This window comes from Cryptomeria japonica, chromosome 3, assembly GCF_030272615.1.
Source record: "Cryptomeria japonica chromosome 3, Sugi_1.0, whole genome shotgun sequence".
NCBI lineage: Eukaryota > Viridiplantae > Streptophyta > Pinopsida > Cupressales > Cupressaceae > Cryptomeria > Cryptomeria japonica.
The window spans coordinates 604,440,194-604,512,282 of NC_081407.1; positions in this window are offsets into that span (position 1 = coordinate 604,440,194).

Consider the following 72,089-nt stretch of genomic DNA (forward strand, 5'->3'; position numbering starts at 1 on the left):
ATCATTTCTACTAGTCCAGCTATTAGTAATTCTATGCCTAATAAGTTACCAAGCCCTCCAGATTGATTTGAACACAAGTGAGCCCGCAGTAGAGACTGGAAAACTACCAGCAAGAAGGTCACATAACGGAAGAGATTTCCAGGACTTTGCTACCTTAGGCACCCCCAAAGTGATGTTATTTTTTATTAAGACCTTTCATGGCTCATTTCCCACCAAAGCATGAAAAATCCATTTTACAACAAGTGTTATCTCTTGGGCCTTAAGGTCCTTAAGCCCTAGACCTCCAATGAGTCTGTCCATACAACACCACTCCCAATTAACTGAGTGAATCTTACTTCACCCCTTTCCATCTGACCAAAGGAAATTATTGATGACTTTCTAAATTTCATTAATCTACTAGGTACTAAACATCCAAACAGATACATAATAGATATTGTAGCAATATAAGATCTTCTGACAAACTTAAACTCTTCCTGCAAGAGAGAGATAATGGTTGTTCCATTTGTTGAGCTTGCCTTCAATTTTACTTCTATTCCAAAGCCACGTGTCTTTAAGGCATGGAGAGACAAAGAAGGGAATCCCAAGGTACCTAACAATTTTACTAGACCCTCCCCATTGATACCCATATGGGGTAAGCCAATCTAGGGGATGATCATCCCAACTTAGCAGTGTGGATTTGGCTTGAGAGATTCTAGCCCCGGATGCATCACAAAAAACCTTCAGCTTGGTTATCAAAGAGTCCATGTTACTTTTAGATAGTTCAAGGAATAAAGTGGTGTCATTAGAAAATTGTATATTAAGAAGATCTGTTTTATCTGGGAGGGAAATCCCTTTAACTTTGGGAGAGCAATTATTCTCTCTTATCAAGTAGAATAAAGCATACAAGGCAATCACAAATAGAGCAGGGGCAAGAGGACAACCTTTCCTGATAGATCTTCCAAGCTGAAAGGCCTGATAAATGGATCCATTGATTTCAATTTGGGCATAGGCATCCTTGAGGAGAACCTGAACAAACTAACTGAAAACCTTAGGGAGCTCAAAGGCTTCAAGCATCATGATGATGAATTTCCATTCAACTCTATCATAGGCTTTCTGAAAATCTATGAGAAACATGGCTACTTTTTTATCCAAGAGCTTGGCCCACTCCATAGAAACCTAGCTAGTGATGAGGTTCTCTAAAATGTATCTAGCTTTAATGAACCATGTCTGAGTAGCATAGATAAACTTAGGGAGGATGTTCTCTAGTCTAATGGTCAAGTTTTGAGCTAAAATGTAATAGGAAGCATTAAGGAGGGTGATGGGGCACCAATTTTTAATAAGGGCTTTGTCCCCATCTTTGGGAAGAAAATTGATAAGGCCTCTATTAATGTCTGCCCCAAGGGATCCTTGGTTAAAGGCTTCTTTGTATATATCAAGTAAATCATCAATAATCCAATTAATGTTGGCCTTATAGAACTGAACTAGGAGCCCATCAGGGCTAGGGGCCTTGCCATTATTGAGCGAGTTGATGGCCTTCTTGATCTCATCCATAGTTATAGGCCTACAAAGCATTTGCCCTTCCTCGAGTGAGATCAGATTGGGGATGAGAGCATGACAGAACTCCCTATCATGGTGAGAGGCAAGGGATTCCTCAGAGGAAAAGATCTTTTGGTAGAAGGACAACAATTTGCTCATAATATATTCACCAAGAGAAACCTCTCTATCTTCTACCCATTGTCAATTTTCTCTCTAGTTCATTTCTGCTTCAACAAATTTTAAAAAAATTGTATCCTTTATCTCCCAACTATAACCAGTGCAACTTGGCTCTAGTCATAGCCCCCAATGCCTTCCTATGTTGGATCTTTCTTATCTTATCTCTAGCAACCGCCATCGAGTGAGAGAGATTGATATTGCTAGGATTTCCCTAAATAAATTCCTCAGCCTTTTGCAAATTAGTGATGAGGATATTCTTTGTAAGCCTCATGTCTTTATCTTTTTTCTTACCAATGGTCTTAAGGAATTCTTGCCAAATACCCATATAAGTTCCCTACCTCTTAATGCAAGAGTTTGAATGAGTGTTTCATTTGTTGAAAAGAATGATAATGTGGATAGTAGCAAGGACATCTGGGTCCTCTAGCAGATTGGTATCAATAATGAACTTCCCATTCCCGACAACCTTCTCAGGCACACAATCTCTAATATAAATGTGAGAAATGATGGGATGGTGGTCCAAGAGTGAAGAGGGTCAGACCACCACTGAGTGACCCTATTGGTCAGGTAAAAAGGAAAGCAATTCTTTATTGGTACAAAACCTATCAGCCTAGAGTAGATCCTATTATGACCTTTCTGGTAGTTGCACCATGTAAACCAAATACCCTCACGAGAAAATCTCATACCTTCTAAGGGGTCAAACAATCTCTATAAGCTTTTCAATCTGTCCCAGTGAATATTTTCACCACCCTTCCAATCTAAATTCATGCCTTCCATTTTATCATCTTGATGTTCTACCATATTGAAATCTCCTCCCAGTAACCCAGGGATGTTTGGAAGGGAGGACAACCATTTCCATAGATCAACTCTCTCTCTATAGTCATTGGGAGCATACACTGTGCACAAACCAAAAGTAGAATCACCCTCTTTCAAGGAAACCCAAGTGGCTCTATTGTAATGGGAGATCCTAGAGAAGAGAATGGATGATTTCCACTTGGGGTTGATGAGGATCACAGCTCCACCCTTGCCTCTTTGATCCTTTGTGCAGATCCTTAATTAATCCCTCCACAAAAAATTAAGGTTGACATCAAGGGTGAATTTGGTAGCTTTAACCTCTTGAGGAATGACAAAATCCAAGTCTTTGTGTTGGCTGAAAAGTTTCCTAACAATGTGCTTCCTATCGGAGGATTCTAGCCCCCAGATGTTCCATGAGATGCACTTCATTAGAAACCAATATCTTATTTATATTCCTTAGTAGTTTTGAAACTACTAGAGGTATTTGGGTATACTTGATTTTGGGTCTAATCTCTTATGTAAGGGAGATATATTATTCTTGGAACCTTTAGGCCTACCTCTCATGTGTCTAGGATGCTTGTTATATTTATTTTCATCCTCGGTCTCAGCTTCCCCTCCATCTGAAGCCTCCTCATCTAATGATTCACCATCTCGATCTCCATCTCCACTAGTGACCGATAAATTGGAGGTTAACTCAGCCTCTACTTCGGATTCATGGATTCCCACTGAGGTGTCATCCTTAGGGGGATTGGCATTAGAGATGCCAAGACTGGAGAGTGTGAGAAGATTGTTAGGGTTAGCTTTGCCAACCACTGGGTTAGCAGAGATGATCTCAAAGAAGGCACTGTCGAAATCAACAATATTGTTAGTCTCAGAGGGGATAGGAATCATGAGATCAATGGGTTGGGAGGGGGGGGTAGCTCCCTTCCCCACGAGAATCCAAGTATTCAATACAACTAATTGAATCCTCATCCAATGTTGGAATCCAAATTCGAAGAAGTATTACTGAGGGGAGGGGCAAAAATCTCCACCCTTCCCAGCTCATTGGTGTCACATTCAAGCCCTTCAAAATTTCTAATGATAGATTTAACCAGAGATTGTTTATTATTATTATCAAAAAATTTCATCTCAGGTGGAGTGTCAAGAGCATCATCTTCCATGGGGGCCACGGTAGAGCATGTTATCTCTTGCCCTAGAGCTCTAATTTTCTCCAGTGCTAATTGTTGTGTGTTCTTTTTCTTAGACCTCTTGTTTTTCCGAGACACCACTTAGAAGCCATTGTTATTTGTCTCCTCAAGCTATGAGATAGCTTTCGAGACTGTGGAATGAGGGGGAGGATTGGCTCAAAGGCCTCAAATGTAGTAGAATTATCAAACATAGGGAGTTCATTCAAAATAACTTTAGGGAAGTTAGAGATTGTCTTGTTAATGGCCTCTCTTAAAGAGTCAAGTTTATTCAACAATGGGGGAGAATCAACAGGGTTGGAAGCTGACGAAGGGAGGGTTTTGTTGACCTTGCTAGACTTCGGTTCTTGGTTGGAGGGGTTTTTTGAGACTCCTTTATTGGTGGTGAGAATAGGGCAATTTCTCCTAATGTGCCCTTCTCTCCTACACAAGAAACTCACATTAATACCGCCTAGGGTTTCAATTAAACAGGAAATAGATTCTTCCCAAATTATTTCAAATGAATCTTGGAATGTCTCTAGGGTATGTGCACCAAGTTGTGGTACCAAAAGGGAGTCTTAAGATGCCACTTTTTTCTGAAATCAGCAAAGTTTGAACTTCAATGACAAATTAAACATAGTTACACTCCAAATTAGAAGATGCAACAAGAACAAGAGTTAGAGTGCTTCGAGTCTACTTTCTAAACCACTAATTTTTTTTGAAAATGGTGGAGATTAAGGGCTTCAAAAAGGGGGGCCACAAAAATTGGTCCTATTTTTAGGCAAAAAACATAACATAGCGTCTATTGTGCCCCCCCTAAAATGTTAACTTTTTTTTTGAATTTTTAAAATTGCTTCGGTGAGAAATTAGCTAACACCTTGTACTTTATGCCGGATTTTTCGGCTAATTTTTTAATGAGTACATGATTTTTTACTAATTTTCAAAGTGGACACATCTTGAAAAACAGAAATTTGAGTGTGCTCCCCCCTAAAATCATTGAAAACTAATTGAAAATCAAAACTTTTTTTTTTATTGTGTAGAATGGAGTCTAGTTTCTAAAAATGTTAGTTTCTTCAAAATCCGATGAACGTATAAAAAACTATAGCCAAAATAGTGCATGTTGTTTTTTGACAAAAAAATGAACACACTAACAAAAGAAACTATAGATGAAAGCCTTAAAGAAATCAAAATGTGAAAATAATTACATGCTTGGATAGTTAAGAGAGAGCTTGAAGTCGCTATGGTGTTTTTCTTAGTTTCATTGAAACACGTGCAAACCTAATGGAGAGCACGACCAAAAATATGTTAAATTTTTTAATCTTTCGATAAAAACATGTCTTAGGCCTAAAATGGTCGTCCAACCCTTTGGGTTGGATGCCCAAGTACAATCCAACCCAAAGGGTTGGTGGTTTCTAGAGAAAACCATTTGGCGAGCACCAAATATGGCACTCACCCTATTTGGCACGTGCTAAATTCAAAAAATTGACTTTTCACATTTGGCGCTCACCAAATGTGAAAAGTCAATTTTTTGCATTTGGCAAGCGCTAAATTTGGCGCACGCCAAATGCTCTGCATTATCGAATTTTTCATTTTGGGAACATTTTTCAACTTGGGCACAAGTTTTACCCACCCAGCAGGAGAATATATACATGAAATTTGGTAGGATGTTTGAGAGTGGTTTCATCTCTATAGGAGTTATAATGTAGATTCTAGTTTTTGGAGGATCATATAAAATTTCAGACAGTCAAATTTCAATAATCAGCATGCTCCTATTAGCTTTTGTTATCTCTATGTCACTCTCTCTTTATCTTCCCCAAACTCTAGACCTATCTCTCTCCTTCTCTTGTCTCTCTCACTTCTCTCTCCCTTCTCTAGGTATATCCCATCCTCTCTACCTTTCATTCCTTCCTTATACCTCCATTTCTATCCTTGACTCCCTCCCTCTCTCTTCTTCTCTCTCACCCTCTTATTGTTTCTCTCCCCTCCCACTCCTTTCTCTTGGTCCCTACCTATCCCTTCAATCCTCTCTCTCCCCATATCTAGGGCTCTCCCTCCCTCCCTATTCACCTCACTACCTCTCCCTCCCTATATTATTAGCCACCTCTCTCTCCCCCTCTAGGTTTCTCACTTATCTAATTGTCCACCCTCTAGTTCTCTCCCTCCCTCACCACCTTTCTCTCCCTTCCTCTTACCCCTATCTATTTATGAACTATCTCTCTCTCTTATCTCTCTCTCTCCAAACCTATCTATCTCCTCATTTGATAGGTCTCTTACTCCCTCCATGTCTACCTCTCCATCCATCCCCTCTTACCCATCCCTTTATTCTTATATCTCTTCTCTTCTTCATCCTTCCCCTCTCTAGTTCTCTCCCTTCCTGTCTTCCCCTCTCCCTCTCTATCTCCCTCCCCCACTCTCTCTTCTCTCTTCCTCTGTTATTCTCTATCTTCATTGTCTAGGTCATTACCTCTCCATCCCACCCTCTCTAGGTTTCTCCCCCCTTCCTCTCCACCTATCTACCTGTACATATAGGTCTCATTACCCACCTCTCTTTATCCCCCTCTATCTATCTCACTCCTTTCTTGCCATCTAGGTCTCTCACCTATCTATATGTCCCTCTATAATTCTCTCCCCCCTCTCTACCTCTCTCTCTCTCTCTTTCCCTCCTCTTCTCTTCCTCCCCTTACCTCTTTATCTCCTTCTTCCATAGGTCTCTCACTCTCTCAATGTCTACCTCTCCATTTATCCCCTCTTACTCCTCTCTTTTTTCTTTTGTCTCTCCTCTTCTATCTCCCCCCCCTCTTTAGGTATATCCCTCCCTTCTCCTCTCCCTCTCTATCTCCTCATCCATACATACCCCCATATATATCTCACTCCCCCACTTTGTTATTCTCTCTTCCTCTTGTATTCTCTCTCTCTACATTCTAGGTCATCAACTCTCTCTCCCTTCTCTAGGTTTCTCACTTCCTTCTTCTCCACCCATCTACCTCTGCATCATGTCTCATTACTCACCTCTCTCTCTCCCCCTCTATCTATCTCAATTCTCTCTCTCTTGTCATCTAGAGGTCTCTCATCTCTCCTTCCCCATATAGTTCTCTCACCTATCTATTTTTCCCCTCTTTAGTTCTCTCCCATTAGGACATTGTATGGTCCTAAGGGGTCATATGGTGTCCATAGATAGACCTAGATAGGGAGAAAGAGCAGTGACATAGATAGAGGGGGATATAGAGAGGTGGGTAATTATATAAGGATGGATCATTAGAGGGGTAGAGAGGGAGGAAGGGAGAAACCTAAAGAATAGAGAGAGAGAGAGGAGGGATGGGGGATCAAGATGGAGAGAGGAAGAAAGGGATAGAAACCTAGAGAGAGAGAAGTATCAATACAACCAATACCCCCAACCCTATGTAAGGGAGAGACTGATAGACCAAGAGAGGGAAGAGGTAGATAGGTAAGGGAGGGAGAGAAGAAAATAAGAGAGAAAAAGGGGTAAGGAGGTAGAGAGGACAAAATTATAGACCAAGATAGGGAGAGAGAGCAGTGACATAGATAGAGGGGGATATAGAGAGGTGGGAGATCTAGAGCCTAGGAAGAAAGAGGTGAGAGACCTAGGGTGGAAAGATAGAGGTGAGGGAGATAGAGGGGGAGAGATATATGGGTAATGAGGGATCAAGATGGAGAGAGGTAGAAAGGGAGAGAAACCTAGAGAGAGAGAGAGAGAGAGAGGTATCAATACAACCAATATCCTATGTAAGGGAGAGACTGAGAGACCAAGAGATGGAAGAGGTAGATAGGTAAGGGAGGGAGAGAATAAAATAAGAGAGAAAGAGGGGTAAGGAGGTAGAGAGGAAAGAATTATAGACCTAGATAGGGAGAGAGAGCAGTGACATAGATAGAGGGGGATATAGAGAGGTGGGTAATTATAGAGGAAAGAGATGTAGAGGTGGGAGATCTAGAGCCTAGGAAGAAAGAGGTGAGAGACCTATGGTGGAGAGATTGAGGTGAGGGAGATAGAGGGGGAGAGACATGTGGGTAATGAGACAAAGATGGAGAGGTAGAGAGGTAAAGAAGAAGGGAAGGATAAACATAGGTATGGAGAGAGAGATTGGGAAGAAGAGGTAGTGATCAAGATAACAAAGAGAGAGTGGAGAGAAATAATAGGAGGAGAAGAGAGATGTTAAAATAGGTCATATGGTGTCTTAAGGGGTCATATAGTATCCTGAGGGGTCATATGGGGTCCTAAGGGGTCATATGGTGTCCTAAGGGTCATATAGTGTCCCAAAGGATCATATGGTGTCATTAGAGGTCATATGGTGTCCTATGGGGTCATATGGCATCATTAGGGATCATTTGGGGTCCTAAGGGGTCACACATATGTTAGAACATGATATGACCCTTTAGAACACCATATGACCCATTAGGACATCGTATGGTCCTAAGGGGTCATATGGTGTCCTAAGGGGCCATAAGGTGTTTTTAGGGGTCATATGGGGTTCTAAGGGGCCACACATGTGTTAAAACACCATAAGACCCCTTAGGACACCATAAGACCCATTAGGATATCATATGGCCCTAAGGGGTCATATGGTGTCCTAAGGGGTCATATGGTGTCCTAAGGGGTCATATGGGGTCCTAAGTGGCCACACATGTGTTAGAACACCATATGACCCCTTAGGATATCATTTTGTCCTAAGGGGTCATATGGTGTCCTAAGGGGTCATATGGTGTCCTAAGGGGTCACGTCATGTACTAGGATATGAAAATGGGTCATATGGTGTCTTAGGGGGTCATATGGTGTCCTAAGGGGTCATATGGTGTCTCAAGGGGTCATGTGGGGTCCTAAGGGGTCATATGGTGTCCTGAGGGTCATATAGTGTCCTAAGGGGTCATATGGTGTTGTTAGAGGTCATATGGTGTCCTAAGGAGTCATATGGTGTTGGTAGAGGTCATATGGTGTCCTAAGGGGTCATATGGTGTCATTAGGGGTCATTTGGGGTCCTAAAGGGCCACACATGTATTAGAACACCATATGACCCCTTAGGACCCTATATGACTCCCTCTCTTCTCTCTCTTTCTCCTCTCTCTCCCCTCTCCAGGTCTCTCCTATGTCATCTCTCTTTCTCTCTCTCACCTTCCCTCCTTATCACCATGTCTATCCTTACCTCCCTCCATCTCTATTTGTTCTCTTTATCACTACCTCTCCCTCCTAGCTTCTCTCTCCATCCTTATGTTTCTCCTTCCCCCCATCTCTACCTCTCTACCACTCCCTCTTTGTATCATTACCCACCTCTCTCTCCCCCTCTATCTCCCTCACTCTATCTTTCCACCCTTGGTTTCTCACCTTTCTCTTCTTAGGCTCTAGATCTCTCACCTCTATATCTCTCTCCTCTCTAATTTTGTCCTCTCCACCTCCTTACCCATCTTTCTCTCTTTGTGAACTTATCGCTCTTATTTTCTTCTCTCTCCCTCTCACCTATCTACCTCTTCTCTCTCTATCTAAATATGGTCATATGGTGTTCTAAGGGTTCATATGGTATCTTGAGGGGTCATATGAGGTCCTAAGGGGTCATATGGTGCCCTAAGGGTCATATAGTGTCCGAAGGGGTCATATGGTATCCTCAAGGATCATGTCATGTACTGGGATGTTTAAACGGGTCATATGGTGTCCTAAGGGGTCAAGTCATGTACTAGGATGTTAGAAGGGGTCATGTGGTGTTGTGAGGGGTCTTATGGTGTCCTAAGGGGTCCTAAGGGGCCACACCTGTGTTAGAACACCATATGACCCTTTAGGAAATCATGTGGTCCTAAGGATTCATATGGTGTCCTAAGGGGTCATGTCATGTAATAGGATATTAAAATAGAACATATGGTGTCCTAAGGGGTCATATGGTGTCTTAAGGAGTCATATGGTCTCATGAGGGGTCCTTTGGGTCCCTATGGGGTCATATGGTGTCCTAAGGGGTTGTATGGTGTTGTTAGGGGTCATTTTGGGGTCTTAAGGGGCCACACATGTGTTAGAGCACCATATGACCCATTAAGAAACCATTTGACCCATTAGGACATCATATGGTCTTGAGGGGTCATATGGTGCTATTAGGGGTCATACTAGGTCCTAATGGGCCACACGTGTTAGAACACCATATCACTCCTTAGGACACCATATGACCCATTAGGACATCATATGGTCCTAAGGGGTCATATGGTGTCGCTAGGGGTCATATGTGGTCCTAAGGGGCCACAAATCTTTTAGAACATCATATGACCCCTTAGGACACCATATGACCCATTAGGACATCATTTGGCCATAAGGGGTCATATGGTGTCTTAAGGGGTCATATCATGTACTAGGATGTTAAAAGTGGTCATATGGCATCTTGAAGGGTCATATGGTGTTGTTAGGGGACATATGGGGTCCTAAAGGGCCATACATGTGTTAAGATACCATATGACCCCTTAGTACACCATATGACCCCTTAGGACACCATATGACCCCTTAGGACATCATATTATCCTAAGGGGTCATATGGAATGCTAAGGGGTCATGTTGTACATACCAAGATGTTAAAAAGGGTCATATGGTGTCCTGAGAAGTCATGTGGGGTCCTAAGGGACCATACATGTGTTAGAACACCATATGACCCCTTAAGACATCATATTGTCCTAAGGGGTCATATGGTCTCTTAAGTGGTCATGTCATGTACTAGGAGGTTAAAAGGGGTCATATGGTGTCTTAAGGGGTCATATGGTGTCTTAAGGGGTCATATGGTATCTTGAGGGGTTATATGGTGTCCTAAGGGGTCATATGGTGTCATTAGGGGTCATATGGGATCCTAAGGGGAGGGAGATGTGATGACCTAGAGAGTGGAGGGAGAGAGAAGAGGAGAGAGGTAAGAATAAAGATAAAGAGAGAGCTAAGAAGAGAGGGAGTGATTAAGAGAGAGAGAGAGGGAAGAGGTAGATAGGTAAGGGAGAGAAGAAAATAAGATATATAAGTTCACAAAGAGAGAAAGAGGGGTAAGAAGGTGGAGAGGAAATAATTAGAGATGAGAGAGATATAGAGGTGAGTGATCTAGAGGCTAGGAAGAGAGAGGTGAGAGACAAATGGTGGAAAGATAGAGGTGAGGGAGATATAGGGGGAGAGAGGTGGGTAATGATACAAAGAAGGAGTGGTAGAGAGGTAAATATGGAGGGAAGGAGAAAAATATGTATGGAGAGAGAGGTTGGGAGGGGTAGGTAGTGATGAAGAGAACAAAGAGAGAGTGGAGAGAAGCAATAGGATGAGAAGATAGATGGAGGGAGGGAAGGATAGATATGGAGATAAGGAGGGAAGGTGAGAGAGAGGGAGAGAGTATAGGAGAGGCCTAGAGAGGGGAGAGAGAGAGAGAGAAGAAATAAGGAGAAGAGAGGGAGAGTAATAGGTCTATAGTTTATGGGAGATAAAGAGGTGATGAGAGATATAAGCGAAGGAGAGAATTCATAAAGGGAGATGGGTAAGATGCGATGGAGAGAGAGAGGTGGAGAGGAAGGGAGAGAACTAGAGAGGGGATAGATAGAGAGATTAGATATGTAGAGGGTGAGAGAGAGGTTAAATACCTAGATGGGAGAGAGGGGGAGAGATAGATAGAGGGGCATAGAGATAGGTGCCTAATGAGACATGGATGTAGAGATATAGAGGTGAAGAGAGAATGAGGGAGAAACCTAGAAATTTTTGAGAGGGAGGGAGTGAAAGTGGGAGGGAGAGGTGATGACCTAGACAATGGAGAGAGGGAATAGATAAAAGAGAAAAGAGATGAGTAAGAGGGCATGGATGGAGAGGTAGACATGGAGGGAGTCAAAGACATAGGGAATGAAGAGATAGATAGGTGTGGAGAGAGAGAGAGAGAGAGAGAGAGAGAGAGAGAGAGAGAGAGAGAGAGTTCATAAATGGATAGGGGTAAGGGGGAAGGGAGAGAAAGGTGGAGATAGAAGGAGAGAACTAGAGGGTGGACAATTAGATAGGTGAGAAACCTAAAGGAGGAGAGAGAGGTGGGTAATAATATAAGGAGGGAGGGAGGGTGAGACCTAGATATGGGGAGAGAGAGGATAGAAGGGGTTGGCATTAACCAAAAGAATGGAGAGGGAGGGGAAAATAATATTAAGAGAATGACAGAGAAGAAGAGAAAGGGAAGGAGTCAAGGATAGAAATGTGATTAAGGAATGAAAGGCAGAGAGGGTGGGATATAACTAGAGAGCAGAGAGAGAAGTGAGAGAGATAAGAGCGGGAGAGAGATATAGAGATAAAAAATTCTAATAGGAGCATGTTGATTACTGAAATTTGACTAAGTCTGAAATTATATATGATCCTCTAAAAACTAGAATCTACATTATAACTCCTATAGAGATGAAACCACTCTCAAAAATCCTACCAATATATACATGAAATATAACTTAAAGTACTTAAATGTTATATTTCATGTATATATTCTCCAGCCAAGTGGGTATAACTTGTTCCCAAGATGAATTCCCAAAATGAAAAATTGGATAATGCAGAGCATTTGGCACGCGCCAAATTTGGCGCTTGCTAAATGCAAAAAAATAACTTTTCACATTTGGTGAGTGCCAAATTTGGTGCACACCAAACGTGAAAATTCAAAATTTTGAATTTGGCGAGTGTCATATTTGGCGCTCACCAAATAGTTTGCATTGGAGAATACCAACCCTTTGGGTTGGATTTTCCTTGGGCATCCAACCCAAAGGTTTGGACGACCTTTTCATGTCAATGACGCATTTTTATGAAAAGATAAAAAGTGGCACTTTTTTAGTACCACAACTTGGTGCACATACCCTCTACCAGGATTGATGTAGACTAAAACTCAGGCATCCAGGTGGGGAACCAGATTTGAGGAGTGGTCCATTCTAATAACTTGATCAATATGTTCCAAAATTTGTGGAATAAAAATCCACAAAATGGGCAGAAAATTCTTAACTTGAATCCACCGTGGGCATGACAAAGCCAAAGTTTCCTCATTAATCACATCAAAGGACCATTTGAGAGCCCTAAAGGTGGATTTCCCAATTGCCCAGAATTGTTTCTTGACCACTTCCACCTAAGATTTATTATCTTTAAAGAAAATAATAAAAATCCCTTTTTGAATCATTTGACAAAAAGAAAAATTAAACCCTAGTTTTTTAATCCAAACATTTTTAAACCAATCATCCATGAATTTTCTGGTAGGGCATCTATCTACATCCACTTCCGCAAAGAAAATAGCAATGTCTTATAATCTAGATTTTTCCATATCAATGGCCTTATCCATTGAATCATTAAGCGAAATAGATATTGTTGGAAAAGGAAAGGAAGGGCTCTTACCTCTTCTTCCTCCTCTACCATCGATCTCAGACTTGGACGCACTTACTAGAATGAACTTGGTATCTTCTGGAACCTAGAAGGTCAAGCCTATAATGGCATCTTGAAGGATTTGGTGTTATAACCCTTGGCATCGACCTACGAAGCGTCCGGTCGGGCCGATTTAATGTCTAGCTCAATCAAAGCATCTTCCATAGATGGGCATATATGGCCACATGCTTGGCCTGCCCAACACATCAAAGAAACAAGACGGGCAATAAATGCAGAAAAAAGAAAATGCAAGGCAGGGCGAAGGCCCTTACCAGTGTGAGGAGGCCTTACCACCTCCTCCACTCACATGGGGGTGACCCCGAAGCTAAACCCTCACGCATTGTCCACGTCAGATGCACAGCCTTCGGTTGCAGAGCCTCTCCATTAGAAGGTTCTATTCCAAAAGGGCATTAAATTTATATATTGTTAAATTTCATGAGGATAAATAAAATAATATTATTAATTTATATTTTTTAAAGTGTTATTTGGCTAAGCTTCGTATGCATAGAGATACCCCCTTTTTTATATTTCCTTTGACCTGTGCAGTCTATTTTTCTCTTTAGTGATCTATTTTATGGGTTTATTTTCATGTGGTAACCGGCCTTGCATCAAGCCTTAGGCTATTTTTCTAGTGGATTGCATCCTCATTACGATTTAGAATTTTGCATGTGACAGATGGATTGCTCTATGAGTCTATCTCGCCAACCCACAATGTGTCTAAGTGCAACCCATGTTGCACTGCGAGTTCCTAGGTTGTTACTAAGGTTTATAGAGGCATAAATTATTGCGCTCTATAACCCTGTAGTGTTGTTAATATTCTTTTGTGTTATCATGCGAGTGTGCAAAAAATTTGAGGTTAGTTTAAAGGACCTTGTATTCCCATTAAGTTTTTACACATAATTGGTTATATACTACGGGTCCACAGAATTCATATCCATGGTGGAAGTCAGGAGTTATTTTACCATTGGACCTTATGAAGTGGTATGTATCTATGGTTGGGTTTTAAAATTATGCACAACTATTTGTTGCTTACTTGGAGCCGTTTTTCATTAATGCCCAAGAGACAGGATTTTGGGTGCCAATTGTAATATAATAAATATCAATTTTGAAGTGATGTTTTACATTTTGCGTCCGAGAATTTGAGAAGAGGAAAGCTTGGAGTGATAGAAAAAGTTTGTGATTGCACAACACCAAAGGACGCAAAATTCTTGCAACTATGGAGCTAATAATACAGTAAGTGAAAATTTTCTCTTTTCTTCCATTTCATTGAAAGAGGAGGATTACATTTACATAACTAAGGACTAGGGTTGTGTAGTTGATGGATAAAAGTTTAAAAGATAAATCCCTAGGGTTCTTCTAGTTTGAAAATACCTAAAAAAGGGGAATCCTCTATGGGTAAGGAAAAGGAAAAGGTCAAACATACAATAGATATGCATCCAATAGCACCTCTTGTAGTAGTAATTAAAGAGGAACATGAGCAAGTGGAAGGTGTTGGAGTTGAGAATATAGCTCAAGTTAATTTGACAAAACCTAACACCTCTAGAAAAAGAAAACCAGAGGCAGGATAATAAACACCTAAAGAGAGAAAAACTAGAGCCCCTAGAAAAAGTAAAGAGGTGCAATCAATTGAAAAGGAGCAGGTTGTAGAAGTTTTAAACAAAGAGCATGAAGTCCATGCAAAAAGGATGAAAGAACATTCTCAAAGGCTTGAGGTAAATGTGGAGGCCCCATAAGCTCCTAGTAGAACAAGAGGAATTTTATGTCAATATCTTTTGGATGTGCTCCCAACGTCTACTATGAATAACCGGGACAATGATGATTTATTGGACATATGTTTTTGATAAATATAAATGGATTTACTGGACATATGTTTACAATATGGAGATGTATACATGTCAGAGAGAGGTTTTCATATTTTTATATAAAGAGGGATGAGTCTATTCCTAAGTGAAATACATGGTCTTTGAACATGGGTAAGCTTATTGTGCTTGACGTGTTTATTGAGTGGCCCTTATTAGATATTTATCAACTAGATATGATCTAGCTTCAAGAATAGTAAGAGATTCATAGGGTGATATCCTAGTGGATATATGTGAGTTGGCAATCATAAACTATTTTGGTTTGGCTGGGCTAGGCCATGCCTAAATTGATCAAAGGGCTCTTAAGGCAGATTACAAAAGGAAAATGAAAACATACATTTAAGAAGGGGAGCTACCTCTTTTTAGGCCAAAGGATTGGCAATTTAATACTCTCCCTATACAACCATTTGAGAAGGAGCCCTTTTTTGTTAATGGATTTGAGTAGTACTTTGTCAAGACTTATTGCACTCTATGTCAAATATTGGGGTTGGATGCTAGAGACAGAATCCTAGTATGGATAATGTTGAGCCCACTCTTTACATCAAGATAACTAATGGTAAGATTCTCATTGTTGTCTTGTATGTTGATTATTTATTTTCATTGGGGATGATGATTTCCTCATTTCTAATTTTAAAGAGGCCATGAAAAGAGAGTTTGAAATGATATATTTAGATCTCTTAAGGTATTTTCTAGGCATAGAAGTAAAACAATTGCATGATGATATTTTTATCTCTCAAGGAAGATATTCTAATGAGATCTTGAAGAGATTTAGGATGTATGGTAGCAAGCGTCCACCAACACCAACAACATAGGTCTTAAGTTGAGCAAGGAAGATTGCAGCAGTAGTGTTGATCCGACCATGTATAAGAGTTTGGTTGGAAGTTTAATGGATTTAACAGCAACTAGGCCTAATATAATGCATGCAGTGAGTTTGATTTCTAGATTTATGGAGAATCCAAAGGACACTCATTGGCAAGCGGGTAAGAGAATCCTGAGGTATGTGAATGGCAGCAAGGGATATGACTTTTTGTATAATGTTGTGAATGATTTTAGGTTGGTTGGTTACACAGATAGTGATTGGGTAGGAAGTGTAGATGATAGGAAGAGCACATTTGGGCATGTGTTTCATATGGGTTTGGATGTAATCTCATGGGCTTCTAAGAAGAAACCCATTATTTCCCTATCAAAAATTAAGGTTGAGTATATAGCAGTGAATGCAGTAGCATATCAAGATATTTGGCTAAGAAGAATCTTAGCAGATTTGAAGGAAGAACAAAAGGATGGAACAACAATCTTTAGTGACAATGTTTCATCAATTGCATTGAGCAGAAATCCTGTGTTTCATGGAAGAAGAAAGCACATTGAAATCAGGTATCACTTCATTAGAAGTTTAGTTGATAATGGTGAAATCAAATTAGAGTTTTGCAGGTTTGAGCAACAGCTGATTTCTTTGGACCCTAGAGGTCCAAGATTCCGAAGAGCTTCCTCCTTCATTGCAAACTTTATATGCTTCATTGCACTTCCAGTCATATCATTTGGATCTTCATTTGGATGTGTGTTTTTCTAAACACATTTCTCTTAATATCCCTGTTGTAGTGCATTTGAAATTATATTTTGAACAAAAACTCCATTGTTGCACACATTTCATTTTTATCTGTACTTCTTTATTTTGCCCTTCTAAATCTGCAATTTCGTTGTTAATTATTGATTGAGATTGGTTACTTGATTTTAGCTAGAAAACGTATGGTTCTTTTACAAACCCAATGCTCCTCAATCATGTTGTTTACTTCTCCATTTAAAACTCACATTGTTGCAAACTTGTCTTTCTACTCATTACCCATCGTTGGCAATGTGTAATTTTATTGAGCTTCTCTTCTTTGCATTTATTGTGTATTACTTTATATAGAAGTTCTTTTCTTTGTAAATCTAGAGTTTGGGGATGCACTTTTCATTTTCCTCTGTTTATCACAATGTTACATTGTGCTATGTATTATGTATTTCACAAGCTCTTTCCTTTTACTACGCACCACTTTCATCTAAAGATTATTTTCTTCATGATCCCCATAAATTTTTGATCACAAATGTTAAATCATTATCGCTTATGGCATTGATGTCTTTAGTTTCCGATTTCTTCACTCTTTCCTTTTCATTTTAATGTTTTGTTCAAATTCTTAAATCCTCGCATCACTCTTCACTACTTTGCCCCTTTAGCACCCCAAAGTTTCGAGCTTCCGAGGTCTTGGGATTTGTTATGCCTTGAGGCTCTTGGACCTTGGGGGTCCAGAGTTCTGGAAGGTTCTTTATTTTGTCATCTAAGAATCTATGGTTTTGGGCTCCCTATCCCTTCACATTCCAAAGGATGAGTGACTCTGAGGTTTCTTACCAAAATTTATCAAAATAAATGAAAGCATTTTAAATTTAAATTTAAGTTTTATATCAATATTAAAAATACATTGAAACTTTAAAGAAATTCAAAGGATGAGTGACTCTGAGGTTTCTTACCAAAATTTATCAAAATAAATGAAAGCATTTTAAATTTAAATTTAAGTTTTATATCAATATTAAAAATACATTGAAACTTTAAAGAAATTCAAATTTTAATTAAAATTTGAATTAAATTTAAATTTAAATATAACTAAAATATTATTATAAATTTACTTTAAATTTTAAATATCAATTTATTTTAATAAATTTTAATCTTTTATTTCAGATAATCTACTTTTGGTAACTTTATTTTTGCATCTTTAAAGATTTTTCAATTTTTTATTTGTTTCTTCAATTTTTGAATTTTTTTGAATTTTTGGGGTTTTATGATTTTTAGGGTTTTTACATTTTATAATTTTTTTGGGATTTTGCATTTCTTTTATGCCTATGCTGACCTATGACTAGCCAAGTGAACAATGACAAAGTACAAAATGATGACAATGACCAACAAGAGAACGCACACGACAACAACGAAGACACACGAGCGACAACATGTAACAACAACACCAAGACAAAGATGCATGCACGACAACCCAAAATGAGAAACAAACAAATGACAACGTGGGACCCCAAGGCATGCAAATGACTTTGAGGTTCTAGGATTCTGAGGTTTCGGAGGTTAAAAAGAGAATGACCTCAGAACTCCGAAGAAGGAACAAACAAAACAAAGAGAGAACCCAAGATTCTGGAATTTGGGATGTCTGATCTCCAAGAAGCAAACACAAAGCTTCAGGACTCCAGAGTTCCGACGTTCCGAAATCAAAGAAAAACCAATGAGGGATACTTTGGGATTCCGAGATTCTAGAGTTCCAAAGCAGAAAACAACCAAGACTTCAGGGTTTCGAAACCCCAAAACTCTGAAGTCAAACAAAACAAAAGAAACAAAAGGAACAAAACATACTTCGAGATCTAGGGAACCTGAGGCTCTAAAGTGCGAACAAAAGGAAAATGGGACGGAAACAAAGCGAAGGAAAAAGAGGGGCCCCTAGCTTGAGAAGTGAAAAGTTGGGGTATGTTATGCAGGGCATAATAGGTGGGTAGGCAGAATTTGAGTGCCTCCTTGGAGGTGGTCTCTTTTTGCTATGTTCCTCGTAAGTGGAATAGGGTTGTTGATTATCTGGAAAAGTGGGCTTCTAACCGTTTGGAGGGGTGGAAAGTTGGAGATTGGGCTCATCTACCCCCGAAGTATGTTCATGATCTTGAGGGTTTGGTTAAGCAGGACATGGTTGATTATGTGGTGGCCCTTTTGGGGGATTTCTGTTGTTTTCTCTGGTGTTGTTCTCTCTTTTGGGCTTGATGCCCCTATTCTTTGTACTTCTTAGTCTTATTTAATAAATTTTTACCCCTTTTTTAAAAAAAAAACAACACTATAAAAATTATTACGTACTTATAAATTATAATATATAATATTATTTAGTAGCATGTATTACTATCCTAGGCTTGATTCCAATTATGTATGTTACCACAATTCATATACAAATATAGTAGAGTACTTGGAAATACATCTGGCATACACTTATTTCCATTATGCTTTGTTTGATGTTCATGTTTTATTCCAATCACCCATTATGATAGAGATTATGATAGAGACTATGGTCATACTAATAAAGATTAAATGATTTATGACCTTAAACTATCATATCAAGGTCCTATAGATTATAAGTTGAGTTAAGATTTTAGTTAGAATAGGAAAAAAGAGATATGATCCATTCAATCACTACCATTCCAATCATCTATTAGAACAAAAACTATTGTGAGATCATTCATCCAAAGCAAGAAATGGATTACATTCTGTTTTTTTTAATTTTTTTCAAGGAAAAAAATGATTTGTGATTAAAAAAACAGATATGACACACCTCAACTTAATCATGTCTACATCAGCCACGTCAACGATCCATGTTTAGAGTGTGATCTTATAAACAATTCATAAACGATTCATGCTTAGAATGTGCTGATTAAGCCTAACCCAAAAAACTGGACAAAGAGTATTATGTGATCTTGAATTTCATTTCACTATAAATATAAACATTTTACCTCCATTTTTAATATCGACGTAAGAGAGATGGCAAAAAAGAATATTTCTATTCTTCTGTTGGCAATTATCTTCATGATGACCATACTATTAATGGCAGAGGCAGCAAGAGAACTAATTCGTTAGTATTCCAAGTGCTAAAATAATAATTGAAAAAAAACTTATAATAATTATTTTGATAAAACTATTATTAGCTCGATAATTGAAAAAAAACTTATACTAATTTTTAAATGGAATATTTATTTAGAAATTTAAAAATTAGATTTTATAATTTTAAAATGCAATTTTTTTTTTCAAAGCATAATCTATATTATTTAAATTATGTTATTTAAATTCAAATTTTGCCTTAAAACTAGTAAAATCTAGCCAAAATATAGTATTAAATTAAAAATAATAATAGAGGTGTAACACAATGGCACCCAGTCCATGTATTTTTTTGAAAAAAGAAAGTAAATTTGCATTTGAATGTATTTTTTTTATAAGTTTCTAAATCAACTTTGGTAAAATGTTGTACGATTCCATAATGTAAGGGTAAGAATTAAATATTAAATAGAAATAATGAAAAATAATAGAAAGTTCATGATTTTTGTCATTAAAATTTTGCATGTTTCCAAAAAAATGCAGCGTAGCCGATAAGACTAAGAAGTGGCCATATAAAGCTTGTTTCTATTCTAATATAATGGTGTCTCCATTGATTCAGAGGACCCAAAGGTGATGGGATGCCACATAAACAACCTGCAATGTTAGATTTTCAAGGTGTCAAAGGAGATTCTTTCTCCCTACTTGCTAACTCCTTCACTAGGCTTCTCACCCCTAGCCTGTTTACACAAAACTTGACTCAAACTCCCAAAATAAACTAAAATAATTTGGGAAGTCTTCTAAAAAAAATTAGGCATCATGACCAGCCCACTTGAGCAATGATTCAACCCCAGGTCATCCCCTTATGTGGTTTTCTTCGCAATGGCTTGTGTTCCTACTAGCCCTCCTTTTTAGGATAATCATGAATATCTTTTGATATAGACTAGATATTAGGATTGTGAAATGATTTTCATATACCCTTTTTTGATTTCTAAAACATATCTCAAAATGAGCCTAGGGTGTTTTGGAGGGTATGCATCAAAAATTGACTTTTACTACTGCTCTGGAGCCCCAATTAGTCCTATTTTTACAAAACAAGTGCCTTATTTTTGTTGGCATTGTGTTGTCATCGATTTCAACTGGTATATGGTGGCAACCAGAATGGGAGATGTATGTGCAGTATTGTCATTTATGTCAACTGGTATTACTATCATGGATGTCAACCAGCAATATATGCAGTTGAGGCCAACCGGTATACAAGTTGATGAATGGGTATGAAGAAACCGGTATCCAGTGAACAAGTGGATGAACATGTTAGTATACATGTTGGTACTAACTGGTAAATGATGTTGTCCCTGGAAGAAGAGAAGACTAAGGAAGGAATGTTGCCTGAGGATTGTAGGGAAGTTTCATCTACCCAATAATAGGGATGTCACTCCATTAGCTAGCAGGTGACATAGATCCTCCTCCACCAGTGTTTAAAAGTTGAAGTGCAGTTGTCTATTCCTCCCACTAGTAAGTGGCAATACCTTTCTTATCTCACAACATACATGGCATACATCATGACTCTCTAGGATATGATAGTCAGAATAAGAAAAGGCAAGTGATTGGATTCCTAGACTAGATGACTGAAGTGGAAGACAAGGAAGCCTCCAGAGGTCGATATCTAAAATGTACATTGGATCAACATGTGGAGTCAAGATGTGTTGCTAGGACAAAGAAGGAAGAGCTGAGACGATGTGTTTGCCATATTGGCAAACTAGTTGAGAGGATAATCGGTCAGATGTAGATGAATCTCTGTAGTTGCACACTTAACGTTATCGAGGTTTAGATGGAGATTGTCGTTGCCACCGATAAAGATGGTTGGAGGATCGATAGCATGAGGTTATCAAGTGTCCCAACTGGTAAACAATGATACTGGCATACAACAAAGTGTACTGAGAGACAAAAGTGAAGTTCTCTTAGTCAATTGAAGAAGCACATGGTGAGTCACCCTAGATAGCTGCTAAGAACCGGTATGTGTGATGACTGGGCTGACATGATCCACCAGCACAAGGAAGGTGAAGGAAAGAAGGTTAATCGGTAAGGAAAGATATACCAGCAGGGTTAGAGAACCAGTAGGCAAAGAGGGACGGGTGGTATGAAGAATACACCAATTGTGTGTAATTTGTCGGTGACCAAGTCGGACCAACTTAGTGAGCTAAGGTGGATACTGACAAAAGTGTCATGTGGAGTCAAGGTGGCGGGTCCATGCATGCAACGGTAGATGGAGTGTGCACAGATGAGGTAGTTACAAAGTCCGTTGATATTAAATGCAGACCCCATAAATCATGGGATGTGTTGCAGAGGTGTGCAGCTTGAGTAAGGTTGAACAAAGGTGATAAATGGGATGCATCGATCAATGCAGAATGTCTAGGTGCAAAACAAGGTCGGTGATGCAATCTGTTGAACCATTTATGGTGATTAACCAATTGCCTTGCTGACGGACTGTCCATGTTTGCTAAGTAAAGAAAACATGCCTTGGAGGAAAGAAGAGATGGGAGGTGATGCCTGATTGCTTGCAGGTTGTTTATCTTCGTACAAGATGAGATTTGATTTGATCTAATAATCCTCATGATCAGTGGAAGAAACTCTAGTGCGTGAATAGTTTGAAGTTGCATTTTGGTGAGAAAGCTCAATAATAAGAATGGAGGCAGAAGACCAGATTTGATGATGCTACCAGAAGGCATGATGCCAATTGAATGAAAAGAGTCAATCTAATTGAGACAGTACAACAACTAAGAATTTGGAGGTGCAACTAGTAAACTGTTATAGAGTTTTACAGTAGTATAAATCAGTAGGGTTTGCACTGGTAAGAAGCAGGCATAGAATAATAAAGTGTGGAGAGAGCCTATTGAAGGAGATCCAACAAGGTGAAAGAAAGAGCAGAGTTGAACTGGTATTGAGGAAGTCATTGGTAACCAGGTGCAAAGACAGACAACCAGTAGAGCCTGAACCGGTAAGGCAATAACAACAAGCTAAGAAGAGAGTAAGCAGAGATCAGACAAGGAGGAGGCAGTGTGTCAGGAGATGGTAGTGAACTAGTAAGGTAGTGGAGTGTGAACTAGAAAAGAGGAGGTAGAGTGGAAGATAGAGAACACTACCGGCAAAGATGGGTAGGAGAGAAATCCATAGAGAGAGATTACTTGTAGAGGTTACATAACTTATTTGTAACCAAGATTCAACTATTGTATTATTTTGATATAATGTATTGGTGTCACTGAGTTGGAACTTGATGCAGGGGTTGGTTCCCTAAAATTAGGGGTTGGTGCTTCTTGGGTTGGTTCCCTAAAGTAGAAGTGGTACTCCTTGGGTTGGTGCCCTAAATGTTGTAACCGAGTATTTTCATTGTGAGGCTAGATTGGAGCAGTAGTCTCTAGCAACTCTTCTCACCAAGGTTTTTCCCATCTTGGTTTTTCCTCGTATATACCAGTGTCATGTGATGTGCCTTTGTGTGATTGCATTGTGAAGTCTTTTTTTATCTCACCAGTAGGTTTACTTGTGTTTTCTTTGCTAACTAGTAATCACTCTTAGGATCAAAAGGTTAAAGAGTTTTGGAAACCACTGATTCACCCCTCTCTCAGTGGTACAATGTGTTCAACAATTTTTACACTCCACAACTCAACCAATTATATCAGTAGGTGTCACACATCCCCAAACCACCATTTCAATAGATTTTGGTCACCCAAACAATCAGAATTAACATAGGTTCACTCAAACCCACACTTCCTTGGCCTAACACATAGAGATGTTAGGCATTCATTTCTCCAAAGATGCATCTAATCTTGTTCCTTGCAAAAATGAAGAAAATCTCATTTTTACAAGACCTATCCCTACCATTCCACTAAGTTTGATGAATATCCTTCAGTGGAATGGAGAGATTTTTACATTTCTTTGATCAAACCCTTGGAAGTAGGGTTTCGGGAACACTTTTTAGAAAAAACGTCCACAAAATACTCACATCCTCATTCGGCCATACAAGACCATTCTCACATCCTTATTTGGTCATACAAGAGGGAGAGATGGGGAAAAATAGAGAGGAGGGTAAGATAAAGAGAGGGATGGCCCAAAGAGAGAGAGGGGGGGAGTTGATATAGATAGAGGAAAATATAGATAGATAGGGATGGATAGAGACATATAGAGAGAGATATGTATAGAAAGTGATAGATAGATGAGCCGAAAAGAGATGGAGAGAAATATAGGAAAATATATATTATGCAAGAGACATGGAGAAAATGAGAGAGAGGGGGGGAAAGAGTGAGAGAAAGGAGCTAACAAAGACAAGTAATAGAGAGAGAAAGGTTTAGAATTTAGAGAGAGGGAGAGAGATAAAGACGGGAAAAGATAGAGATGGAGAGTTATAGAGAGAGAGGGAGAAATATGGAGTGTGTATATATAAATTAGAGAGCAAAAGTAGAGAAATATAAAAAGAGGGAGTGATAGGGAGATAGGGAGAGATAGGATAGAAAGAGGGAGAGAAATGATATATAAGGATATAAAGAGATAGATATAGGGATAGAAAGGATCTAGAGAGTAAATATAACTTGTAAAATATAGAGGGGGTGAGCAATAGGGAGAGATAGAAGGAAAAAAAAGGGGGAGAGGAAGAAATAGATAGAAAAATAGAGAGATAGAAAGATAAAGATATAGGAAGTGATATATGGAGAGGTACAGATGGATATGGAGAGACTGAGAGAGATGAAGAGGAGTGTATAATATCTAGAGATAGTGAGATGGAATAGATATAGGGAGAGATAAATAGGCTGGAGTGTGTGTTTGTGTGAGTGAGAGAGATAGATATAAAGATAAGGAGGGAGTAAGACAAAATGTGTGTGAGTAAAATATATATAGAGATAGATAGAAAGAGGAAGAAAGATATACAAAAAATAGAGAGAGGGGGAGAGGGAGAGAGATTAGATAGAAGTAGAGAGATATAAAAAGAGGGAGTGAGAAGGAGAGAGAGAGATGGTGGTGTACGAGCACCTAGGACTTAGGCTTATAGATTTTTCTCATTTTGTCTTGTACTGACCCTAGACAAGTCAGTTAATGAATAAGTACTCCACGAGGGTCCAAGAGTGAGTGTAATGAGTGAAATGTAGGCCTAGATTGAGTTAGTTCTTCTCAGGTTTGCATGTTGTGCATAAGTAGTGGTTTCAGTCAAAAGTGTCAAAACTCAGTATAAGAATTAGGGAGGGTTAAAATAGTCTTATAAATTCTTTAAAAGTCATGAGTAATGACTTAGAATAGGTTTCATAGGTTGAAAAGGCAAAAAGTGCAAAAAGTGCAAAGTTGCAAAAAGTTGTCATGACAACTTTTGAAAGTTGTCATGACAATTTTTGTCCTAAAATGCTTAGCGATGGAGTTAGAGATATCCCAACACCATAGAATGCCTCCACATGTGGGGAAGACTATAAATACCTTCTCTTACATGGTTACCAAGGTTGGAGTTTTGTTTTTGCAAGTTCAACAATCTGAAACTACTCATTTTCAAACTGTTTGACATCATTTTGGCTTATTTTGCTCATATTGTGAATACAAATGGATTGAATCCATTGATCCAGTAATGGACAGAGTTTCTTTGGTGTGTTTTAGAATTGTTAGTTTCATTTCAAGCTTTGTAGTTAGGTTTTATTAGTTTTTTCTTGGTTTTGTTTGCAAACAGCTAGTTTTGGCTTGTAAATAGCATTTTTGAGTAAAATGGTTGCTCCATGAATTCTCTCCGTGCTACCATCACGACCTATTGGTACATGGAAGGAAACCACTTGTAGAGTATACATATGCAGGGAAAAGTGTTGGAGATCAAGTTTTATATGACTGTCACCTTGTTCTAGGCGAGTCTAGGAGCAACTTGGCTAGAGGAGACAAGGTGAATTTGGAGTGTAAAGTGCAGGGGTGGATGAAAGACCACAAAATAACCTTTTTGAGGGGTCCATTAAGTTCACACAGAGTTTCCTAAGAAAGGATGAGCCTTGAAAAAACCATTTGACTCCCAAACACAAACTTGACCAATCACTGCTAGTTAGAAGGCCTGGAAACCGTTCAAAACCCTCATTTTGGGGTTAGGGCATTGTACGATGGGTTGAGAAACCAAAACCAAATAAATCTCTTGGGGATAGGTGTATCATTGATTAATATCAAACCTTTTTGTAGGGTCTTTTGGACTATTTTCATCCAAGCCCTAGAAAACTGGATTTTGGAGGCCTAATTGGGGCTCATTCCTTGTAGCCCTTTTCTAGGCAAAATGGTGAAATCGGTAAGGAAGGAAATGAAAGTGAACCTCAATTAGACCAAAAAGGTATTCAAAACATTTTAGAAGCCACCTCCACACCTTTGCATCAATTCACAATAGTAGGAGGTCAAACTGACAAATTGAAGCCAAGATAGCCATAATGAGCACATGGGAAACATTGTGAATTGGTAGGGCTCCTAGTTAAACACTTGAAGAAAACACCTTGAGATTAACAAGAAGAAAGCCCTAGAAGATATTGAGAAGGGATTTGAGGTCTTAGAGAATAGCTATACCTAGAGAGTTGGTGGAATTGAGCAACACCAGCTAGGTGAAGTGTGAGCAAGCTAGGTGAACCCCTCAAATTAGTATCAGAGCCTATAAGATTTGGGCTAGGTGAGTAGATGTCCTCAATGGAATCTATAGGAGACAACAAAATGGTGACCAATGCAGAGTTGGAAAAGAAAGTGGATGATCAAGAGGAAGAGAGTAGACTCTTGAAGGAGAAGTTGATTGAATTGGCGAGTAAGCTTGGTGAGATTGAAACCAAGACAGATGAAGTGTTGGTAAAGGTTGAAGGAGAAAAAGGGAAGGGTAAAGAAGTGTCAAAGATAGATAAGGTGCCTAAACCTAATCCTTTCCTAGAGAAAGAACCTTTCCTGAAGGCATTGAAGGCCTTAAGTGGTAAATCACTAGAAGGATTGTCATTGTTCACTAGTAAGATGGAGGCATAAGTGGTCCTAGAATGGATAGAAAGCATGGAGAACCATTTTGAATGTGAAGGCATAACTGAAGCCCAAAGAGTCAAAGTAGCCAAGTCAAGGGTGAGAGGAACTGCTCTCACATGGTGGAAATTTGTGCAAGATGAGAGGAAGAAAATGGGAAAAGCACCCATCTCTTCTTGGAAAGGATGTTAGTCAAAATCAAAGAAGTCTACCTCCTTGATGACTATGAAGTGCAAATTCATAGGAAGAGACAAAACTAAGCAAAAAGACCTTGATTTTAGTAGTTATAGAGAGGAGATCCATAAACTTAGCCTTAGATCTCATGCGGTGGAAGAAGAGAGTCTCAAGGTTGCTAGGTACCTAAATGGTCTACGGTGGAATATCCAAGAAGAAATCAGTCTAATGAGCCCAAATATAGTTCATCAAACCTATCAACTTGCCCTCAAGGTGGAAGAAAAACTAAAAAGAAGACATGACACAAGCAACAATAGGGGTAGAGGTAGAGGAAAATACAATAGAGGCCATAAGGGAGGCTTTGGAGGAAGAAGTTCTGAACAAAGAACACAAGGTGAGTCTAAACTCACTGAGCAGCAAGAGAGTGGCACTAGTAGAGGAGGATTCAATAGAGGAAGGGGGTCAAATAGTGGTTTTAAGGAAGATCTAGTGGACAAGGTAGGGGTTCCTCATATTTTGCAACAATGAAGTGTTACCATTACAACCAACTTGGTCATCCAACATATAGGTGTCCAGAGAAGGGATCAACATCACAAGGTGGTGAAAAAAGAGTGAACTATCTTCAAGAAGAGTATTCAAGCATCAAGACTTCAGAGGTTGCCTTAGAATCAGAGGTAGGTGACAACTTGATGATAAGGAGAACTTTGATCAAAGAACTAGTCAGATAAGAGCCAAGCCAAAGAAGGTCCTTATTTAGAATCGAATGCAAGATTATGGACAAAGTTTGCAAAGTGATCATTGATTCAGGGTCAACAGACAACATTATGTTAGAAGAGACAGTGAGTAAGCTCAAATTGCAAAGGATACCTCACAACAACCCATATAGAGTCACCTGGTTGAACAAAGGCCAACATGTCCTAGTCAATGAGCAAGCATGAGTGGATTTTACTATTGGGAGGTATAAGGAAAAGGTGTTATATGATGTCCTACCCATGGATGCATGCCATCTTCTATTGGGAAGACCATGGCAATTTGATAGACAAGTTATTCATGATGGATCCAAGAATTCATACTCATTCAAGAAAGATGGAGTCTCATTCAAGATTCAGCCTATCCTTGAGGAAAGTGAAAAGAGGGCAGTAGGTCCTAATGTTCTTTTGGTGAGTGAAAAGCAATTCTTGAAGACACTTGAGGAAGGTGAAGGTATAGGGTTTGCAATAGTAATGAAGCCTAAAGAGGAAGACAAGAAAGAGCAGCCAGATTTACCTATAGAGTTTCAAGACTTGTTGAAGAAATTCAAAGGCATAGTGAGTGATGGACAGCCAGCCACCTTACCTCCTAAAAGAACCATAAGCCATCAAATAGACTTCATTCCCAGAGCATCCTTACCTAACATGGCACCTTATAAGATGACTCCCCAACAAAATGTTGAGATTGCCAAGAAAATCCAAGAGCTCTTAGACCAAGGCCTAATTAGGAAAAGCATTAGCCCTTGTGTTGTCCCTACCATGTTAGCCCCAAATAAAGGTGGTACTTGGAGATTGTGTACTGATTCTAGAGCCATAAATAGGATCACCATCAGATATAGGTTTCCAAATCCTAGAATAGATGACCTAATAGATTGTTTAGGGGAAGCCAAGTACTTTACCAAGATTGACCTTAAAAGTGGATACCGCCAAATTAGGATTAAGGAGGGTGATGAGTGGAAAACTACATTTAAGACTACAGAGGGTCTTTGAATGGCTTGTAATGCCATTTGGCTTATCCAATGCTCCAAGCACCTTCATGAGACTCATGAATGAGGTGATGAAAGACTTCATAAGTAAATTTGTGGTGGTATATCTAGATGATATTCTCATTTTCAGTAAGGATAGGGTAGATCATATTAATCATTTGCAAGATGTACTACAAAGATTGCATGATGAAAAGCTAACCATGAATTTGGACAAGTGTGAATTTGTTAAGCAGGAGTTGGTTTACCTTGGGTTTGTGTTGTCTCAAGGAAACCTCAAGATGGATCCCAAAAAGGTTGAAGCCATAGTAAATTGGCCTACTCCTAAGTCAGCAATAGAGGTGAGAAGCTTCCATGGACTAGCTTAGTACTACAGGAAGTTCATTAGGCAATTTAGTGCTATATGTGCACCAATGTTAGACACCATTAGAGGTGGAATGAAGGAAAAGTTTTAGTGGAGTGAACCAGCAAATAGAGGTTTTGAAACCTTGAAGGAGAAAATAGCTACTCAACCGGTGTTGGTATTGCCTAGTTTTGAGAAACTTTTCATAGTGGAATGTGATGCAAGCAATGTTGCAGTAGGTGTTGTCCTAAGCCAAGAAGAAAGACCAGTAGCTTTCCATAGTGAGAAGCTAAGTGATGCAAAGAGGAAGTACTCCTCTTATGACTTGGAACTATATGCTTTAGTGCATGCTTTGAGGAAGTGGAGACACTATCTCCTTCCTAAGGAATTTGTAGTCTATACAGATAATCAAGCATTGAGTTTTCTAAACTTGCAAGACAAACTCAGTCATAAACACATGAAATGGGTGGATTACATGCAAGCCTACACATTCACAATCAAGCACAAGAAAGGATAGTTGAATTGGGTTGCTGATGCATTAAGCAAGAGACTTTTGATAGTCCAAGAAATTCAATTGAGAAGCATAGGAGTTGATAGTTTTAGAGACTTATACCTAGAGGATGAAGACTTCTCAAATTCCTATAAGGTGTGTAAGGAGTATCAAAATCACTTCCATAGTGAGTATTCAGAATTTACTTTGCAAAATGGACTATTGTTTAGAGGTGGGCAGCTTTGTGTGCCTAGAGGCTCAATGAGAGAAAACCTCATTCAAGAGAAACATGATGGCAGCCTTAGTGGACATTTTGGAGTCAATAAGACTCAAGAGTTGGTTCATAGGTACTACTACTGGCCAAGGATGAATCAAGATGTGAAAAAGTATGTGGAGACTTGCATAGTTTGCCAAAAGGCCAAAGGTACTTCTTCAAATGCCAATTTGTACCTGTGAGATTTTGCCAAGATCAAGAGGCGATGGAAAGCACAAATAAGAGAGAACAAAATAGATGATAGAAATAAACTGTATTCTATCAAGATGAAAAATATGATCAACTGAATCATTAAGCATTCGTTGGTACATACAATGAATATGAGCCTTCTTATATAGGCAAGGCTATATGGATATGTGAGGACACAAACATGACATGTGGCTCAATAAGAAACAAGGGTAGGTAGGAAATAGGTGTGGGTAGGTACGAGAAACAATATAATATTCCACATGAGGTGGATCACCCACTGAATGTGGAGTGTAACAACAAGATCACACCATAAAAGGTGGAAATTCTCCTACACACACTATCCCAATGTGGCACAAACACCCAAGTGTCTCATACCCAAACTACTATGAAATGCATGTACCTAAGTAAACTTAAGTAAAGTGTAATAATATCCATGATGAATAATTATTTACACCAACACCCCCCCTTAAGTGCAACTTAGGGGAATGCACTAAAGTCTACAATGCAACTAAGAAATGCAAGATGGGTCCCAGCTACTAGACCATGTTAGGTACCCATGTACAAATGCAAATGCATGAAAACCAATGCAAGGAAATCTCTCACAAAGTGGGGAAAGAGAGAAAAACCCAATGGGAAAAAACCCTCCCCCAAAAGAGAGATGATGAAAGCACATAATGCTCTCAATGATGAATGAGAAGAACAAAAGTGTGTCCCCCCATAAGAGAGAAGAAGAGACCATGAAGCCCCCCCTCAATGTTGAATCTGCACCAATGATAGAAGATCGATGTATGAAGAAACTGCTCCAGGAACGTCGAACAACATTCCTCCCCTTAGGAAGAAACAAAACCAAAGGTGTATCCATGAAGTCTCCCCAATCATGAAGGGAAGATGTATGAAAAAAACTCATGATGAAAGGAATCTCTGAAAATTGCTCAAGTATCCCCATGTCGATGTTGAAAGATACCCCCTCCAAAGGTGGTAAACTGTGCCACATTGCTGAAAAAGGCACTCCAAGATCTAGTGGAGATGGATGTAGAACATGTCCCAAAGACTCACATGTCTCCTCAAAAAATAAAGAGACCTCCTCCAACTATTGTACATAGGTATCTACAATCATGTCAACCTCAAAAGAATGATCATGTAGAGAATGAACAAGAGGGTCAGAGTGTGCCCTCACAACAATCAAAGAAGGATCACCTTCATCAAAGAGAAGATGAATGTCATTAATGATGTTTCCCGAATCTGCAATGTAGGATTCCACAAACAAACCTGTAATGTCTGTCAAGTAATCATCCCATGAATCTGAAGCTGGAAGACAATGAATATCCTACTGCACTGAATCACATGAAGGCAAAACTGTCGCACTATCTACATCATCAAGTGCAATAGGTGATGTGATATCAATATGAGGAGATGAAATACAAGGCTCAAGAATGGGGTCATATGTGAGAATCCCCATGTTCAAGTGTCCAAAGTTCTCCTACAAAGATGGTCCAATGATGATGACCAAAATACCTCCCCATAAGGAAGAAAGAGAGCCAATGTTGCACAAATAATGTCAAAGTGTGACAAAACCAGGTACCATGTCGATGGCAATGAATCACTCACTGCAACAAAATGAAGATCAGGCATGGAGACAACCTGTTGTGAGCATCATCTAGATACTCAAAAATAGCAGAAATACTGGTACAATCCAAGTCTCACGGGAGCCATGCACAAATGTGTACAATCTAAGTCTCAACTGGAGCCATGCACCAAGTCTCACAAGATATTCCTAATCTACGTGTACAAGAGGATTACATCAAATATGTCAACAATGACAAGATTCAAAGAGGTGTGGCACTTTATGATAGTGCAAGTACAACATTGCTCATGCAAGAGCATACAACATGATAGTGCAAATCTGGAAACATGAAGATGATGCCACCAAGAAGCCCTGTAGAATACTGCAGAAAAAGACACCTCCGATTGGGATGTGGCCAAGACATATAAAGGAGAAAATCAACCCCCCCCCCCCCCCCCCCCCCCGCCCCCTTGACTGCTGGTTGGAAGCACTGCAAGACAAGTGTGAAGTGACAACAAAAAAAAAAGTGTTCCCAATTTGACTTATTAAATGATGTTTGTGTTTTTAAAAGATTTTAAAAATCTAAATAAAAACAATTATTATGCCCATGAAAAAACTCTATTAAAAAATAAAGAAAAAAATGCAAAAAAAGGCGATAGTCATTTTTTTTTCAAAAAAATGAAATGAAAAAAAAACTTTAATAACAATTTATTAAAGACAAAAAAAAACTTCATACAAAAAGTTTATTTTTTTTATTATTAAAAAAAACTTATTTAAAAAAAATAAGAAAAAAGGAATTTCTTTTTTTTTATTTATTAAAAAAAATTAAAAAAATTAAAAAAATGAAAACAAAATTATTTTAACCCCCCCACACGGGGAGGGGCCCGTAGGTACACTGTGGGACCACCGCAGGTACATTGCGGGGCCACAGAGCCTGCGGTGACCCACAAGTACACTGTGGGGCCACAGGTATCCTGCGGTTACCCGCAGTGCCTGTGGGGCCGCAGGTGGCCTGCGGGCCAAAAAACCCCCCAAAAAAACTAAAAAAATAAAAACGCCCCCACTAAATTTTTATTTTTTATTTTTTAATTTTCTGAAAAATTAAAAAACGGAAAATAAAATAAAAAAATTCAAACCTGTACCTGCAAGTCCGTACGATGCACTGGGAGGGGAGATTTTTTCAACTCGGGGTGACGGAGGTCGATTTCGATGAATTGACAGTCGATCTTGGGGTTTTTGGGCCTTCTGAGTGCAATGGCGATGATAGATTTGACCAAAAATGCTCCAAAATTGCAGATCGCTGCCAAGACAAGTCACCACCCTCCACCTTCAAACGGCTCTAGATTTGGCCTCGGATGTTGGATTTGGACGAAATAAAAGGCGATTCTTACTTTCTCAAACCTCCTCAATCCAATGGTGACCTCAAATCTAACCCAATAAGCTCCAATAATAACCTGCAATAGAAAGCTCCAAAATGCAAACCCCAAAATTCTCTCAATTGGCAAACCAATGGCACTCTAATGGCTCTGATACCATGTGAGATTTTGCCAAGATCAAGAGGCAATGGAAAGCACAAATAAGAGAGAACAAAATAGATGATAGAAATAAACTGTATTCTATCAAGATGAAAAATATGATCAATTGAATCATTAAGCATTCGTTGTTACATACAATGAATATGAGCCTTCTTACATAGGCAAGGCTATATGGATATGTGAGCACACAAACATGACATGTGGCTCAATAAGAAACAAGGGTAGCTAGGAAATAGGTGTGGGTAGGTATGAGAAACAATATAATATTCCACATGAGGTGGATCACCCACTGAATGTGGAGTGTAACAACAAGATCACACCATAAAAGGTGGAAATTCTCCTACACACACTATCCCAATGTGGCACAAACACCCAAGTGTATCATACCCAAACTACTATGAAATGCATGTACCTAAGTAAACTTAAGTAAAGTGTAATAATATCCATGATGAATAATTATTTACACCAATAGTACCAACCTCTTCTCATACCAGATAGACCCTGGGAGTGCATTAGTTTGGATTTTGTAGTAGGTTTACCAAGGACAAAGAAGGGATTTGACAAAATTTATGTCATTGTGGACAGATTTCGTAAGATGGCCCACTTTGTACCTTTCAAGACTACTCATGATGCATGCCAAATAGCTCATTTGATCTTTAAAGAAGTAGTAAGGATACATGGTTTACCCATGAGCATTGTTTCAGATAGGGACTCAAAGTTCATGAGTCATTTTTGGAAGACACTTTGGCAAAAGCTTGGCACCAGCCTATCTTTTGGATCAGCCTACCATCCACAAATAGATGGGAAAACTAAAGTGGCGAATAGGAGCTTAGGGAACTTATTGAGGTGCCTTACCAAAGAGTATGGTTAGATATGGGATCAAGTGCTTTCACAAGCTGAATATGCATACAATGACACAATAAATAGGACCATCGGCAAGAGCCCTTTTGAAGTGGTCTATGGTGTTCATCCAAGGGGTATTTTGGAGTTGAGAGACTTAGGTAGTGTAGCAGCAAGAAGTGGATATGCAGAAGACTTTGCTCAGTCAATGAAGGAGGTACATGAATTAGTCAAGCAAGCCTTGATGGAGAACACAAGAAAAATCAAACAAAAAGTTGATGAAAGAAGGAAGAACCTCCAATTTCAAGTGGGAGATCTTGTCATGGTGCACCTAAACAAAGCAAGGCTACAACAAGGAGTGCCTAACAAGTTTCAAATGAGAAGGTTGGGTCCATGTGCCATCCTAGCCAAGTATGGAGAAAATGCATACAAGGTGGGCCTACCTAGTGACATAGGATTGTCACCAGTTTTCAACATAGAAAACTTAGTTGCCTACAAGGGACCAATTCAAGGTTCAGATTGTTGTCACTCAAAGGTATCAGATGATGTGAACAACCTTCAACTACCAGCCAAACCAAATCCAAAGGTCGAGAAGGTGTTGAGTTCAAGGGTTGCCAAGAAGACAAGGCATAAAATCTACTAGGAGCACCTAATCAAATGGTAGGGTATGGATGATGTTGAGGCTACATGGGTACTTGAGACAGAGTTCAAGAATTTAGGCATTGATCTGAATCTGATTCCCAAAGAGGTGACATGATTTTCTTTTGTTTGGGAGAATGGTGCAAGAGCACCTAGGACTTAGGCTTATAGATTTTTCTCATTTTGTCTTGTACTAACCCTAGCCAAGTTAGGTATTGAATAAGGACTCTAGGAGGGTCCAAGAGTGAGTGTGATGAGTGAAACGTAGGCCTAGATTGAGTTAGTTCTTCTTAGGTTTGCATTTTGTGCATAAGTAGTGGTTTGAGTCAAAAGTGTCAAAAATTGGTATAAGAATTAGGGAGGGTTAAAATAGTCTTAGAAATGCTTTAAAATTCATGAGTAATGACTTAGAATAGGTCTCATAGGTTGAAAAGGCAAAAAGTGCAAAAAGTGCAAAGTTGCAAAAAGTTGTCATGACAACTTTTGAAAGTTGTCATGACAATTTTTGTCCTAAAATGCTTAGTGATGGATTTAGGGATAGCCCAATGCCCTAGAATGCCTCCAAATATTGGGAATACTATAAAAACATTCTCTTTCATGGTTACCAAGGTTGGAGTTTTGTTTTTGCAAGTTCAATAATCTGAAACTACTCATTTTTAGACTGTTTAACATCATTTTGGCCTATTTTTCTCATATTGTGAATACAAATGGATTGAATCCATTGATCCAGTAGTGGATTGATTTTATTTTGTGTGTTTTAGAGTTTTTAGTTTCATTTCAAGCTTTGTAGTTAGGTTGTATTAGTGTTTTCTTGGTTTTGTTTGCAAACAGCCAATTTTGGCTTGTAAATAGCATTTTTGACTAAAATGGTTACTCCATGAATTCCCTTTGTGCTACCATCATGACCTATTGGGAAATGGAAGGAAAACACTTGTATAGTGTACATATGCAGGGACAAGTTATGGAGATGAAGTTTGATATGACTGACACCTTGTTCTAGGCGAGTCTAAGAGCAACCCCGCTAGAGGAGACAGGGTGAATTTGGAGTGTAAAGTGCAGGGGTGGATGCAAGACCACAAACTAACCTTTTGGAGGGGTCCATGAAGTTCACACAGATTTTCCTAAGAAAGGAGAAGCCTTGAAAAGATCATTTGATTCCCAAACACAAACTTGACCAATCAATGTCGGTTAGAAGGCCTAGAAACCCTTCAAAACCCTCATTTTAAGGTTAGGGCATTGTACAGTGGGTTGAGAAAACAAAACCACCTAAATCTCTTGGGGATAGGTGTATTATTGAATAATATCAAACCTTGTTGTAGGGTCTTTTGGACCATTTTCCTCCAAGCCCTAGAAACCAGATTTTGGAGGCCTAATTGGGGCTCATTCCTTCTAGCCCTTTTCTAGGCAAAATGGTGAAATCGATAAGGAAGGAAATGAAAGAAACCTAAATTGGACCCAAAAGGTATTCAAAACATGTTAGATGCCACCTCAACACCTTTGCATCAACTCACAACAATAGGAGGTCAAATTGACAAATTGAAGCCAAGACAACCATAATGAGCACATGGGAAACATTGTGAATTAGTAGGGTTCCTAGTTAAACACTTGAAGAAAACACCTTGAGATTGACAAGAAGAAAGCCCTAGAAGAGATTTAGAAGGACTTGGAGGTCTTAGAGCATAGATAGACTTAGAGAGTTGGTGGAATTGAGCAACACCAGCTAGGTGAAGTGTGAGCAAGCTAGGTGAACCCCATTAGATGGATAGAGAGAGGGAGAGATAAAGAGATAGATAGAGTGGGAAGGATAGAAGGGGAAAAGAGAGATATATAGGGAGAGGTAAGGAGATATAGATAAAGGAGAGAGATGGAGATGGAGATGGAGATGGAGATAATAATCAAATGGCATGCTACTATCAACATAACTCCCTAAAGACATATGATATCCTTAAATTATTGGCATGAAATGAGTTATCAAAAGTTAGTTACTCATTCTTTCTCTCTCGCTCTAAACATTTAATTTAGGTGTTAAGTTGAAATTTATTTTATTATATATAAATTAGAATAAAATTAAAATATAATTATTCTATAATAAATAAAATTTAAATAAGATAAAATGTATAAATTCTAATATATTTTAATTATTATTTATAATTCCATTAAAAATACACAAATAATTTTATTTTTTTTAACCTAGGGGGTGTCTCCGCTACTTGCCCAGCACTCAACAGCCCATTCCTTGGGTACCTGAGGCGAGCGAGGCAAAACTAGTCCCCCTAAGGATGCACATACACACCCACAGAACAAGTGCACCAGGCAAACCAGGGGCGGAGTCGAACCTGAGACCATGGGGAGCATACCCACAACTTAAGCCTTCTCTTATCAGACGGGCTAGGCTATTCGCCCAAAAAATTAGAATACAATTTTAACTTAATTAAAAGTCAACCCTTAAAAGGAGTGGAAGAATTAGAATAAATAAAAATAATAATAGAATATCTAATCAAAAAATATAATATTAAAATAAAATAGTAAGAAAAGAAAGATTTTAATTCAAAATATAATTATTCTATCATAATTAAAGTTTGAAATAGACAAATAATTATAAATTAAATTATAATAATTTTTAATTATTATAAAAAGACATAAATAATTAAAATAAATCTTAAACCTAATGAAAATTAACTCCTTATAAATAATATTAAAATGTATATTTTTTATTTTTTATTATAAAAGTTCTCTTTTTTTTAAATTAATATAATTTAAGCGATTAATTCTATAGTCTTCATTCTTCTTCCCAATTTTAAACCATTGATTTCAATAAGTAGGTGGTTCACTTCATATAGGGAATGCTTTGACATAATAATTATAATATTATAAAAAAATTATAGTGAAAATATATATTTTTCTTAAAAGCATAACCCTAATTTAATTTTAAAAATTGATATACTTATAATTATAATAATTAAATAAATCTCATATATAATTACTAATTTGTAGTATAATATTATATTATTTTTTATATTTATGTAATTTAATTATAATTAGTTTTAATAAAATAACTATTAATAATTATAAAAGTGAAAATAGACATTTTTTAAATAACTTAATGAAAAATATTTAAATTTATAACTAAAAGTTATTAAATTATTTTGTATATATTAAAATGATTAAAAAAATTATGATTTTCAAAAAGTATTAAAAAATAGAATGATTTCAAAAAATATATAAATTGTAATTATAAAGAATACATATAATAATTAGGTTTATTTTTTAATTCAAATATTTGTATTTAACTTTTAATTTAATTTCATTTAAACTAAATGAAATAATCGCCGGGTCGATTGGATCCATCAAGTGCATGAGAAAGAGTCACTTTAGAAAGCCCTTTATTCCATTTTTGAGATTGAGAACTGATTGCTTCAATTGCCCCGTAGGGGTGACAAAGCTCATCCTTCCCTATCCCATTTTGTAGGAAAGGGTGGGAACGTCAAGAGGATATAAAAAAAATGGGGGATTCCATTATGAGCAATCTCAAGGTTCATCACCCAGAGTGTAACACAGGGAGGGATCCTCAGGGACCAACAACCCTATCGCAAGGAAATTGCCAAAAAAAAATTAAAATAAACATTTTAGTTTTTAAAATACAAAGAAATAAAAAAACTTAAAAAATCTATCATCCCTAAAAATTTGTCTTCGGACATGTAGTGTCACAGTTAAAACACTTCGTTGGTGAAGCGGCCACCAAGGTTCAAACTCTAGTTGGGCCATTGTGCTCGTAGGCCTTATGTCTTCGCTGGGTCATTGTGCTTGCGGGTTTGAACAAGTGAAGTGTGGGGATGATGTCCCCCGTTTGTGGCCTCATCAGTTCATAGCTCTAGGTCAAAAGTGTTTCATGTGGAGCTGAAGGGAGTGTCATGCCAGCGTCGTCGGTCACGTTAAAATTTTTACCAGGCATTATTTAAAAAAAAAAAAAAATTTCTCCTATAACACCAATTTTTTTAAACCAATCATAGTGTAGATAAATAATTTTTATAATATCTTAAATTTAAAAATATAAATCTTAACTTTACAAAAACCAAATTTTTTTTAAGAAAAAACAATAATCACTTTTTATTGGTGCAAACTAATTGAATAAAGCACATCACTGAATGCAATAGTATTGCCTACGACAAGTACTAATAATAAAAATATAATATTTAGAAATAATATACTATTTTATATCATATTTTATAATTTTTAATTTTCGATTTAGACAAATTAAATTATTTTCTATGTTTCTAAATTAAAAATATATATATATAATATTTTAATTTTCAAAGTAACATGTATACACAAATATTTCAAAAGTAATATAGTTTTTTTTTATAAAAGTGGTAAAAACCAATAAATTTTATTAATTATATAATAAAAATTTTACAATCTTGGTTCAAAGAGCACCAGTAGGAAAGAACCAGGCAAAGAAAACCTCTGGTCTTGCTCATAAGAAACCTAATAAACTATTTTGTCTCTAGAAACAAAATTGCATCATTGTAGGTAGATGTAAAAACCCAATCCAAGGAAGAGATCCAAACCCACCCGTACATATAATAGCATGATGATACAAGGAGAGCATGTGATTCAACCCCAAACCCCTCCAACCAGACAAAAAATTGCCCAATCCCAATCCTGGATACAAAATACAAAAACCAACCCATACATAAATGATATAAGGCTAAGTACAAAAGGTCTTTGCAAGTAGTATCAAAATAACCAAGCAAGAAAAACCATCAAGGACGAAGAAACTAGTTGCTAGGTCCCTCATCTAGAGGAGACGAGTCCACATTATTAGATGAATCATTTGCACCATGACCATTAGGAGAAATCACCTGCAAAGGCACCACCATGCTTGGGAGGGACATAATTGTATCCATAGATTCAAGAAGAAAGTGTAGTCTTGTAAAACTATTCACAACAGCAAACAAAGTAACCGGCGACACATGATCTAAGAAGACTTCAAAAGAAAGCACAATATCATCATAATTGTCAGAAATCAACCCTCCTCTAATTACAGAAAGTAATTCACCATGCCAACCATTAGAGAGAAGTTGATGAAGAGATAAAAGACCACCATAAGGAAAAACACCAAAGTCAAAATGATAAGAAGACAAAGCACTATCCACATCAGGAGTAGAATAGAAAGAAGAGAGTAGGAATGTGTTTGATAATGCCCGAACCAAAGCATCATCCATGCAAATACTAACAAACTGAGAAGCCACTTCAACAAGAAAAACATTTGTGCTTTCCACTAGCCACCACCTGCCCACCACCTTGCGAATAGAAAGAGAAACATTCAGATGATGCAAATTAAACAACCCACCAAGCTTTTCATCATCAAAAGCATGGCTATCCTGAAAATCGTAGGGTTTAGTAGGTAGCACAATTTTGTAACTTGCACTACAAGAAGCCATTAGAAAACATATAAGTCCACAAAAAATGAATAACAATTCATAATATATACAGCCAAGGAGTGCATGAAAGAGAGTTCAAAGTGACATATCATAATTTACCAACCTCTTACCATCATAGGTCATTAACACCACACGAGCTTGCAATCACATTGAAATCCAAGTACCAAAAAACCAATAAAGACACACAAACCTCAACACATGACCCATACCACCAACTTACCTCAAATAGCCATGCCAACCAAAACCAAGAAAAAGTAATCATGAAAGGATACCACCTTAAACAAAACTAATCAAGGAAATCCCATCTCAAGTAGAGAATCATATAGGGAATTTATCGCATAGCACCTCTAGAAGGGATAACCATTACGCATACCCAAATTGGAAATGAGATCTCACCTACATCACATCACCTCATAGACTATAGTCCGACCAACACCTTCCTTTAAATCATCAAAAATAATGTAACTCTAATGGCATCAAGTAATCAGTAGGAACCATACTCAAAATCATTAAATGCACATAATCATTACACATACCCAGTTTGGAAATGAGACGTCTCCTACATCAAATCAATTCACAAACTATAGTCTAACCAACACCCTCCTTTAAATCATAGTTTGAAAATAGATACACAAGCCATGGCAAGAATTACAGTTGGTGACAAGCCCTTGGTGGAGCATGTTAAAGAGTTAGTGGCCGTTCTGCATAATGCGCAAGCTATTGAATGTATGGTTGGAAAAATATTAGCCATAGAGAAAAAGGTCAATGAGATGGGAGATAGAAAGGAAATGGACAACAAACTGAAAGACTTTGGCAGCAGAATTGACAAGCTAGAGCACAATGTCAAGAAGTTTGTTGATCAAAATTTCCAAAATCTTAAATCTTCAGTGGACAACATGAACATCTTTATCAATAGGTACGAGAATAATGCAGAGAAGGAAGGTGATAAAGAGTAGGTGAACAAGAAGGGTCATGAAAGGAGGACCAAAGCCAACACAAAGAATAAGGTCGACATCGAAGGTTGTGAGCTAGAGGATATGAAGACCTCAGTGAACAACATGAAATAAATGGTTGTTCATGCTGAGGAGATCCTGAATAGTATTTAGTTCTAGTTGTTGTCCTTGGTTTTGTCTCTTTGTTGTCTTTTGCTTTCTTGTTGCTGTCTATTCTGAGTTTTAGGTAATTATGTAATGATGTTTTAAGCTGTGCCCTTCTGGTGGGTTCATTTAGACTTTTTGAAGTGATCAGGCACTTTTTTATGCTATTCTGTTCTCCTGGCTTGGAAAAGGTTCAGGTACCTTTCAAATACCTATTTTTACTTAATCAAAACACCCTCCTTTAAATCATCAATAAGAATGTAACTCTAATGGAATCAAGTAAACAACCAGAGCAGGCTCCGTACTCAAAGTCACTAAATGCACATGCATATTAATGATCTCAAATAGAGTACAAGGCCACATCAAAGCTTGAAAGGATGAGAACCCACAACTCCAAAACAAACAAACCCATATTTAGACCAAAAATTAGCCTTAAATGCACCTCATAAAAGAATCCACTAAGATGTTTCAAGCAATGGAGGAAGATCACATATAGCTACATCATCCAATGATTGGATATTCTCATCTATTGCCTTGTTGGTCAAAAAATCTGCAATATAATTAACTTCTTTGTAACAATGAGAAATAGAGTACGAGTTAAAAAATTGAAGTTGCAACAAAATTCTATCTAGCCAATATTGTAGATGCCAAGAATGACAAGTTATATTAGCCACAACATAAAAAATCACCATTGAACCTCCTTCAATCACAACATCTCTAATATTCAAGGAAATCAACAACTCTAGACCAATAGAGAGTGCATGAAACTCTACAGCATTATTTGTCCCATTTGGGATATATTTGCACCTAGCCTTGACAATATTGAGACCATCATCAATAACAACCACACCAATGCCATATTTACTCGGATTGCCTCTCGAGGCACCATCAAAATTTAATTTGTACATAGATCTAGGGGGTGGCTTCCATTTAGCCTCCATTCTTTTAGTTTTAGAAACCACACTCCTAGAAATGGCACCCTGAGAGGGGAGTAAATGCAAAGCCTTCCAATGCCTCATAATCTAGCTATCCCAAGAGGAAAAAGAACACCGAGAATCCAAACCTTTATAAATATAAGATAATGCAGTTTCTTAGATGCATTTTTCTAAATGAAAAAGAACATCAGCCAAGGAGGGAGATTTTTTCCTAAAAAGTCTATTATTCCTCTCTAACCAAACATTCCAAATAAGAATAGAAGGGGAAATGTCCCATAAGAAAGCATAAAAAGAGGATGTAAACAAGGAAGGCCAACTCCTAAATTGGCATAGAATATCCCCACATAAGGTCGCAGACCAATTTAACTTCCCAAAAAGCCAGTACCAACAATTTGAAGCAAAAGGATAGCAGATAAAAAGATTATCAGCCAGTTCCAAAAAATACCCACACAACACACAAGGGAAGATAACATTAATCCCCAGTTTATCCAATCTCATACTAGTGAGGACTCTATCCTAGATAGCCAACCAGGCAAAAGCACGTGCTTTTGGAAGACAGGCTACATGTCAAAAAATCCTAAGGGGCCAGGATTCCCCCATATGACTAGAAGATAAAAACCTATAACCATCTTTAACCAAATACCCTCCTGACTTAGAGCTCATCCATACTAGCTCATCCTCCTTCTCTGAGAAAATAACCTAACACGTGTTCAATTCCTCAACATAAGTTGACTTGTTGCCCCACAGGAAATGATTCAATAGATTTCCATCTTACAGCTGGCAAAGGCCCAGACAAATCCAAATGAAAGTAATCTGCCACATAAATTCCCCAAGAACATTGCAACTGAGACATAAGAGGTAACCAATGCCTAATGCTAGTCAAGGCAGAGTAGCCATTTCACACTTCCTCCCAAAACCTAGATTTCTTACCATTATGCACAAGCCAAGATAAGCTTGGAAGAATAATAGACCTACAGTTGACCATGAAATTCCAAATTGCAGACCCATCGGGTAGTGAAGAAGTTGTGAAAAGAGGCTCCCTAGGCCTATTACCTAAGTATTTAGCAAGCAAAATAGAGGACCATTTGGAAGATGGTTCTTTATATAAATTTCATACTAATTTGGCCCCTAATGCCAAATTTTGTTTATCCAGATCTCTGATGCCAACCCCTCCCAAATTCTTAGGGAGACACACCTTATCCCATGCCAACAATGAAATTTTAGCCCTGCTACCAACACTATCTTTCCATAAGAAGGATCTCAAAATAGATTGCAAGTTAACAATTTCTTTTTTTGAAGCCTTCAAGACTGACATCAAATAGATAGGGACTGCATTCAAAATAGACTTAGTAAGCGCTAACTTGCCAGAGAAAGTAAGCCACTTATGGTTCCAAGAGAGAATCCTCAACAATATAGAAGAGGAGACCCTATCCCAGAAATTATGCTTCTCAGAACCAACAAAAAAAGGAATCCCTAAGTACTTGCAAGGGAAACTTCCAACTTCAAAACCCCAAAACCTAATCAATCGAGATTGCACTAGGGGAGAAACATTGAGAAAGAAGATCTTAGACTTATTATTGTTTACCTTCTGACCAGAGAAAGTTGAGTAATCCATAATGATCTTATTAATAACCTTAGATTCAGTCATAGTATCTTGCCCAAACAATAAGGTATCATCAGTAAAAAGGTAACGAGAATTATTTTCTGCCATATTAGGAATATTAATACCTTTCCAAAGACCAACCTCCCTTGAAGAAAGGATAGATCTACTTAAAGCCTCAGTCAAAATGATAAACAAAAATAGAGACAAGGTATCACCTTGTCAAAGACCTCTAGATGAAGCAAAGAATCCACACGGGGAGCCATTCAAAATAACCAAAAATATGGTAGTAGAAATGCATTCGTAAATCCATCTCACCCATTTACCCCCAAAACCAAACTTTCTAAGGACAAAAGATAAATCTTTCCAATTTACCCTATCATAAGCTTTCATCATAACTAACTTGAGTATCATAGCAGAAGTAGACAGGGTGAAGATAGAGTGAAGGACATCATGAGCCACAATAGCCCTCTCTGTAGTTTCCCTACTAGGAACAAACCCACCTTTCTCACCTGAAATAATTTTAGGGATGAGCTTAGCAACTTATAGATATTTTCTTAGTAATTATCTTGTACAACGTATTACACAAAGAAATTGGATGAAAGTCAGCAAAAGACCTAGGGTTCTCAATTTTAGGAATGATGGCAATAAGAGTGGCATTCATATCCTTCAATATAGACCTATTCCTTCTAGCCTCTTCCACAACAAGAAGAATATCATCCCTAATAAAAGACCATCATTTTTAAAAGAATAATGGAATGAACCCATCAGGTCTAGGAGCCTTCTCAGAAGCCATAGAAAAAACAACTTCCTTCAACTCTTGACTACAAAAATGGGCCATAAGCATTTTATTATCCTCCTCAAATATGAGATGAGGGATGGCAGAGGTAAAAATATCATCAAAAGAAGAAGACCATGTCATCAATAAGGATTTAAAGAATCTAATGGCCTCAATGGCAATGTCCTTCTCATTAGTTAAAAAAGCCCCAACAGAATCCTAAATGCAAGAGATCCTATATCTCTGCCTCTTAATCTTAGTCAAAGAGTGAATAAATTGTGTCTTCATGTCTCCCTCCGCAAGCCACAAATCTCTAGACTTCTGACACCAATAGATTTCTTCACAAGAAAGTACTTCCTCAAGTTGACTATGCAACAATTGGTGTTTAGAAAAGGCAATCGAATCCATGACAACATTCATGATAGAATTATTTAAAACCTCCAACTCAATTTGAATTCTAGATTTTTCGGTAAAAATATTTTTTAAATGTGAGAGATTCCAAGCCCTAATCTTCTCCTTAATGGAAGAGATTTTTGACAAACCAAAACATTCTAGTCCTAGAGACAAAGGGAGCCAAAAACCACCAAGATTCTAAAAGCATCAAAAAAGAAGGGTCCCTAAACCACATAGGCTCAAACTTAAAATGAGTCTTTTGAGGGGCTCTATCATCCAAGATGGACAACAAGATTGAAAAATGATCAGACCCTGGATTTGGAAGAACCATTGAAACAACATCAATATCTTATGAAAGCCAATTTTTCAGAAATAAAAAATGATTAAGTCTCTCAGCTATCTGGGAAAAATCCTTTTGCATATATTTGTCCAAGTAAAAGGACCATTTACAGTTTTACAATTCAATAAGCTATTCTTCTGAATAAAAGAGTTGAAATCAACCAAAATACTTTTATTAGGAATAATCCCCCTAGTCTTCTCCTCATCACTATCAATAGCATTAAAGTCCCCTCCAAAGACCACAAACTATCCCCGGAGAGGGGATGAAATTAAGGTTAAAGTATCCCAATGTTGGTATTTTGGTATGGTTTTGTCATTGATGTCAACACCTACTAAAACACTAGCACTTTGGAGATCCAACAACATTCACCGGCAAGCAAGTAACTATTGCATAGTTACTGGTATATCGTACATTGGAAAGATATAATGATCATTGGCACTTGGAATGATATGAAAAACACTTGGTAATGTCGAAGACATCGTCTGGACATCTTGTCCTAGAGTTTTGTTCATTGGTATATTCATAGTTGCATATTTGTTGTTACCGGCAAATAGGTCTAGGGTTACACCAGTAGGTTTATCTTTTCTAGATCAACATGGCACGCTATGGAGATGATTAATTATTGTTGTAAATGCATTAAACCGACATGTTCAATCAGTTCTTGCATCAGATATTATATTATTTGTAACAAGTTTTTATTGTAATATCTTGTAGAGTTGACCTACTAAAATTGGTCTTAGGTTATGGTATAAATGTAAGATCTTATTTGTAAGATCAAATGTGGAATGTGAAAAATAATTGTGTGAAGGTATATGCGAGATTAAGTAGAGATATACACGAAGACATCATTTGAAGGTGAAGCTAGGTTTTTGTGGAAGCATATTAGCATTACACCGGTACTGAATCTAGCATATGAAGATGCTATTTTGTGCAGTACATTCTTATTGGATTTAACCATCCAGCTATAGTCAGTGTGACTCCCATTTTGTGATTGAGTAGTGAGCTCTAGGCTGTTGGCCTTTCTGCATGTGCAGACCCCATTTATGTACACTTACTATCTGCAATAGTATCATCTGATTGTGGGTAAGGTTTCCCACCCTGGTTTTTCCCCTTATAGGGTTTCCATGTACAAATATTGGTGTTATGTGTTGTGGATGACTTTGTGTTTATGTTTCATGCATTAATCTTTACCGGTATAGCAATTAACTGTTAACACTGTCTACCGGCATACTTAACTGGTTTACTGATATTAAGCAGTAAGTTGGCTAAGTTGTTTTTGGTTTGAATTTATTAGACAACTGATTCACCCCCCTCCCCAATTGTCTCCGGGACCTAACAATTGGTATCAGATCCTAGTCCTCTTTTGTAGAAGTTTAACAGCTTGAGGAGATCCAATGTCTAGTAACTATTTCAGGAAGGACAGTCCTAAACTTGATGGAACCAACTATGGCATATGGAAGATCAGAATGGAGACACATCTAAATTGCATTGGAAAAGACATTTGGGAAGTTACAAAGAATGGTTATACTGCTGCTATACCTAGTCAACCCAGTCTAGCTAACTTGACAAAAGATGAGGAAAATGATTGCAAAGCAAGAGAAGCACTTTTGAGCGCATTATCAGATCAACAAATCATGGGACTATCAAATAGGTCTACTGCTAAATCTATTTGGGATCATTTGGAAACACTGAATGAAGGAGATTCCACAGTCAAAATTGCAAAACTTGAAAGCTTCTGAGTTAGGTATGAACATCTGAAAATGGAAGAAGATGAAAGGATTTTTGCTTTTATGGAAAGAGTAAATGAAATTGTTTTGGGTATTAAATGTTGTGGAGGAACCTTAAGTGAGGATGAAATTGTTTCAAAAGTTTTAAGAGGATTGCCACCGACATACAAAATGAAGGTTACTGCTATAAATGAGTTAAGAACAATGCCTAATACATCAGTTACTAGGGATACATTGATTGCAAAACTTTCAGCTTTTGAAATTGAAGAATTTGGTCTTGTTGCTACTATAAAGACATATTTGGCCTTTAAAGCATCAACATCATCTGCTCCATCATTTGACAAATTTGATTGGAAAGCCTTTTATGCAAGAGAACTTGAGGAAAGTAGGAAGGAGAATGAAGAACTTGAAGAACTTGAAGCACTATTTGCAAGGAAAATGCCTAAAGGTCTAGTTGGAAGTAAGTATGAAGGTAAAGCACCATTTAAAAGTTTTAACTACAATAAGATTGGTCACATGGCTTCAAGATGCCCTGATAGACATGCTAGACAAAGAGAAGAAGCTAGAAGAACATACAAGCCTAACCCTAAATATCAGAGATATAGATTTAAGAAGAATAAAGACAAATCTTGTTGCATTGCTGATGAAGGTGTGACTGATGATTTTGATGAGGATCCGATAGACAATGGATGGGTTTTTGTTGCTATAATAGAAGATCAACCGGCACCTACTGCTCAACCGGTAGTACAGGCCCTAACAGCTAAAGTTGAAGTAAAAGATGAATGGATCATTGATTCAAGATGCTCACATCATATCACTAGAGACAAAGGTAAATTCTTGAACTTTCAAGAATACAATGGAGGATTAGTAAGATTTGGAGATGACAAAGCTTGTTCAATCAAAGGTAAGGGTATAATATCTCTTGATGGAAAGAATAACATTGACAATGTTTACTATGTTGAAGAAATAGGGATAATCTCTTGAGTGTTGGTCAATTAGTTGAGAAAGGATTTCAGTTACAATTTAAAAATGGAAAATGCAAAATCATGAATAGAACTGGTTTGGAAATTGCAACCGGTAATCAGACTAGAGGTAATATCTTTCATTTGAATAACAATGAGAAGACATTCTTAATTGCACATATAGATGAAAGTTGGTTATGGCATAAGAGACTCTGTCATGTAAACTTTGATTGCATGGTAAAGATCAGTACTTCTAAGGCAATTAGAGATCTACCTAAAATTGTCAAACCTCATAATACAGTATGCAAGGAATGTCAATTTGGAAAACAAGTTAGAGCTAGTTTCAAAAATATTCCAGAAAAATCAAATAATGCTCTTGATTTCATTCACACTGATTTATGTGGTTTAGCTAGAACTAAAAGCTTACAAGGTGATAGATATTTCATGCTAATCATTGATGACTATTCTAGAATGTGTTGGGTTACTTTTCTCAGAGAAAAATCAGAAGCACTTGGAAAGTTCAAACTATTCAAAGCAATGGTTGAAAATGAAACCGGTAAGAAAATCAAAAGTTTAAGATTAGATCAAGGAGGAGAATTTACATCTAGAGACTTTAATACATTCTGTGAAGTAAATGGAATCAGAAGACAACTATCAACAACTCGGACACCACAGCAGAATGGAGTTGTTGAAAGGAAAAACATAACTATCTTGGATGCAGCAAGAAGTATGTTATCAAAAGAAAACCTACCACATGTATATTGGAGAGAAGCAGTCAACATAGCAGTCTATACATTCAACAAAGTTCACATCAAAGGTGAAACTGGTAAGACCCCTCATGAACTATGGTTTGGTAATACTCCTACTCTTAAGTATTTCAGAATTTTTGAAAGTAAATGTTATATCAAAAGAGATGAGTATATTGGAAAATTTGATCCTAGAAGTGATGAAGGAATATTTCTTGGTTATTCATCTAAGAGAAAACCATATAGATGTTTTAACAAGAGATTGCAGAAAATTGTTGAGAGTACAAATGTAAAGATTGATGAACAATTCAGAGGAATTTCAAGGTATATAGACTCTGAACCGGCAATAGAAATTTTGACAAATGAACCTACTCTAAATCCACTGATACAGAATGAAGATCCAGTTACCTTGGTACCATCTGAGGATTCCACGGTAATTGAGGAACAACAGCAAACTAAGACACCCCGATATGTAAGACTGAATCATTCTGAAGATCAGATAATTGGAAACAAGTTTAAAGGAGTTATGACAAGAGGAAGATTGGAAAATCAAGAGGTATATCTTATTTTGTCAAATTGAACCATCATCTATTAATGAGGCATGTGAAGATAAATTTTGGATTAAAGCTATGGAAGAAGAATTAGAACAAATTGAGAAAAACAACACTTGGACATTAGTTCCCTGGCCTAAAGATAAAAATGTAATTGGAACCAAATGGGTATTTAGAAACAAACTTAATGAAGATGGTAAGGTTGTCAGAAATAAAGCAAGACTAGTGTGTAAGGGATATTCTCAGAAAGATGGAGTTGATTACAATGAAACCTTTGCACCGGCAGCTAGAATTGAGGCAGTCAGATTATTTTTGGCTTTTGCAGCACACAAGAACTACAAAGTTTATCAAATGGATATTAAATGTGCATTTTTGAATGGAGATCTTGAAGAGGAAGTATACATTGAACAACCTGATGGATTTTCTTTGACAGATGACAATGATATGGTATGCAGGTTAAGGAAAGCTCTGTATGGACTAAAACAAGCTCCAAGAGCTTGGTATGCAAGATTGGATAAGTATCTTTTAAAGATTGGTTTTACTAAAGGAAATGCAGACAACAATTTATATAACAAAATAACTAATGATGACATATTGATTATAGAAGTATTTGTTGATGATATAATCTTTGGAGGAGAAGATGGATTATGTAAGGAATTTTCTATTAAAATACAACAAGAATTTGAAATGTCTATGATTGGAGAAATAAAATTCTTTTTAGGATTGTAGATTTCACAAACTGAGAAAGGTATATTCTTGAGTCAATCCAAATACTTGAAAGAGTTACTAAAGAAATTTGGGATGGAGAACTCTAAACCGGTAAGCACACCTATGACAACAAATGACAAATTATCACAAAGGGATGAATCTACACCTATTAATCCAACTAGATACAAATCTATGATAGGAGGTTTACTGTATTTGACACAAACTAGACTTGATATTATGAATGTAGTATGTATTGTTTCAAGATTTCAAAGTAATCCTAGAGAAAATCATGAATCAGCAGTAAAAAGGATTTTCCGGTACTTACAAGGCACTATAAATCTTGGATTATGGTATACTAGAGATGAAAACTTTGAATTATGTGCATACATAGATGCAAATTGGGTAGGAGATGTGGATGATAGGAAAAGCACCATTGGTGGAGCATTCTTTCTTGGAAATAGATTAGTTTCTTGGTTGAGTAAGAAACAGAGTTGTACATCTTTATCAGCAGCAGAATTAGAATATGTTGCAGCAGCAACTAACTGTACATAGGTACTATGGCTTAAGCAAATGTTGAAAGACATAAAGGTAAAATGCAAAGAACCTATTACTATCTATTGTGATAACGTTGCAGCAATTGATATATCTAAGAATCTGGTATTACATTCTAAAACCAAACATGTTTCTATCAAACTAAATTTTCTAAGGGAAAAAGTTGAAGCAAAGGAGATAAAACTGGTTTATGTGAATACTAAAGAACAACTTGCAGATATTTTTACAAAACCTTTGCCTAAGGAGACTTTTGAATATCTCAGAGATCAGCTTGGAGTCATACCACCACTGGTAGAGACTCAGATAGTTGATGATTTCATCAACCTGTGGAATTAACATAGAAATCTTTTATTTTGGTCTTTGATGAGGAAGCTACTTCTCAGGGGGAGTAGTTGGTATATTGAATTGATTAGTATTTTGTATATGAATTTGGTATTAGTGTAACTTTGGCATTCGATGTCAAAGGGGGAGAGATATCTATGGAAAAACACATTATCTTTTGGAGAGATTGGTATGGAAACTTTGGAAAACACATGTTGCTCCTAGGGGGAGAGATTGTTGTTTAGGAGAGATTATTACTCTCTGATTTATGGTTATGATCTTTTTGGAGATTGTTGGTTTTTGATACTCGGCATTTCTGTTTTGGCACTTTGATGGTTTTTCCATCTTGTGTTTCCATCAATGCCAAAGGGGGAGATTGTTGGTATTTTGGTATGGTTTTGTCATTGATGTTAACACCTACTAAAACACTAGTACTTTGGAGATCCAACAACATTCACCAGCAAGCAAGTAACTATTGCACAATTACTGGTATATGGTACACCGACAAGATATAATGATCACCGACACTTGGAATGATATGGAAAACACTTGGTAATGTTGAAGACATCATCTGGACATCTTGTCCTGGAGTTTTGTTCATTGGTATATTCATAGTTGCATATTTGATGTTACTGGCAAATAGGTCTAGGGTTACACCGGTAGGTTTATGTTTTCCAGATCAACATGGCACACTATGGAGATGATTAATTATTGTTGTAAATGCATTAAGCCAACATGTTCAATCAGTTATTGCATTGGATATTATATTATTTGTAAAAAGTTTTTATTGTAATATCTTGTAGAGCCGACCTACTAAAATTGGTCTTAGGTTATGGTATAAATGTAAGATCTTATTTGTAAGATCAAATGTAGAATGCGAAAAAGAATTGTGTGAAGGTATATGCGAGATTAAGTAGTGATATACACAAAGACATCATTTGAAGGTGAAGCTAGGTTTTTGTGGAAGCATATCAGCATTACACCAATACTGAATCCAGCATATGAAGATGTTATTTTGTGTAGTACATTCTTATTGGATTTAACCATCCAACTGTAGTCAGTGTGACTCCCATTTTGTGATTGAGCAGTGAGCTCTAGGTTGTTGGCCTTTCTGCATGTGCAGACCCCATTTATGTACACTTACTATCTGCAGTAGTATCATCTAATTGTGGGTAAGGTTTCCCACCATGGTTTTTCCCCTTACAGGGTTTCCACGTACAAATATTGGTGTTATGTGTTGTGGATGACTTTGTGTTTATGTTTCATGCATTAATCTTTACCGGTATAGCAATTAACTATTAACACTGTCTACCGACATACTTAACTGGTTTACCGGTATTAAGCATTAAGTTGGCTAAGTTGTTTTTGGTTTGAATTTATTAGACAACTGATTCACCCCCCCTCTCAATTGTCTCTGGGACCTAACACCCAAAGACTTCTTTTCCCTAGAATACTCATAGGACAATAGATGTTAAAAATCCATAACTTTAGATTAGACACCCTACTCTTAACCAACCCCAACATCCAATGAGGGTCAGAAGAGACCAATGACAACTCAGTAGTAGCATCATTCCAGAGAAAAGCCAACCCACTCGAAGCCCCCGCAGAGGGGGAAACATAGAATTTCTAAGCTTTTCATTTAGAAAATAAAGAATTAGCAACTTGCACATTTAATTTTCTTTCCTGTACCATAAGAACATCACACTTCATTAAGTCCAATTGTGACTTAATCAAGTGTCTCTTTTTAGGGGCATTTAAGCCCCTAACATTCCAACAAATGACCTTCATTAGCCTCTAGGGGAGGCATTGGATCCCCTCTTCTTATTGGCATTATCCTAACCTTCCTTACCCACCACAAAGGTTTCCTGAAGATTTCTTTTGGTGGTAACAGACCTAGTAAAAGGAGGACTAAACTTCCTTTTCTTTCTCAAAGAACTTGAACCTGAACTAAATAGAGTTAACTAGATCTCTGCATCTATTTCCAACTGAGTATGAAATGCCTTTGGCTTTCTACCCTTCTTAGAAGGAGATATGAATGGAGGAAAAGGAGATAAGGGTGTTTGTGCTAAAGGCAGATTGGTTCCAAGATCAAAAGCTACCTTATTGCCATCAGACATATCACCCTCATCTCCCAAAACTTTATGCGGAGAGAGAATCTCATAAGGATTGTGTGTAGGAGGAATCTCCAAAGATTTATTTAAATTAACAAGGTCTCGATCAATAGAAGTAAAACATTTCTCATTAATATCATGATTCAAAGTGAGAATATTAACAGTTACTAGTTTTTGTACTTGAGAAATTAATTTCTCATCTGGGGCAATAATAGTCGGCTCAGTCCCCTAAGCCGGTAGAGGCGTACTAATCAACCCATAATAATTTACAAGAATGGACACCCCAAGGGGCTTCCCATCTCCAAGAATTTGATTATTCATGGTAGTCTTACATTCAATCATAGTAGACACCCCATCATTTGGACTCCCTAGAGCAACATGACCCAACCCGGCTAGCTTATCAGCAACAGACTGAGTAATCTTAAAAGCATCACAATCCACGACAGGAATCAAAGGAGAAACAAATTTCTCCTTTAAATAAGTAAACCCTAGGGTCTTATCAATAGAAGAATCAACATTCTTTACAAGGAAAGGGTTAGAAACCAAAGGAAGATTTGACTGTAATAGAATTTGCATATCACCATGGGTGAGAGAATCAAGATTTTCCCTATTCTTACCAACAAACTTACTATTTTGTACCTCCTTATTAGAAAATGATAAACCTTTTAAACATGTAAACATAGGAGAATCCATAACCTCACATGACTTAGTAAACCAATCAGAATCACGAACAATGTCCTCCCTCCAAATCCCATCAATAGATTTTAAATTAAAGATGCGAGGAATAACGGAACTCGGCTTAAGCAAGACATAAATATTTACCCTAAAAACCCCATCTCAAACAATGAATGCAAGTGCATAAAATTCCCAAAAGAGTCACCTATCTTTTGCAAAATATCTGAGTCAGAAAACTCATATGGAAGAGTAGGCAATGAAAACCAAGTAGGGATGCATTTAACAATATCTTGACAAGCCATAAAAAGGGATTTCCAACATTCCACAAAAACCAATTTTCGGCCAAACCAAAAAATTGGGTTCTCTAGGGCTTTCATTTTAGCTTCCTCAGAATCAAAAATGACAATAAAGGAACTTGAGGAAAGAACCTTAAAAAAGAGCATACCATACCACATTTCATGAATCTTACTATGCAATTTAGAAAGAAAAATATTTTCCCCCCAAACCCGAATTAAAACTGCCAAGGAGTTTGAATCCCTAGATTTCTTATCAAACGGAGCCTCAGTCGCAAAGATGAGGGGAATAGGTAGCCATACCTTGTCCACAACATTTTCCTTACCAAGGAGCTTGTCTTTTCTCTTATTCAAATCCTTCATCAATTTCTACTGCAACATCTCTAGATTTTGCCCAACCGTCACATGCACTTTTCTCTATTCCTCAACCTTTTTAGGGTTAGTCTCAGATGACTCCTCCACCCTTTTAGGTTTAATCCTAGACCACCCAGCTCCTTTACCATTCCTATTCCTTCAATATCCTAAAGACAAACCCTTGTTACCATAAAAACCATTACCACCAAGAGGGAGGGTTTTCTACTTACTCCAGCCCCTGTACTGTGGACAAAAAAGCCCCTGAAATAATCTGATTTTGGCCAACCATTGAATCCATAATGTGCTTCCTACCTACTCAAAGCAATCACATCCACCCACTTTCCTCCATGAAAAACCCATTAGGGAACATGATCTCCCTACAAGCCATAAGGATCTAAAGGGAGAGGAGGATCCTTAAGGGCACACTCACTCCAATTGAACTTACGCAAACGACCACCTTTCTATGAAATTTCAGCACCCTCTATATTCTTCATAATGTAAATGATTAGTTGAATCATAATAGTCAAAAGTGATATATTATTCTAATATACAAAATAATTTTTTATTAAATTTCATTTCTTTTTTTTTGAGGTAAGTACTATCTTTATGGGGATAGCTCCCTTTATTAATAAATAAAATATTTACATCATAAACTACCAACTCTAGGCAAACCATAACAGAGAAAATTTCTTGACACACACTTCAAACACACCTAGACCAAGATCAAGCAGCAAAATAACTATCTATTATACCCAAAAAACATAGCAACGCTATTGTCTATGTTACCCACCACTTGAGCCACAAACAAACACAGACCGCAATCAGACCATAATCCAATTACATAAGGTGAAGAATAGTAGCCACTCGATTACCCATAATTACCAATATATCTATTTTTCTTCAGTCATCCAGTTTTCTTCAGCATTCATCATCCTCCGAAAGGGAGCCAAATCACGATTGACAACCCAATCCGAAAGACCTCCCAAGATTCATTCAGAAAATTTTCCTTCCTCTTCTTCTCCTCTTTTTGACTTTCAATCTCCTCATCATCATCATCTGAATCTTCTTCCACATCTAATAAGATAACTGCTGGATTAAATTAGACCCTCAAAACACTAGCCCATTCCTCCTCCAAATCCATAATCACACTACCAATAACATCTACATCAACATCTCTGACAAAGCCAACAAGTTGCTCAACACACTTTTCCTTAGAGGCGAGGATATCAACCAAAATCAAAAGCACAACTTTGTAAACAAATCCATCACACCAATGTCTATCACCGTTAAGCACCTCCTCCACCGGCCCCCTAATCGCAGCTAGTCCCTCCACATTAATGTCAAATAACCTCTCGCAATGCTTCTCTAGTGATTCCTCTCTGCACATGCAACTCATACCAAAATAATGACCCATTATTTAAATTGCTATGTTCTTCTCCTCTGTCTAAAACCATAACACCAACCTTCATTAAATAGCCTCCTTTCCACTAGAAGTATCCCAGAAATTTCAAAGATTTCTAAGACATGTTCAAGTTTGACCCCTCACCAAAAAAACACCTAATATAGATCTAAATTGGATCTAATCACCACTCCATCGTGCAGCAAAGAAAACCACTTTAGTCCCATCCTTAAATCTTCTCGAGATTTAATTACTGCAAATTCCAGTCGATGGACATTTTTGGCAATGCACATTATACCAATTCCCTCCTACTCCCTAACAATATTTCATAGGTCTCTTCCAGGTACAATATTTAACAATGCCAACACATACAATGGACAAAATTACCATACAATCAACTTTACTACTTTTGTCAAACTTCAAAAAAGAATGACACTGAACCTACGAGACCAAGTTTGTTGCAAATGGCAAACTACTATCATTCATACTTGTGCTGAAAGGAATCTCGAAGTGCACTTGACTATCCAATTCTTTTCTTGACTGCAATCTCTTCATCCCTAAAAGGAATATCCCTAAAAGACTGATCCCAAGCATTACTATTGTCATTGATTTGAACCACATCTCCTTTGACCCCCTTATTTGCAAGCCAATATGCCACCCTATTGCCTTCTCTATATGTGTGTTGCATCCTTTAATCCACTAAAGAACTCAACAACTCTTTGATCCTATGTACCCACATCTGAAGTGTCCAATTAGGGAAGCAACCTTTTGAGATATCATTTAATATCACCTGTGAATCCCCTTCAATGACCACCTTCTCCATACCTTTCTCCACACACATAGCCAGACCTACTTCCAAGCCTTTTAATTTTGCTTCGCTGTTTTAAGCAATTCCGTATGCACCTACCACCGACCAGAGCAAACTGCCAAAATAATCTCTAATTAAAGCCCCAAAGCATGCTCTACCCAGGCTACCCTTACTAGCTCTATCAAAAATCATCTTCACTCATCCAACTGGGGGAGGCATCCAAACAACATCCTTTCTAGCTAACTTCTTGCAAGGATAAATTGTGCCATCTACCTCTATCACATTCCAATTTTCCACCAGATCTCTGTCCCAACTAGAATAATATCTATATTTTTTATACTTGCTTCTAATTTTCACTACTTCTTGAATCCATGCCTTCAAATTATTTATAACTACCTCCAAACTAAATTATTCCTCTTTGAATATCCTAAGGTTTCTCTCTCTAAATGTGCCAAACTAGCATGGATGGGCCAATTATCCAAAAATTTCCCCTTTTCGAAGAGCTCCTATTAACAGGCCAAGACAAAAGAAATTCCAACAACCTAATATTCCTAATAGCTTGCAACTGAAGATTAGATAGCAACCAATCCCAACATGAAGCAGCAAAGGGGCACCAAAATAAGAGATGATCTAAAGTTTCTTCTTCTCTCTTACAAAGAACACACCAACTCGGTCCTGCTATGCCAATTGTCCTCAATCTGTCTCCGGTAAGGACATGCCCATGAAGAGCTATCCAAAGAAAAGATCTCGCTTTTGGAAGAACTTTTTTATTCCAGCATAGCTTAGAAGGCCATTTAGCATCAGTTAATCTCTTCCTCCAAATGGCATAGCCCAAATTAACCTTATACTCTCCAGATTTAGCTGCACTCCAAATTAAAGAATCTGTACCCCCTATGCAACAAACCTTTCTGCTCCTAAGAATGTCTCCCAATAAGTTCTGATTTTCTATGCTACCAATCGAGATATCTTTCCAAATAATCTATTGATCATTTTGAGACCCGGGGTCAATATAATCACAAACCAAACTACCCATGATGTCTTCTAGCTCCCTAATCCAAGCTTTGTCTGTAACAAGATCTACTAAAATCTCTTCTCCATTCTAAGAATCCCACCAAAACTTCACTTTCCTCCCATCTCCTACCTTGCAAGATAGGTGTTTGGTAATCAAATTCTTGCTCACCCAAATAAAATTCCAAGTAGGCAAACCTGATTTTGAATTTGCAATCATACAGATTATCTCCGGGTTACTCGAATCAAGGTAGTCACTGCTAAGAATTCTACACCATAACCTATTAGGATTCTTTTACATCTTCCATGATAATTTAGCACCTAAAGCCAAATTTTGAAGCTCCATTTTTCTGAGCCCTGCACCCCTTCCTCCTTGACTAGACAAGCAATGTCCCAATTTTTAAGAGCAATTCTTTTTTCTTCCTTAGAACCCTCCCGTAAAAACCTTTTCAAAATACCATCTAAAGCATGAACTTCTCTTGAAGATAGTCTGAAACATGACATGAAGAATATAGGAATAGCCGATAGCACCACTTTGATCATCTGAATCCTGCATGCCTGAGATAACCAATTATTCTTCCACAAAGCCATTTTAGCTTTACACTTGTTAATAGTATCATCCCACATCTAAGTATAATTCCTTCTAGTAAACAAGGGATCTCCCAAATACTTCAAAAGGAATGATCCAATATCCTTGCAATCTTTTATTGTTTGGACTTGCTTATATTGAGAAAAAACACCTGTGATTTCTCCTTATTCATGCACTGGCTCATCCCTACCTCATAATCCTCCAAGACTTTTTTATCATGCTAGCTTCATTCTCTAAAGTCTCTCCAAATAGAATAGTATCATCTATAAACTAAGAATGCAACAAAGGCTGGATGTCTCTATGAACCTGAAGTCCTTTCCAAATTCCCTAAGCATATTTCTTTTTTATACCCTCTATTGCTAAAATGAACAAAGATGGCGACAGAGGATCACCCTATCTTAATCCATTTGAGGCCTTAAATAATCCACAAACAACCCCATTGACTAGCAAGGAAAAATTTACAGTGGAGATGCAATGGTTAATATAAGAGATCCAATTATCACAGAAACCAAATTTCCTGAGAACATTAGTCAAAAGCTTCCAAACTATTATGTCATAAGCTTTGCTAACATCTAATTTGATGAGCATACCTTTCTTATTCTCACTGTGCAATGAATGAATGACTTCCAAAGTAAGCAAAATACTATCCAAAATTTCTCTACCGGGTGTAAAGCCATATTGTTCTTCTGATATAAATTTATATAGAATACCTTTTAACCTACTCGCCATAGCCTTGGAGAGAATTTTATAAAGTAAATTACAAAGGGATATGGGATGAAAATATGCCATAGTTTTGCACACTTGTTTCTTTAGGATAAGAGCAATAATGGTTTTATTGATCTCCTTTACAAATTTTACTTTTTTTCTAAACTCTTCTGCAACCCGCCAAACATCCTCCCTAACAAAATCCCAACATTGTTGATAAAAATCAATGGAAAACCCATCCGGTCTTGGGGCCTTCATAGGATGGAGATCAAAAGTTGCATCCCTGATTTCCTACATAAAGAAAGGTCTCATTAGCATTTCATTATCAGCCTTTGGTATGCTCGAGGGAATCACTTCCAAAAGTTTATCCTGCCATCGAGAATGAGAACATGTTGAAGCACCCAAAACTCCAAAAAAATGATCAATTGTTGTCCTCTCAATATCACTGCCCTTAACACAAACTGTCCCATTTGAATTCTTGATTGAAGAAATTATGTTGCAAGCTCTTCTGGTTTTCACCGAGGAATGAAAAAATTTTGTATTAAAGTCACCAGCTTCCAACCAAACTTCTCTTGATTTATCCCTCTAGAATATCTCTTCTCTACATAATAGTTTAGCAAGATGAGATCTAAGCATTTTTTCTGATTCAAACTTCTAGGATGACATACCATGAGCAATAACTTTCTCATTGAGGAACCTCAATTCTTCTTCAACTTTGAGCTTCTCCACAAAAAAAAAATCCAAACGATTCCTTATTCCAAGTTTTAATCCTACTCTTGAGGAAATTGAGCCTTTTGACAAAATGAAAACTAATTGAGCCAGAGAAAATATTACTTTCTAATCACCACTGTTTAAGCAGATTTTTGAAATCCTTATCCCACCACCACATACTAAGGAATTTGAAATGTCCTTTCACCTGAGAAGGGCCTCTATCAATTGATAACTGAATAGGGTAATGGTCTGACAGGGAATAGGGAAGAATGGAAGATTCCAGACCAAATATATCATCAACCCACCTATCACCAACCAAGAATTTGTCCAAACATTTTGAGATATTAGAGAATTCCTTTCTTCTATTGGTCTAGGTAAATATACCGTTCTTGGGGACCACATCAAAAAAATTATTATCTGAAACAAATTCCACAAAATCCTTCATACTTTTATTAGGTCTACATATACCACCTTGATTCTCTATGTGATCTAAAATGGCATTAAAATCCCTAGCAACAACTAACCATTCTCTACCACACATCTTCGCTTTGTTTGTAATCTCTTTACATACTTTGGCTTTGTCGTCGCATGAAAAAGGGCCATAAACATTCATCAAGGGAAAGGAAAAATCCTCCACATTACAGAGCATCCAATTTTCTAACTTTTCCATCAAGGAAATTTTAGCAGATCGAGGATTCCACATAATTCCTAATCCCCCAGTGGATCCTCTAGATTCCTAGAAGAAACCTTCCCATTTTCCACATTTATGGAGAAAACTTAAAGCTTTATCCAAATTCATTTTGGTCTCCTATAATAGAATCACGTCACTACTAACACAATCTAAAGCATGCTTGACCAAGCATTTCTTGTCAGAAATCGAAAGGCTCCTAACATTCTAGAAGGTTATCTTAATTTGACTCCAAGGGAGGGCTTACCTCCCTTGGTCTTCTTCATGAAATCTAGGATGTTGATGATACCATTCTCCTTGGCTTTGGCTTCTTTGATATGTTTGTGACTCCTCCTCCCTCGAGATCCTTTACCCTTCCCTAATAAAATATTAGCAAATTGGCTAATACTCCTATGATCAATATTATCCAATTCATCCTCGAGGGAACAATCCTCTTCAAAACCAAGCCCATATTCGATTTTTGTATTAGATAACCCTTTATGAATAACTAATTCAAGACCGTTATTATCCCCAAATTCTCCAAAGCTTGAATGCTTCACCATATGATCTGAAACAGAAGCATCTGCACTTGATCGAATAACTACCAATTCCTTCTTCTTATCATCTTGTGCCTCAGAGGGGATCAAACTTTGATGAGCCTCAGAATCGATAGTTTTGTCTTTCTTCCTCCATTATTTCTATATTTTGCCACTTCGACCCCCAAATGCCCTACGCACCAAAAATTTTGCACCTATCCGAAGTGTTGTTAGGAAAACCACATTGCTCACAAACAACAGACACCTCTTCAACTTCCACATCTTGTAGCCATTTGGGGTCTACAAATTGCAATAACGACTTCAAAGGAACCTTCTTGACTACAACCAACTTTAACCTAGCATACAAATAAGAATCGCCTTCTATGATTTGCTCGTCCACATCCAGCAAAGTATCTAGCGAATGCCCAATTTTCTCTAAACAAGAATCTCCCCAATATTCAATCGAGAGATTATAAATTCTAATCCAAATTGGGTTATTATACACAGCCAACAGGAAAGGGTTAAAATTTGATTGCCATGGCTATAAGTACAAAGGGATCCCTTCAAAAAACCAATTTTGTTGAGATAATATTTTATTCCTAACCTCCTCTTCTGCAAAAATAACCATAAAGAATCCTTAAGGAATAAATTTAATGACAGATTGATAATTCTAGTGAGAAGAAACTCAATGTTTAATGGTGCTCCTCTCAAACCATCTGCCCACGAATCTTCCAATGACACCCAATTTCTGCCAAAGGCTAATATCTCCTTCAACATCTTCTGACACGTCTAGGGATAAAGGCTCGACATCCTTGTCTACAAAATTACTCCTATCTGCGTTCAAACCTCCTTCTGATCTTGTAGGAAAAGATCTCTCAAACCCTAACCCCGTGCTCCTATGCATCTCTCCTGAATTTTTCTTCTAATTATTAAATCTCATTTCTAATTTCTCATATAAATGTTATTTTTTCTATGTAATAGAAAAAGTTAAAAGTTAATTATGATTAATTATCTTATTAATTTATAAATAAAAAAGTAAGCAAAATTATGATTTAAATCATAGTTGATCTGCACATTAATATTATTGCAATGGATGGAGAGAATAGTTTACCTATTATGCATAATTGGAGTTGGAGATTATATTGAAGACATAATGTACGATATTTTTCTTGGGGTGAGAATAGCCAAATATTATTTTACTTATATTTTGAGACTTTCCAAGTTTGTATAAATGTTTGCTTTTAGCTTAAAATATTTTATCTAATATATGTGTTATACAAATGCACATTTCTTATACATGTTGTATATATTATTAAAGAAAACCATATTCTAACTAAATTAAATTAAATTTTAAAATTAACTATAAGCATAAAAAAAATCAAATGGTATACCTAATTGAATATGCATCCAATCACTTATAATCTAAGGTCATTAGATTCACTAATTAAACTACAACCATGGTTTCATTTTGTAGGGATTGAATTCAAACTTAACAATGTGCAAAAAATTAGATTACATAAAATAAACACCTTATATTTCTATGAAACCTATCACAAGAAACCATTTCAAAAGATAATGCTCAAAAGAAGAATGTCTTCCAAAGGTTTATTTGTAGAAAATGAAGATATAAATTTTTGTTTACCAATTGAACCCTGACCTTAAAAAATATTGGATTTTGACCCTGACTCTCAATTGAACCTTAACTCTAATTTGAATTAAATATTAAACCAAATTAAATTATAGCCCTAACCCTCAACAAAAATCTACCTTAAACATAGGAGTAAACAAAATTGAACCTTAGCACTAAACTTAATTGAACAATCAATCAAATTTGAGTCTAACTTTAATAGTGAAACAAAATAAACCCTAATGTTAAATCATATTTAACCCTAACATTAAACTAAATTGAGTGTTTACTATAAACCTACTTAAACTCTAAACTAAATTAAACCATTACCCTAAACCAAAATTAACTTTAACCCTAACCATAATCAAATCAAATTGAACATTGACTTTAATCTTAATTAATTATTAAACCAAATTAAACTCTAAGCCTAACCCTAAACCCAATTAATTAATAAATTTAGTTTAACTCTATCCCTAACACTAAACCTAAATAAACCCTAATATTAAATCATATTGAATCTCAACACTAAATTTAATTTAATATTGACTATAAACATATTTAAACATTAAATTAAATTGAGCCCTAACCCTAATCATCGTCAAATGAAAGTGAACCCTCAAACAAAACCAGTTTAAACCTTAACTCTACCAAATTGAACCCTAACACAACACTAAACCAAATGCAACCCTAACCCTAACCATAGGTCAAATAATAGCCTATACCAAATTCAAACTTAACCCTATATCAAATTGGCCCCAAATCCTAAATCAAATCAAACCTTAACCCCAAAAATAATTGAACATTACACCAAACTCAACCCTCAACCAAATTTAACTCTAACTCAAACATTAAAGAAAAATTAACATTGATTATACACCTAATTAAACCCTATATTTAATTGAATCATTAACCCATTTCAACATCAACCCTAACCCTTAACCAAATTCAACCCAAATGTTTAACCAAATTATAACCCTAATCCTAACACTAAACCAAATTGAAGCAAGATGGATAAAGAGAAATAGAGAGGAGTGAGAGAGAGATATAGAGAGACTTGAGAAAGAGGGATAGAGATCATGGAGATAAATATATCTATGTAGAAAGATGGAGTTAATGAGAGAGAGAGGCGAGGGGAGATAGGGAGAGATAGATCTATAGCTAGAGGGGAGATAGGGGTAGAGGGGACATAGAGAATGATATAGATAAAGGGGGATCTAGAGATATATAGAGGGATATAGATAGAGATAGAGAGTAATAGGTAGATAGAAGAAGAGAGATATGGATATAAAGAGATAGAGAGATGTAGAAAGACATTGGGAGATAGAGATAGAGGAGGCAAGAGTAAGAGAGAAATAAGGTGTCAGAGGAAACTAATGGAGATAAGTATAGAGAAATAAATATAGAGAGAAGGAGAGATATACATGTGATAGAGATAAGGATAGAGATATAGATAGGGAGGGAGAAACAAGGGATTTGTCTATACATGAGTTATAGAGAGATATAGAGAAATAGAGTGCTATGGGGAGAAATGGACTTAGGAGACAGTAGAGAGATATAAAAATATGTAGTGATGGGGAAAGAGAGAGAGAGAGAAGAATAGAAAGTGATAGAAAGAGAGAGTGATATGTATAGAAAGAAAAGATAGAGAGATATAACTTGCAAAAGATAGAGGGCGCAAGATCTTAATTCTAACACTACCAAATTGAACCCAAATACAACAGTAAAAAAAATTGAACCTTAACCCTAACCCTAACTCTAGCCAAATTCGACCCTAACACAAAACCAAATCAAGTCCAAACTCTATATCAAATCAAACCCTAACCCTAAACCAATTTAAATCTTAACCCTATACGCTGCTAAAAGTGAATAGCTTGCCTTGCAATTGGTTTAATTTAGAGAAAAATACAAAACGTCATAGACTATCCTCATATAGTCACACACTACATGCACATAAGACATTCAATATTTAGAAAGGAGATTCAAGAAAAGGGAATGCATATAAAAGATTATTGGATTAAATATGGAAACATAGGAGGTCACCACATACATGTGCATGGATTCCTCTAGATGAATGGAGGACCAAATATGGACAACATTGATTGGTCAAATGAGGAGTAACGAAAAAAAATGCTAAAAGATATTTTCATTCTATTGTTCATGCATGGAATCCTAGACAAGATCCACATCAGGAAAATATGCAGGCATGGACACAAAAATCCAAACACATGTATATCTAAAATATCACATAAACTTCTTATACTTGATAATATAACTAACACATTCGTTTGTATTTCCTATTGTAGTCATTCCAAAGTCTCCTTCAACATCCATGTTTAAAAAATACAGCACAACTTACAGAGCTAAATATGGAACATGACAATGAATGAAGAGATACTAAACTGTGTAGAATGACACAGTTTGTAGGAAGAGTGCATGCCTACAAAAAAAAGGAAGATGAATGGTTTGCATGTAAGTATTTCATTAGTAAAAATATTAATGTGATGTTTAAATATATAAAAAATTATGCAAATCAACAGAATATGTGATTTCATATTCATTGCAGGTTTAATGCCCCTTGGCCATTGAATCTAGGGGGATCCAAATTATATGAAGACAAAGAAACAGAGGACAAAAAATTTGAACTAGCAAGAAATGATCAAAGAGTCAATACACATAATCGCTACCTACTGCAATTGTGGAGAGCAAATATAGACTAGCAACTTGTTCTTTCCAAACATGTAGTAATGTTATCCTCATTTTTAGCATTAGCGAGAAATGAGGGTACCCCACAAACTTTTGCACTTTTGTGGTTTTTTTTGCTCTATATTTCTCTTCTCAACACATTTATGTCGTCGAAAGCGCGTTTTTCCTTGTTTTATCCCTTTTTCACTTTTTTGTGAAGTCTAGGTGCAAATTGGGTTCGTAGACCCGATTTACACCAAGTTAGACAGGCTAGGTGTAATTTAGGTCCGTAGACCCGATTTACACCTCTTTTGGTTAATTTCACCTTTTAGGTGCAATTCGGGTCCATAGACCCGAATTACACCTCATAGGTACAATTTGAGTTTATAAACTCGAATTGCACTTATTTAATGCACTTTGAGTTATTTGTGGGATTTTTGAAGAGTTGGTTTAGGAGTCTTTTATCTTTATTTGAAGACTTATTTATCTTCTTAATCTTCTCAGGACCGATTTTGTGGCTGGAATGAGAAGATTTCCATCTCATATTTTCAGGTATGTATTTTCCTCCTTGTTAGGGTTTTAAAACCCCTTTTTGTTCTTCCTTTTAATATCATATGTTTTTTAAACTGGTTTTGGTAGCCATTTAATCTATTTGGATCACATTATCCAAAGAAGATTTTGTTATTCCCTTTTATTTTCATTTGAATGGTGTCATGACGAGGCCACAGACCTAACATGAACCATTAAATGGTCTGTGGTAGGTCTGTGACCTCACCATGACCCTTTTATTTTTTCCCTTGTTGTGCTTGGCGGGGTCGTAGGCCCACCATACACCATGCCATGGTGTATGTCGGGTCTATCACCCCGCCCGACACCATTTTTATTTTGTGTTTAAATGCATGGTGGGCTTATAAACCCATCCTTCATTGTATTGCATCCATTATTTTTAAGTGTTTGGTGGGTCTATAGACCCAACCAACACTTTGTCACTTATTTGCATATAAGTGTAATTTGGGTTTATAGGCCCGAATTAAACTCTTTTTGGGATTTTTTTTTATGTACTTAGATTGTTTTTAAATAAACACTGATTACGCTTTTTGTTCTACACTTTTATAAATGATTTTTTTTTCAAATATTTTTACTTGAAATTCGTTTATTTGCACACACGTAAATGGTGATTTTTCATTCCATTTACTTTGAAAATATTAAGTTATTTAAATATAGATTTTTTTTTTCTGGAAAACCTAATTTTTCAAAAGAACTATTATTAGAAGTTGTTCAAATCATATGTGTAGACACCTAAAAATGGTCAATGCTTGTGGAATCATACTTTAACATTTGCACATTGCCTTATTTTAGGGTTTTTGCATCGCATTAACATTTTTCCTATGTCACGCACTTGGTCTTTATCATTTGTGAGCATCGAGTCCTTCTTCTGCATTCCTCATTTGTCTTGCTTTCGAATTTGGTCTTGTCAATAACAATATTTGTCATGATTTCGGTCAATCTTATCCTGTCGCATCTATGTGCATATTCATTTGTCATCATTTTGGACATCGTCAATCCTAATTAGGGTTTTGTCCTCTTATCAATATTGTCACCATGCAATCGATTTGTCATCGATTCTTGTCTTTCGATTGATTTGTCATTGATTCTTGTCTTTTGATCAATTTGTCATCAATCTTGTCGTCTTGTGATCTATTTTGTCATCGATCCTTGTCTTCTTGTCAATTTTGTCATTTTGTGATCGATTTGTCATCGATCATCGTCTTTCTCAATTTGGATCAATTAGTCATTGTTTCTCGTCAATTGGCACATTTATGAATCACATCATTTATCAACATTGGTCTTTTATTAAGTCAAAATCATGATCAAATCGAATTGATATCAATTATCCTTTGTCAAGACCTAATTGTCATCCTTGCATTTCTAATTCATCTTTTAGGGTTTCATGATTTTATTAATTTAACCCTGTTTGTCATTTCTCCCTCTAGGTTAAATAATTTATTTATTTATCCTAGGTCTTTGTGTCACAATTAAATGTTTAATTTAATTGGCTAACTAATTATTCTTCTTTTTGTGAATTAATTAATAAATGACAAATTATTAATTGCTTTACCTAATTTCTCCTAATTCCTAATTTCCTAATTTTTCATCAATTTCTAATTATTCCTCTCTTTGTGAATTAATTAATAAATGACAAATTATTAATTAATTCACTAAATTCCTAATTTCCCCATTTTCTAATTTCCTAATTCCTAATTTCCAATTTTCTAATTTTCCTAATTTCTAATTCAATTTCCTCCTATTTTTCTCCTAATTTCATGGGAATGACATTTCAATTTGTCATAATTTGTCATAATTGACAATCAATCAGTTTTGACATAGAAAGTTGTCATAATTTTGTCATGAATTATCAATCAATCAATTTTGCATAGAAAGTGCAAATTTGTCATAATTTGTCATAATTGACATTTTTGATTTGCAATTTCCATTTGAATCTCTTCATGCTAATTTGATCTTTTCTCCAAATTATCTATAAATTGGATGAATTTCTTCAATCAAGACTAATCACATTATCAAATGAATCACTTTTCGAATCGATTCCTGAATCAATCACGCTTCGAGTATTCTTGAGCAATCATCTTGTCTACTTGCTTTCATATCATGATCATGCACTAGTAGGTGAGATCCACAACAAAGCTATTTGAAGGAGAAAGAAGGACAATGGAGCCACATGAAGGAGACCTTCAAATCTACACCTGGTTTGCTTAATTTTCAAATCTTGAATGTTTTGTTTTCATGTCTTTATTGAGTGTGTTAGGATTGATCATTGCATTTGAGCTTTTGTGATTGAGGTAGATTACTAATACTACTTGCTTTGATGATTTTTGATTTCCTAGCTACAACCCGACGTGAACTAACCCCCTAATCATGCTTTTGAGTGCTTTTGAGTTGATTTGCAGGTTAAAAACCCAAGAAACAGGGTAATGCAGGGTTTTCTAGGAACTTCTGCGCCTGTGTCAAGCATTTTGCGCCTGTGTTAAGGACAATCTGTGCCTGTGTCAAGCATTCTGTGCCTGTGTCAAGCATTTTGCGCCTGTGTAGGGACAGAAACAGAGGTAAAAGGTAGTGTGTTTTTACTTGCAAATTGTTCTATTTTGCATGCTGTTTCTGCTTTTTGGTTTTTTGGTACTGATTCTCTGTGCAGAACCTTGGCATACGCATGACAAAGACAATGAATGAAACTAATAACATGTTTTATGTAGGTTTGATAGTCAAAGACTAAACATATCAAACTTCTGACTTGGGTTTTGCAGGTTGCCTTGGACTACAACTAAACTTTGTGTTTGTAATTAATATTTAGGCACCTAGTATGATTTCTAAATAGGATGGAATGAATGTATGTTTGCTTTGATTGTTGAGTTTGACATTGGAGTAGGAGAGTATGCTCTCATCCTTCTTAGGGTGATCAGAAATCTAGATCTTCAATACCATGCTCATGTTTTTGAATGTGTGTCACCTTTAGAGGGCCTGCCTTCGCGACCATTTGCTTTTGCAAGCAAGTGACAATCATGAGAAGGGAATGACCCAAAGTGAGTACGGCTAGAATACCTTGGCATTCTAACTCACTATAAATAAATACCTAATGAGTGAAAGCTTTGAAGGAAGAGTTACGTGGGAATTGCAGTTACTTGGGAAGTGATGACCCTTGAACTCTTTCTCATATCAGCATCTAAGTAGGGCCTCAAGGTCTAAATCGTGCTTGCGCAACTACATTTGTTTGGTATCTTGGTGGGCTTAATGTCTCAATCGCACTTGCATGACACCAAGGAGTAATGCTTAACAGAAATCCTTACTAAACACCTTGTATTTAGAGGCCAAAAATCCTTCTAGTTACTTGAGAAGGACAAGTTTGGATACTTGGAAGAGATACTAAGTTCGCCATGGGGAGATTTCTATGGGGACTGATGCTTGGCTGCCCTGAGAAGTGAGTGCCATGGAGGGGAGCCCATGGGGTCAAGCATCTATGTATTCTCCTTGAATCCCATAACGAGTCTACCTCTCAAGTACCTACTGTCCTTGCTTACCATAAGAAATGTGTGAATGAGCATGATTGTCTTGAGTCTAAGTTGAATTATCTTGTCTTCTTTGCTTGTCAAAAGTTGAGTTGTGTCTCATTTCAAAAAACAAGACAAATTGATTCAAAACAAGGTTAAACACAAGAACATTTCATCCAACAAAGTTCAAAACACCTTCAAACATGGTTGTCAAACATTTTTCAAAATCTTGTCTCAACATTCATGTCACTTAGATTTAGGGTCATCCTAGGTTTGCATTTTGCAAGTTCATTGTCAAGTACCAAGGTTAAGTTTCACCTAGGTCATACTCCTTTGCATATCAATAAGGGTCATCCATTTTGCATGTGTCCTCTTGCATTAGAGTAATACCATTGTCATACATTTGCATTTGCATACCCTAGGTTTCTTCATTAAGCTTAGGTCATTATCATATCATATTAGGGTCACTTGCATAGTAATTGTCCCTTAGCATATAGTGTCAAAACTAGGTTTTGTCATACTTGAGTAATCCAAATCTTTGATAAACCCTAAGTCATTGTTAGGAAGTCTAGACCTTATCAAACCTTTTCTCTTTTTGTCATCAATGTCATTTGGTCAAACCTAGCTTAGTATCCAAGCATATAGGGGAGACATTGTCATTTTGTCCTTTTGTCACTTGGTCCTTTTGTCCTTTGAGGTCTAGACATCATTTCAATTTCCTAAGGGTCTCTTTTAGATTTGCATTCCAAAAAGTTTGTCAAAATCTTGAAAACAACCAAAAACATAGGTTGCATTCTTGCCATAGATTGCATTTTCATCTAGTTACATATCATACATCATCCTTTTAAAATCAAAAATCCCAAAAACATTGCATAGTGACATGTCTATTGAAACAAGGTTCCAAGCACCAATGATGCAACAAAGTTTGACATATCAACCGACAATGCAATCACAATTCTATCCAACCCAACAACAAAGCAACATTGATCAAACTTTTTATGATGAAACAAATCTCCAAATACAAAAACTAGAGGAGAAATTAGCTCAAGAAAATGAGATTTTGGAACAAAGAGTGAAAAACATTGAGAAGAATAGATCACAAATGTCCAAAATATTTAAAAAATTTCCATGTCAAAATCCAAAGATTGAGTCAATTGATGTAAGATCTCTTCTTGAACGATCAGACATACCAGCTCTCCTCTCCCAAATAGAGATGATGAAACAATTTCAAGAAAAGAGACAACATCAATTTCAACATTATGTGCCTCCACAACAAGAACAAGAAGGTGTTTACTATCAATCATATTTTCAACCATCACAACCAATGGTTCAACCAATACAACCAATGGTCCAATTTCAACAATATGTCCAACCAACTATACAATGTCAACAAATAGTTTAACCAATGGTGGAATATCAACAAGTTCAATCAACATATCAATGTCAACAACCACAACCAAACATTCAAAAACAAAGGTTGCAGCACACACCAACCCAAGTTTCAAACATGTCAGAACAATATCAAAACATGACATTAGATTAGAACCAACTCCTTGCCAAACAAGTTCAAATTCCAGATACAACTATGTCAAAACCTCAAAAGAAAGGTAGCTTTATTGCAATGATCTTAAGGAAATTACCAAGTGAGTTCTTTGAGGAAGATCAAAATAATACACTTATGTCTAGAAATGCCTCATCCCCTCGCAAGAAAATTGACTCTCCAGTGGCATCTATCCCTACACCTCTAGAAGTTTCACAAGAACCTTCCATATTGTCCTCATCAAACAATACACCCAAGGATGAAATTATCCAGGAGCTATCCATAATTGATTACCAAGATAATCCAATTCATGATGCACATCCTTGTCATGTTTTAGAAATACAAGACCCAATGCCACCATTCACTTTATTGCCATTAGTTGTTTTAGAGGACCCCATTTGAAGTCCCTCTTCCTCATGTTCAAGCATTGATTCCTTGCCAGAATCCATCACAAATGTTCAAAGTGCATCCCCTTCGTGCCAAATCATTGATTCCTTGTCAGAATCCCCCATGCATATCCAAAGTCCAACCCCATGTCAAGAGGATAATTTAGAGCATGAAGAAATGTGTCTTGAAATAGATCAAGATCAAGATCTTGAAACCTTATCATCCCATCCAATTGTTGACTGGGACCCCATGTTCCCAGACACTCACAATGATTCACTTATTCCTGTCAATCCTATCCAAGAACACAATGTCCTTTCAAATCCCATTGACATTCCACTTCCTAAACAAGATAAAGATATCCCTTCCATCCTTTCCGATGATCCCATTAAAAGTCAAGAGCAAAGCACCTTTGAAGAGGATTCCAATGATCTTCCTCCTTGTCAAGATCAAATTATTCCTTCAGATCCTCCACAAGATCCTTTTGTTCCTCCATATCCGCATCATAATCCAGCATATACACTCCAAGATCACATTTCTTTTGATGATCTCATTATTTCTCCCATTCCATCTCTTGAAGAGCCTATCATTGAACCATGTCCACCACACAATCCTAGTCCCCCTCATGATCCTAATCCCCCTCATGATTCTAACATGTCAGTGCAAGATGTTCATGAACCCTCGACATGCATAATGGGTTCTTCCACTTTGGTGCAATCCAATCCACTTCAAGATCTCATTATTTCTCTCATATCATATCCACTTCATAATGGACTCGTGTCTTCTTCCCAAAGAAAAGAGTATGCTACAAGTCAAGATATTCATAAAGGCAAAGGAGTAGATCTCCATAAGCAAGCATCCCTTCATGTTAAAGAAGATCTTAAGGGTCATGTCTACACAACTCACTCTCAAGATGTTGGTATCCCTCCATCACAATCAAAACATACACCTTCCCCATCATACTTTCCATCCATCTTAGGTCCTTATATCCCTTCATCCTCTATGCAAGGTCAGCAAAGGCACACATCCTTGAGTAAATTTCATCAATCCAAAAGAATTCCATTTCATTCATATCCATCGATGCATTCCTTTCCTCCTCCAAGCAATTTGGATGCCAATTATAAAAGTCATAAGTCTAGCAATCCACATGTATTCAAGGATCAACATGTCCAATATAATCGACATGTCAAAACAAAGAACAATATGATCTATAAAGAAAAAGAAATATCCAAAAGGTCACAAAGGCCCACTGAGCGAAATAAAGAAAAGTCAAAATATATATGGGTTCCTAAATCCCTTGTGCAAGCAATGCACTCCAAGGAACCACAAAAGCATGAAAAATCAAAAACCATGTGGATCCCTAAGCAGCTTCTTGAAGCACAAAAAGAAACATCAAAATTGGCATCTAAAATTGCTATTCCTCCATCCAAACCTCTCAAGTCTATTCCTTCATCACCTTCTTCATCCATTTTGGGCCCTTATGTCCCAAAATCCCAAGCTATTCCTCCATCCAAATCTCCATATCCAAAACCCATTTTTCCTCCA